A 72089-nucleotide genomic window follows, 5' to 3' on the forward strand; every position below is an offset into this window, starting at 1 on the left:
ACACAGTTAGGAAGATTACTTGGGTAATATGTGGGAGATGGATTAGATAGGAAAGAGACGGTTAACTGAGAGTATAATTAGGTGGCTAGTTTTGTTGTCCAAAAGAGAGGCATTGTGGGCCTGAACTAGGGTGGTGGCTGTATGAATAGAGAGAACGAGAAATATCTAAGAGAAGGAGGGAATGTTGTGAAGGCAAAATAGTTAAGACCTGGCAGTAGATTGGATTTGAGTGGCAAGGGACAGAAGAAGACAAAATTGCTCCCAGGTTATAAACCTCACACAAATGTAAGCATTTCTGGGGTGAAATTATAGAAATGTTCGTGAAATTATTATAAATATGTAATATAATAGAAATAGATATGAGATATTATAGAAATTACATATAGGTTATATGATATATAGATATTACTAGATGTTATAAAAAGTTGTAGAATGATTTCTGATACCATTGTGTATGCACATGATAAAAATGCCACAGGTTGGCAACATTAAGCTTTCTGCTCAAGTTTCAGAGTGCCCAGTGTATTCACAAGTGGGAAGCTAATATGCTCAGGTTCTAGGGCTCTTTGAGGTTATTATAAAGTACCATTCTAGGCAGGGGAGTGCTGTAGTCAGATTGAACCAACTCATGGGAGTCATATCATGGCAGTTAAATGTTTAGTGTGAGTATTTTCACCTCTGAAATCAGCAAATGCTACACATCAGAGATTCATTTATTTTGTTGATTGCCTTGACTTAAGAAATTAAAGTAGAAAATATTAATAACACACATGACATGTAAAAGTGTGTCCTGCCATACTTTTTTTTCAGTCTCTTATTAAGCTACTAGTATACCCCTGGTTCTGGACTTCTATATTACTACTAAGGTTAATGTCTTTTTAAGTAATTTACCTTCAAAGACTCTACCTTAATCAAAATGGGTTATGGCAGGGACTCTTCCCTTAAAACATCTTAGCAACTACAGAAGGTTTCTGATTTCTGGTTGGGTATGCCTATGTATACAAACTGAAATGTTCTTTTACTACTAGGATGTCATTTACATGTTTTCACAGCCCCTTCTAGAAAGAAAAATTACAAAGATTCTCAGGACATATATGCATGAAGTATGGGGCACAAATTAGCAACATTTTCTTTCAAATATAAGAGCCACAAGTGTTGGACTTTTTATGATGCCTACTGCCATTATTGTCTAGCAAAATTTGTTCTTACAAGACTATGTTCTCTCAACTTAAGTGTCCAAAATCATAGTTATCACCAACAGCCTCCTGGTATTTTCGGTGGTATCAGTTATAGTCAATTACAACATTGAAACAATTTATGCCATTGCAACAGTATTTTGAACTCCAGGAAATGAACTTCAAGGTCCCTGCGAATTGAGGTGCTTTATTTGTTTTGTTTTGTTTTGTTTTTTTATTATTACCTCTCATAGCATTTGTTCTGGGGAAAGAATAGTTGGAGGAGGAGGAAAGGGTAGAAGAAGAAAGAAGAGGAGGAGTAGAAGGAGGAGACCAAGAAGAAAATGCAGAAGAAAAAGAAAAAAAGGAAGAAGGAGAAGAAAAAATGAAGAAGAAGAAGAAAATGTGCCTCTTCAGGTTAATTGTAAAGGAGGTCACTATTTAAGATGGAATTGATCATGTTAAAAGGGAAAATATAAGGATCCACTTTCTTTGTTTCACACATCATCCTTAGAAACTCTTGGTACCTCACTCAATATTATCTTCAGTACTTTGACAAATCCAGTCTCAAAAGGCATGATCCAAATATCAATAGTTAAGGGCAGCAGTAGACGGCTCCAGTCATTTCCTTAGTAACCTGTGGTACAAAGGGAAGAAACTCAAGAAGAATATATTTGTGGATTATTTCTTGGATAATTTGGGAGACATGAGGTAAAATGGTCCAAAAGTCAGGGTCTAGTTAACGTATATTTACCACTCTGTATAGAGGTAGAAGCTTCTAGTTGTTGTGAAGGTTGGACACTATGTCCATCCTAGGTTTCTTCCTAGTTCTCAATGGGGTTCAGCACTATAAGACAGGATTAGATTTTTTTTCTAAAAATGGGTAAGATTCTTTTGCAATCTGATATATGAATCCATGTATGATCTGATGGAGAACTGCATTGTTGATGGTTAGAAAGCCCTATAATGGACTCTTCCACTGAGGATTAAGAATATTCATTTAATAAGCTTAGTCTTCTGATGAAGGTTGTGGTAAAGCAAATAAAGCTATCAGAGAAGGTCTATGATACTTTCTGGTGAGCAGACAATATATTCCTTTAAAGCCTGACTGTAATTAATGTGGTTTCATCTATACGTTGCTATGAAATTCTCATGTGATGTTTGACCAAGTCAGTCCAATCAACACTTATTAAGCGCTAAGTATTGGGAATGTAATAAAAATAAAATCAGTCCCTGCCTTCAATGAGCCTACAATCTAAACACACACAAGGAAACAGGAAGTGGGGGGCAGCCGGGGTAAATTTATTCCACAGAGTTGAAGAAATCAGGTAGATCAGCAAATGCAGAGTATGGTGAGCTAAGAATCCTATTTTTGCCCCCTATAAAGGAAAGTTTAAGAGGAGTTTAGCATTGTACCCTCCAACCCTCAGAGGAGAGAGGAGACTGAGGCAGATGGCATCAATCAGGGTTTGGATTGATAGCATGGTGGTGAGATCTGAAGTGATGATCTTATCCTGGGAGAAGTATCTTGTTCTGTGGACTTGAAACTAAGCAAAGAAGTGAGTGCAGAGTTGAGTGCAAGCATGTTTTCTGTTTATATTGTCCCCATTATATGTGAGAACAAGAAAAAGAATCAGGCCTCTTCAGTCCTGTGTAAGCACAAATTTTTGCTATTTTTGTTTTAAGAATTTCATTTTGTCGTTTTATCATCTTGGCTGACTCAAGGTAGTGGAGGCTATGAAAATGCTGTGAAATCTGGAAACTATCAATTTTCCTGGCTATTTATTCTGAAAATTAGATGCCTCTGTCAGTACTGATAGAGGGGTATCAAATCTGAATAAATTCCTCTAAAAGTCTCATGGTAACAGTAGCTATATTTGTTTCATTGGAAAGAAATACTTTAATTCATCCTAAATATTAGCAAAAACAAAAAAAGAATAAGAGAGAAGTACATTTTAAAAGTACATCATTTGGCATTCCTTTGGGGAAAAAATTCAGATTTTAAGTTTCAAAAAAGTCCTCCTGGTCTCTGCTTTCAGCCCTTCTAATTCTAACAGCACGTTGGGCTGATAAAAGGAAATTCAAAGCCTCTAATGTGAACTATGTTTAAATCATAATTCTCCCTTTGCTAAAGGTAAAGCAGTACTCTGGGAAGGGGGTAGGAGAAAGGTGTTCTGAAGTCAGCTGAGGTTTCTCATTCCTTTGAGATAGATCGTGAATAAAGGGTCACTTGCTTTATTACTTTCATGAATGGTATTTTCCCTTCCACAGTAGCATCTCTGAGCATATGGGATAAAATTTTAGAATACTCAATAATAGGAAGATGACTGACCCTTACAAGAAAGGTATTTCACCTATCTACAATCATCACAAAATTAGTGGTTAAATAACAATCTAATTTACCATAAGGTGGTGGTGGTTGTTCTTCATTCTCGAAGAGGACCAAAATGACATCACCATGATAAAGTCAAGTTTCAGTGTGTCTGACTGGCTGATCAGACCAATACCTGCTCAGAATGCTCTACCACAGATTGGGTACAGATAGTCTGAGTGAACATTTGGATGGATATTCTAAATTTGTACATCATGTGTTTCCTCTGAGCTGTTTCAATTCTACTTTGCTCATAGCACTTTTTCTGATGTGGGCATGCCACGCTGAGCAGTCCTCTGCCATTATCTCTCATATTCCACAATCACTTCCAGAGTTCTTGAGAGAGACCTTGAAAGTGTCCTTGTATCACTTCTGACCACCATGTGATCACCTGCCCTGCGTAAGTGATCCATAAAATAATCTTTTTGGCAAGCATACATTTTGCATTTGAACAACATGATCAGAATTGGGCTGTCTGAAGAAGGCTTTGAATGCTTGATGGTTCAACTCGAGCAAGAACCTCAGTGTGTGGTACCTTATCCTGCCAGGTGATCTTCAGAATCTTCCTAAAACAATTAAAATGGAAGCAATTCAGTTTCCAGTTATTGCCTCGTAGACTGTCCAAGTTTCACAGACATACAACAATGAGGTCAGCACAATAACTCTGTAGACCTTCAGTTTGGTAGTCAGTCTAACACTTCTTCTCCCCCATATTTTCCTTCAGAGCCTCCCAAGTACTGAGTTAGCTCTGGCAATGCATGCATCAACCTCATTATCAATGTGTACATTCCTGGAAAGTATACTACCAAGGTAAGTGAACTTATCCACAGCATTCAAAACTTCTTCATTTTCTGTAACCTTCGGGTCCACTTATGGATGGTGTGGTGGTGGCTGATGGAGCACCTGTGTTTTGTTGGTGTTAATTCTTAGGCCAAAATTAGCATAAGCATACTTTATTGTACCTAAGCCTCATAGGCTGCACTGAGTGCACAATCATTTGCAAACAGAAAATCATACAGTCTGTTTTCTGTTTACCATAAATTATTATTTGTTGAAGGGATTTGCTAAAAGAAATAGGACATAGCTGTAAATATTAAGCACTTCTGTAGGTCTGGGATCTCAAGTCACAAACTAATCTCTCAGAATGAATGTTGAATCCACATTTTCTCAATGCTCTGGCATTCCAGGTAGGATCAGGACTAGCATTAAGGACTGGACCTCTAATTTCATTGGTACAGGGAATTCTTGATGAGGAAGATTCTTCTACAGATACAAGTCAGCACTTTAGAGATTTGCTTGAAGCACCAAGAAATTAAATGGCTTACTTAGGTTCACAATAGCAAAGGTCTCAGGGATAATGCAGTAAATATTTTGGAAAAAAAAATACACACACACACGAACAAAACAATGTAGAAATACGTAAAGATCTTGTTCCTGCTTTCACAGAAGCATTTCCCTAACCTTTTCTAGAAATCTACATCTAACAGAAGTTCATTTAACACTTAGGGATTCTAGCTAGCCTATACAGTCAACATTTTCCCTTTGCTTGAATTGGTGATGTATTAGCACAAACTTTTAATAAAGATAAGAGTCAGAACACAGTCAATAGGCTAACTTTACAATGCTAAAATATTTTACATCTCCCTGGAAATTCTACTGATTACAACTTAGAGCTGGGTGCAGCTGTAATACCAGACAATACACAAGACATTGGAATTTTCACAATATCCACAATATGTAGTAATGTAACACTGAAACATTTTTGGTGTTCACAGAATTCATATAAAGCATTGAAATACCTTTAACTTCCTTTGGTGCTATTAGGTCAACCTATCATATAACCATTATTCATGATACTTTTCAAAGCAAATAACAATGGGAAATGGCATTCATAATGATAAAAGAGTAATCAGATTTCACAAAATAATAATAATAATGGCTAAAATTGATATGATGTTTAAAAATTTGTAAGACGTTTTCATTTTATCTTCTCAGCAACCCTATGAAGTAGGTGCTATTATTCCACTTTACAAATGAGGAAAAGGAGGCTGATAGATTATGTAACTTTTCTAGGGAAATACAGCTTTAAAAAACTGGGACTCACTTAAAACCAGAAAGATATTTGCTAAGATTGTCTAAAGTGACATAATGCCTCTGATGTTATAGGGACTGAACTGTTTTGAAATTGTTCTCCTCAAACCAACAAGAAAGGTTCTCAACATCATAATTCTGCTGTTTTGTTTTAATATTAACCTCCAGAGATAAAAGAATGATTTAAAAGTGGTACCTGAGGGTTCAGATATGAAGGTCATGGTTTTTAATAAGAACTGGTGGTCTAAGATACTTGGCAAGTCCCCATACTCTTTTATTTTCAGTCTGCTTCTGGGTGATGACTCTTTCTGATTGACTAAAATGGACCTTTTAAATTTGAGAATGAAGATCTCTAATGCATGATATCAATATCTTATAAGAATTTTTTTTAAAAAAATCTTATATCCAAAGTTATAAAGGTAGTTTGCTATTTTACTTTCTTGAATTTTTATGACTTAAGAAATAGGACAAGTAAGAGAATTTTTAGCATATTAATAAATTTACAATATGGGTCATAGCATAAGAAATATACAAAATGCGTATATATATATATATATATATATATATATATATATTATGTGTGTATTTATAGACATTGAAATATATATATATACATATATCCAATATCTACCCAGATATCCAAATATTCAAAATCAATCATATGAAATTGATAATTGACAGCCAATAACTCAGAATTAATAACTAATTATTCCTGTAATCTTCCTTTGGTCATACGTAAACAAAGGAAGAATGAACTGGATTTCCCTGTAAATCATGTAGAGTCTCTAGATGATGTTTGATGTAAACACATGTTGCAAATATAATAAGAACTAAAGTCATGATGATTTGTTTCAAAACCCAACATATACCTTCTTCCTTATTTTCTTTTACTCACATTCTTCATTTTAATAACTGCAGCATACGTATTATGCTCTGCTTTCTTTTCTGTAAGAAGGTAACTAGACAAATGTCATTAAAATTGAAATTTCAAGGAGTATAGCAAGTAGAAGAGACATTTCATATATAACAGAAAAATCTTGGATCTCAAATAGAGCCAAATAATCTTAAAATAAAAATGAGCCAATATGTAAAATTCCCCATTTTAGCACAATGCCAAGCACACGGTGGATGCTTGATGAGAGCTGACTGACTCAAAAAGGAAAGTTATTTCTCAAATGTGTTTGTAAAATCACAGATATTTTCAGATTGGTCAGAGATGTAAGTACATTACCCTTTTCTAATAAGGAAAACTATTTTGGAGTTATGTCCTAGAGCAGGTACACCAGATGATAGTTCATAGTTTTCTCTTCTTATATTTAAGAAAAAATGATAAAATAAATTTATCTTACATATATCTGAGTTTAAGTGATTTAAATTTAAGTGTTTAAGTTCAAGCTGTGAAGTGAGCAACATTCAAAATACAATTGTAATAAACAACTATAGTTCTTAGCAACATTTACTGTATTTACAAGGGTTTGTTTTTTTTTTAAATTCACCACACTAGTGTATTTAGTCATAAAGGACAATTTGCTTTTTTGTACATCTGCTCTCACGCTGGGAAAGAAGATCAATTTCATATTTTCATAATCCTGTTTTGTAATTATTATTCAATAAATTTTCCATATTAAAGTTCAATTTGTGAATTTTAAACACTAGCTAATTAAGGATATGTTTACATGTATACATCATATCATAGATAATGTCATTCAATAATGGAGATGCATAAGGATGATTTAGAATTTGCATTTCCTCTAAGTGTTCCTATAATAGTGTATTAATATGCATTATTCAAAAAATATATAAATGACTGGAAAATTAATTTATATAGTTTTCAGTAACTTTTTTTGACAATTTCATTACATTCTAAATATTCGTAATTCTTGCAAGGTATATTGTTTTCAAGGGCAGTACTAAATAACCAATTATCTTTCTATCCCATGCTAATAGATCAGATATGACAGCTTTAGTATGTATAGTGGAATGTTATTTGGATGGGCTTATATTAATAAATTTACAAAATCCATTTAAACTTTTATGATATAATAAAAAGTTGAATATTTTGAATGTTTTTCTAATTATCATGGTCTACTTTTTTCAGGTCAAAATTGATAAAAGTTTTGTTTGACATGTGTTCTTATAGAGGTTGACAATTTTTTGTTAGTTTTTACTACGCTTAAAATAGTTTCATGGGTATTTTCTGAGCTACAGTGAAGATATGGAAGGTATCTGACTTTCAAGGATTTCTGTTTCATGGGTTTGGATTCTTTCTTTGTCTCTATTTCTCTCTCCCCTCCCCCTTTCTCCTTCCCCTACACTTGGAAAATGCAAAATCAAGGCTATTTGACTTTTATTTATTTATATCATTTAATATATATATAATTTAAGATTTTATATATATATATATATATATATATATGTATTATTTAAAATTTCACCCTAGATATTTCAAAGTATAACATTCAAAATTTTGTTTAACTTGTTCTGGAGTCAAGATTTGCACTTTATGTTTATATTCAAAGCAACAAATTCCAGAAAAATAAAGGCTGAGAGGGAGGCAAAAGTCCTTACTTGCATCCCTTGGTCTAATTATCTTTAAATTTTATGCTCATCAGGCAAGACACTGTGATGAAAAAATTTTTTTCATGACTCATCAAATCAAATGAAAACTTTTGTTTTTGTCCAAATAGGGTTCCAATCTTATTTAAGGGTATGTGGAGGGTCCCATTTCTTAAAATTTGACTCCAACTATACAATATACTTGAGACTGTATAATTTACTTGAGTCTATTTTCCTCTTCTCATAAAACAGGGTTGCAGTAATTCTTGAAGAGATAGTTTTCCCATTTTTTCATCTACTCCACCACATACATCTTATGTATGGAGTAAATGCATAAGGGGTAAATGAAAGGATAATGTTAATAACTGCCCTAAATTAAGCTTTAGTACTTGTAAGTAAAAACTCTCAATCCTTCCAAAACTGACCATAACTAATTTAAAAGCTGTTTACCATTTTCTCTGGACTAATTACATGGACAAGAATTTCTGCCTTCCCCCTCAGAAAAGGAGAAAAAACCCAAGCAAACAAATATATTCACTTAGAAACCTCCTCAGTAGAAAGTCACTTCTGATTTTGAGACTGCTTCCCTTCTTTCCACCCTCAGGAGTAGTTGTAATGATTTAGGTTTCCTTTTACAGAAAGTTTAATTTGTGAAACTGTCAAGAGAATATTTCCTTGCTATGCCAACACGCATGGGAATTGTAGTTTACTTTAGGCTTAACTACTTCCAGTGTGTTAGGAAAAAAAATTGTGCACTAATTTGAGGGAATAGCCAATTTCTCCTTTCATCTCTTTTAGTTTCAGTTAATTATTTTTCTTAAGAACATGTTCAAAAGAAGGAACAGGTCTACCCATTGAGGTTAGTGAGGAAGGGACCAGAATGAGCCACTACCTCAGCACATAAGGTGAGTGTCCATCTCCCAGCCCCTGTATATATGACAAAGTAGCAGTCTGTCTTCCAGTATAAAAACTTTATCACTGAAAATTCCATAGTCCATATTAAAAGGGAATTTTATCAAAGTTAGAACCCAACCCAATCCACAGAGTTGTCTCACTCAAAGGGGCAACCTAGAAGGCCATATTTCCAGGAAGCTTCTGTTCCATACCTCCTCTACCAAAAGAACAAACAAAAGACACATTTCTAGGCAGCAAAAGCAAAATGAGGGTTAGAGGTTGTTAAATCCCAGCGTAATTTCTGCACTTATTTAGTGCATAAGACATTCTTAAAGAATTTTTATCCTGAACCCCATAGAATATCTGTTAACCCTTTAGAGGTTCTTGACCACTGAATGGGAACCACTGACTTAGAACTTCCTTTTCATTAGGTAAAAATAAAACTTGTTTTATCAGCCTAAATCAAAGAGAGATGTGAAGAGAACTTATGAAAACTAAAGCAAAGTAATGTGACTAAATAAAATGGAAGATAGTTTCTAAAATGGAGTTACTCATGTAAAAGAGATTTTTTTTTGTTTCCATGCTCTTCATGTAGCTGATGGGCCTTAGGTCATATAAAGAAAACTATAGCAGAGAAGATTTTTTTCAAAGAACTAAAACTCACAAACAATGGTGGCACACTCTTTGCTGGAAGTTCCAAACTCTATACTGCATTTCCATGTGACAAAGGCACATCTTCCTGTTGCATTTTCAAAATTTGCAATGAAAGCAATTCAAAGTTAAGAACATATTTTTAATAAAATTGCTAGTTTTACTATCAGTAAATCTTTCAGTGGTTTACGATTTCTTTGCTTCTGACTATTAGAATTATATTTTCTATTCCAATAGATTCATGATAAAAATACTATCCACCTCCAAAGAGAGAGAATGGATGAACTTAGTGCAAGTGAAGTTTAATTTTCTCACTTTATTTTTTTTTACAATATGGCTAATATGGAAATGTGTTTTGCATTATTTCACATTTATGGTTGATAGCATATTGTTTGTTTTCTTGACGGAGGGAAAGGTTGAGACAGAGGGAATTTGGAACTCATTTTTTTTTAATGCTAAAAATTTTTTAAAGAGCTATATATCTAGGTCTAGGATTTCTCCTGAATCCCAGCCTCATATCACTAATTGCATATTGAACACTTCAAACTGTATATATCATAGATATCTCAAACTCAATAAGACTATATCTAAACTTTTCAACAAAATCCATTTCTCTTGTGAACTTCACTTTTCCTTCCAAGGTCATCATCATTCTTTTAGTCATCCAGGTTCACAATCTCCATTTCATCCAATACTCTTTGCAGTCATTCACCTCACATATTTACTCAATTGCCAAAGCTTGGTTTTATCTCCACAATATCTCACATTTACCCTTTTATCACTACTTATGGTCATCACACTAATCAAGGTACTTATTAGTTCTTGCTAGACTAGTACTGTATCTTCTTAATTGTTTTTTCTACCTCAAGTCTCTCCATTCATCTCACACAGATGTCAAAGGGGTTTTTACTGAAAAGAAAATGTGGCCAACTTTAATGCCTCAGGATCAAATATACATTGAATGACTGATTCCTATTAGTACCTACGAAAGTAATTTTTTGAAGAGAACCATTTACTGGTAACTATTTTTTTTCTTTTGTGATTCTGTTTTCCTTTGTTGATTCATTTTTCAGTCATATTTAACTCTTTGTGACCCTATTTGGGCTTTTCCTAGCAATACTGGAGTGATTTGTCACTTCCTTTTCCAATACATTTTACAGATGAAGACCTGAGATAAACAGGGTCAAGTGACTTGCCCAGGGTCACATAGGTAGTAAGTTGTATTGTTAATGTATTTTTGCTTATTTGGAAGATCTTCCCACCCCCATTATTGACCCCTGTGACCTACTTAAATTACATGGAAGCCTAAGACACATGTGGTGGGAGGGGCTTGCTGAACATGTGGAACAGGAAGGGTGGAGTAGAGCTGGAAGGAAGTTGGTGAGAGTGGTTGGAGCAGAGCAGAGAGAGGACACAGGTAGGCAGAAAGCTAGTACTGTGAGTATTTGCTTGTGGGAAGGCACCAGCAGGGAGTGGCAGGGTGAAAGCCTGGGAATAGTGTTTGCTCTTCAGTAATAATGTATATTGACTTCTTGGTTACTACAAGGGATTTGACTTTCTGGTGTTGGTATTTGGTTTCCTGGTGTCTGAATAAATGTTTTTCTTCTGCTTTCTATATGAAGAGTTTGTTATACTTTGAAATTCAGAACTATACCAGCATATTGCTGTCAGTGTTGTGAATATTGCCTTGGCAATATATTTGGCGTCACAAACAGCATTGCAGGATATAAAATCTCTATTTGGAAGCAGAAGGTCTTTAAAGGAAGAAACTAATATACCAGGATAGGAATATTTATCTTATTCCTCTCTACCAAGGGAATGGGCTAAAAGCACTGAATTGTGTGAAAACTGGGAACCAAGGTTACAGGAGGGAAAACATAGAGATTTAGAAAGATGTTTTCAAGAAATAATAATAAAATCAGGGGAAAAAACTGGCAACAGTGTGTTGGAGAGGCTGAATTTTATTACCAGGTTACAATATTATGTGTAAAAGCAGAGATGAGCTGCTGGAAGAAAAAAAATTAAATGAAAAAAGTTAGCTAGTTTGCATGGGAATTCTCAGTGTTTAGGCTCTCCTTTAAAATAGAAAGCTGAAGAGTCACAGATGGAAGAAAAGACTATTCATTTAGCTCAGAAGAAGAGGTGCAAGGCTGTCAAAAGAAGTGTGTGTGTCACCTTTCCACAGACCAATCCTACTTGCCACAGGGACAACTGTCAGGAGAGTGCATGGGAAGAAAATGTAACAAAGTCAGAGGAGGAAAATGAAACAATACTAGAGGGAAAAGTTTCTCAGGCAGAAACACACCCAGTACCAAGACAAAAACAGGAGAACCAGGGGAGCAGCACAGTGTTTAGGGAGATAATTGAGGATTTTACTCAACAGGAGGTCATAGAAATTTTGAACCAGTTCACCCAAAGGGTGGGAGGATCATTAATATCTTGGATGGTGAGAATCCATGATAAAGGGGCCAGAGAAGTATTGAGAGATGGGGTGGATTGCTTGAAATTAATAGGTATTAATCAGAATTCTTTTGTACAGAAAGCTTTTAGAAATTACAATATGCAAGGAGGTAACAATACAATTAATCTGTTATCTTTGGCTGCAGAAGGATGCAGTAAGCAGCATCCTACTGACTCTGTGTGACCTAGTGGAGATAGACCCTGGTATTCACTTAAGGGCTGTCTGAGAAAATTAAACGGGGAGGTAAAGAAGACTGCCATAGTGATTGGAAATAAAGATGTGTCCTATGGTACTCCCTTAGCAGTTTCTCATAGAAATATCATCATAAAGATGGCTCCTCCCACTTACAAGCACTTAGTTCTGATCCTAATAATTGGGGGAATAGGGCATCCTCTTTCAGAGGTACTGGACAAGATTCCACAGTTAAGCCACTTAGGGAACTGGGAAAAAGATAAATTTCCTCAAGAGAGAAGAGTAAATAATCAATGGATTAAAAGTCAGAATAGGTGGACGAGAAAAGAATTGTTTACTGCTCTGTTGAGAACAGGGGTAGATTTTTAAATAATAGATAGTATTCCAACTAATGAACTATATGATATGTGCCAAGAAAAGGAGCTTGATACTGAATGGAATAACGAAATATAAAGTACCTCTACAGATCCTCCTGAACTGGTACATCCAAGTTCATCACACCTTCAGGGAGAATAGTAAATTGGTCAAACCCCAGTGCATATTGAAGAAATAAACAGATAGGATTACAGATCCCATATCAATTTGGCCATATATTAGAAAAACAGGTCAAATACTGTAATTAGGGCATTAATAGAGGCCTCCCTTATGTATGGAAACTCTGACACGTTTAAACATGGAATTACTATTGCCATCACAGGATTAGGAGTGCCTGGAATATCAGACAGACAAGTCAAACTAATGGTGAAAATTGTACTTAAATTGTACTTAAAAATTGTAAAAATTGTGAAAATTGTACTTAAAAAAATGTACTGTAGTAATTGTACCCATTCCTGCATAAATCACTGGAATAGATTTAATGAGAGGTATGACTTCAAGTTTATCTGATACCAATTTACAGTATAGAAGATAGGAATTATTAGAGTTTTGATGGGTAAAAAATAATGAACTCAATCATTTTACTTGAAACTTCTGAAGTAATTACTTTAAAGCAGTATAGTGTGCCAGGTAGGCAAGATTATATTACCAATACTATAAAGGAATATGCTGAGGCAGGAGTGTTAATCCCTACAACCACTCAATGGAATAATCCTGTCTGGACAGTAAGAAAATCAGATGAGTATGCTGCTGTCCCAGATACCATTACCTTAATACAAAATATCCAGAAATATAATGGGACTTGGTATGCAGTTTTTGATTTAGTCAATGCTTTCTTTACTATTCCAATAGATTCTAAACAATGGGACCAATTTGCTTTCACTTGGCAAAGCCGAGTGCTTGCCACAAGGATATCAGCATAGTCCCACTATTTGACATAGGATTGTGGCTGAACATTTGGATGAATTTGAGCTACCAGGGGCACAGCTTACCTACTACATAGACATACTAGGATTCAGGTAAAAAAAATGTAAAATGAGTGGAGAAAAATTTGATGTTCTTAATTGAGCATATGAAAAGCAAAGGGTAGGCAATTAACCCTGCAAAGATTCAAGGACCAGCTCAAACCATGAAATGTTGGGGTATATTATGGAATAAGGGGTAGTGAGGGATTCTCCCACAAACCCAACAAATGATTCAGGATTTTCCTATCTTCACCAATGAGAAAGAGGCCAAAAGTTTATAGGATTATTCACATCTAAGACAAATTTTGAAACCCTTATATGAAGTTACTAGGAAAAAAATATGAATTTGACTGGGGACTTGAGCAGAGTAAAGCTTTTGAAGAAGCAAAGACTACTATACAATTGACCCTAGATTTATGGTCTATACAAAGTGGCCTGATGGAATTACAACTGATTGTACAGGATGAATATGCAAACTGGAGTTTATGGCAGAAACAACAAAGCCAAAATGTACCCTTAGTATAGGGTACTCCCTTTGTTTGGAGTTCAGTATACCCCTTTTGAAAAGCAGTTGTTAGCAGCAAATTGAGCTTTGATAGAAGCTGAAAAACTGACCCTGGGTCATGAGGTAATATGAAGACCTAGAATCCCAGTTATGACCTGAGTAATGAGTACCCCAGCTTCTCACAGAATTGGACATGTTCAAGAAGCTACCATAATTAAATGGAAATGGTATATTCAAAATAGATTTAAAGGAGGCAAAAGTGGAATTTCTGCTTTACATGAATCTATGGCAAATATAGATACTCAGGGAAATGATACCTTTCTTGAACAAAAGCAACAGTTAGTATAGTTCTTGGTAAAATGGAATGAGGGATATGATGGATTAACTGAAGAATAAAAGAGACACACATGGTTTACTGATGGGACAGCAAAATATTTGGGCCACAAAAGAAATTGGAAAGTGGTAGCCTATCACCCATGAATTAGGCAGACTTTGGAAAATAGTAGGATAGGTGGAAATAGTCAATATGCTGAACTTATGGAAGTACATCAAGCTATCAAAAAAGAACAAGGAGGACATTGTCATGCCCTTACTGATTTATGGGAAGTAGTTAATGGGTTAGCTACATGGATGTCCACGTGAAAAAAACAAAACAGGGAAATTCATGGTAAACAAGTCTGGAGCAAATAATTATGGGAAGATATATGGGACATGTCTTTGGTTATTAATTTGCCAGTTTTTTATTTGTCCCTTACCACACTAGAACTTGAGTACAATGCACATGCAGAGAGAATAGCAAAGATTATTACTCAACATATTGTCACTATTCTGACACCAACTGATGATCCAGGTCTAGCAAATTAGGTCCATCAAATGGCTGGTCATTTAAGGGTCCAAGCCACACATCAGTGGGCAAAAGATGGAGGTATTAGTATATCTTGTTCATTGTTAAAACAGTTAGCAGAGAAATGTTACATATGTCAATTGGAAAAGGAACAAACTGTTGCTTGGTAGTAACTGGAGAGATATCAAGGGGAAAAATATACCTGTGGTGGAAGGAGCTTGCTGAACAGGTGGAACAGGAAGAGTGGAGCAAAGCTGAGAGGAAATTGGTCAAGCTAGTAAGAACTGTGAAGGACACAAGCAAGTTGGCACACCTGTGCTCATGAGTGTTTGTTTGTGGAAAGGCCCTACCAACGGGTGTGGGTGGGGAGAAAGGCTTGGAAATGCCTTTGTCCGCTGAAATGCTAATGTGCATTGACTTCTTGGTTACTATGATGAATTTGGCTTTATAGTGGCGGGATTTGTCTTTCTGGTCTCTGAATAAATGATTTTCTTCTATATGGAGAGTCTGTTATACTTTGTGATTCAGAACTACTCTGGAATATTCTTAGTAGCTCTCAGAGCTGTGAATGTTACCTGAGCAATACAGACCCCCTTTCCCAAGATAAAGGATGCAAATTTATATGTACTTGTGTTGACACCTATTCAGGTGTATTAGCGACTTGTTTCTATAAGAACGTAACCCAGAAAAATACCTGTAAAGCACTAGATATCATAAGTCTACATTATGGAAACTCAGTGCAGATACAAAGTGACAATGGGTCACATTTCAAAGGTAATGAAATAAAGACATAGTGTGTTAAACAATATAGAATGGATTTGTCATATTCCATATTATCCACAAGCATCTGGATTAATTGAAAAATGAATGGATTATTGAAAGAACAGTTAAGAAAGTTAAGTTCTAATAACTCATATCAACATTGGAAAGATAATTTGTCACTGCTTTCTGTAATTTGAATAATTGACCATTGGGAGAAAGTTCACTTCTACCCTGAATGGTGACTCCAACTCTGCAACTCAGAAAACCAAAAACACATAAAATCTCAAATACTGAGTGTTGGACTATGAGGCCAGATATCCCAGCACCATGTCTAGGGACATCAGGTTCAGCAGGATATGATTTACATTGTGTAGAGGACTTTTGGTTGAATAGAAAAGAAATAAGAAAAATATCTACTGGGATATATATGAAAATCCCTCAAAATCATTTTGGACACATATTACCTAAATCTGGATTAGCAGCTCAAGGAATACATGTATTGGAAGGAGTTATAGATTGTAATTATCAAGGAGAAATTGTTGTGACATTTCAAAATTTAGGTGAAAAACCCTTACAGTTTTGTAAAGATGATAGAATAGTTCAAGTGATTTTTATTCCTTGTGAAATAATACCTCTTGTGAAAACTGATACTCCTTCAGAAATAACTAACAGAAGAACTGAAGGACTGGGTTCTATTGACAGACTAAAATTGGAAGCTAAAGTATGGGTAAAATGGAAGCCAAATGATGTTCCAAAGGCTGTGGAAATTATAGCACATAGGAAAGATAATACTGTAACTGGTGTTTATTTGGGAGAAGACGATTACCAAATTGAACCCTTAAGTCACATGTTCTACCATGAATGAGGTTATAATTGTAAAGCATAGTTGACCCTATATCTACCCTTCTTCTGGTTACTGTCTCCATTTTTCTTTTTGACTTTTTGTCTGTTAAACTTGTTTGCTAGATTTGTTTCCTGCGGGCTTAGCACCCTGCACCTACAGATGCCTGATTGCTTAAACAGGATGTCACCTCCTGTCCAAGATTGTTATGGGTCACCCATGGACCTGGCATTGGCCAAGCTCCAGAAGCCAGCTAAAGAACTGACCTCTTTAATGGGACCTCTTGGGGTATGGATAGTCTATGTCTAATCTCAGCTAGAAGTAGCTATGGAAGAAGAAACTTCCCCTTACCACAAGATTTTAGGTCCCATTTGTTCAAAGAGGGGATGATAGGGTACTTGTCTCAAGCCTCTCCCTAAGATATTGTTTTATGTGCTTATTTTGTGTGAGCCCTATTATATTGTTGTAAAGTTCTGTTGACACCAGTTGCCCCATTGACCTACGTAATGGATAAGAAAGATCTTGGGGCTGAATGTATTGTGAGTGTATTTTTGCTCAATTTGAAGATATTTCCCACCTATTAATAGGCCCATGTGACATTTCTAAATCCTAAGGAAGCCCATGTCACATGTGGTGAGAGGAGCTTGGTGAACATATGGAACAGGAAGAGTAGAGCAGAGTTAGGAGTAAGGTGATGAGAGCAGTTAGAGTGGAGGAAAGATTGGACCCAGGCAAGCAGACAGCTAGTATTTTAAGTGTTTGCTTGTGGAAAGGCCCCAGCAGGGGGTGGAGGGGGAAGACTTGGGAATGGTGTTGTCCCCTGCAGTGACAATGTATATTAACTTCTTGGTTACTATGATGGACTTGGCTTTCTGTGTTGGGATCTGACCTTCAAGTGTCTGAATAAGCAATGATTTGAAAGAGACCTGCTAGTGCTCTTGCCTTAATTGCATGTTAAGAGGTGCTAGGTATGTTAAAAATTATTTGTGATAAACAAGATTTATAAAGAACTCATTGACCTTGTAAAACAGTAGTTTTTTATACTGTCATTATTTTTATAGTTTAATATAATACTAGTAAATTACAAACTCCATGAGGGCAGTGAGAATGTCTTAGTAACGTAGGCATCTTTCATAGTGCTTATGTTACAAGAGATGCTTATTAAATGTTCTTTATATTCAGAAAAAGGAAGTTAATTGTCAATTTATTAAATGGAACAAATAACTTAATCACCTGAAATTAATTTGAACAATATTTGTGTGTCAGATATCTATCATTTTGTCAGATGATGTGAGAAATTGACATCATATCCTAAAACTTTAAAAGTTTTCAAAATGTATTTTCATTTTGTCAAATTACTTTTTAAAAACAGTCACTGCCAAGTGATTGTTAATGTAAATCCCTCAAGAAAAGCTGGTACGCAGCCCAAAACAGACATCCCACTTGTTCTCTGTTGGCAGCAGTTCCTCCCCATAGCTGTTAAATTTGTTTGCTTAAAAAGAAAAAAGGTAGTCCTTGGATGGAAAGGCAAATGTTTCAAGAGTGTTCTCATGCCCAAATAAATAATACCTTTACAATTTACAAGCCAACCAACTACAAACTAATAAAAAATAGCAATGAACCACTCCTACAAACCAACTTTCTAGTTCCTTCCTTCCTCTCACCTTCCTACCACCAAACAACAGAAACCACAACAACAAACACAAACCATTACCACTAAATACAGGAATCATATCATCTCTTCTTTCTGCTAAATGACTTTGAATGCACTAAAAATCTGTACATGCTGTTTCAGACACACCCTGCCGGTTTTATCGTAAATTGAAAACAAATCACCTTGCTAAGGTTACTTCATAACCTGCTTCAGTGGCAGCAGCTAAATTACAGATGGAATTACATGAAGCAAACAAACTCAATTCCACAGGGATGTTAAGGAACGAAGCAAGGCACGAATGAGATCAGAGCAAGAGTAGGTTTAGCAAAACATTTGTATGGTATCAGTGTAACCAGCATTCCTCAGAAAAATTCACTACATCTCCCAAATGCCTATTGGATTATAAGACTAGAGTATAGGGGGTTTTTTTTGAGGTCTCACTAGTTTGCTGGCAGTTTCACAATACGAACATGTTTTCTGAATAAGGTACTTCCAAAAGTACTAATCCCTGTCCCTATCCCCACACTCACACATCCTTTGCTATGACTGGGGAAGAGAGGCATGACTGATCTGGTAGGGTGGTGTTCCTTATACTGAATATCCCATATAATGACTCTTCAGGCTGTTTCTTTTGTCCTAGCCATCCATAACTTTCATAGACATGAGATAGCTTCCCAGGGGTCTTCTCCCTCATCAAGCAGCTTCCGGGACTGTTAGGGTAAGTGTTGACTGCTCTTATTATATATAACACTACAGGTACTTTTCCCTATCTATCACACCTAATTGAATGAAAAATCATAGCATATGAACTGGACCCTGAAATGGCACATCACATATGATACCTGCCAGCAGCAAGTATGCTAAGAAAGGATTTACACACACACATACACACACACGCACACACGCACGCATGCACACACATGCATGCATGCATTCACACACTCCACATCACTGATCAGAGTTTTATAACAATTATGCTTTCCCTGCCATATTTTCCAACTTTATCCTATATATAATAGTTCCCATAGCTAGGTCCCAGGCAATTAAAATTGCAATGCACTGTGAACATGTAAAATAGTATACAAACAGAGACTGGCCAAGATTCAAACATCAGAAGGCTCTTAGGTGAGTGGGATAACTTCTGGCTGTGTTTCCAAAGAGTAAATATTGAAAGTTCAGTTTAGTACTTGGAAGAAAGATTGGTAGAACACTCCCTATCATTCAAGGGCTGAGCTCTGTGGCAAATTTTAATAACTATTTCTATATATCTACCCAGAATTCGAGTAGTCTCTGTTAAAACAGGCACAGCTTATTTCCAAACACTATTTATCAACTATCTCCTTAGGTTAGCATTCCATTTGACTCTCCTCTTTGAATACAACTTTTACATTATGGATATAGCTAGCCTTAACAATGACTTGTCAATTGTCAATCTTTCATAAATTTCTTTTGTGCTTATCTTATTTATTTATCAATTTACTCATTATTTAGGATATCATTTGTAGATATGCATTTAGGTTTGTAAGCTTTTATGTTCCTTTTGTTAATTATTTTTGTTTCTTTATCATCTATAAAACATTTTATATTTCTCCTTTTTACATGTCACATTTTATTATTTCTCTAGGCCTCAGAATATTATTTATTTTTAAAAATGTACCATGTGGTCCTGAGTATTGCATATTCTTAAACATTCCACAAGTTCTTCAGCTCTAATTCATCACACAGACATGAGTTTTTCTTAGATTTGTCCAACTCTGAAAAAGTCTCCCGTAATTATTGTAAAACTATGTTTAATATTAAATTATTTTCCTTTATGAATTTAGATTAAATAACATTTGGTGGACATATATTTCATGTTGCTAATGTGATTTTAACTTTTGTCTTGTCTAACAGTGTAATTTGAAATGCCTGCTTTTTTTAAATCATTGAATAGTAAATCTTGTACTAGCTTTTCATTTTCATTCTGTAAATTTCATTATTTTTCAGTTGTGTTTCATGTACAAGGAAGATTTGTAGGATTTTTTTTAATTCCATTATTTCATTTTATTGTATTATTTGGCACGTTCACATTTAAAGTTATAATTGTTGTGCTTACATTTTCCTCTTTCTTTCATATTCGTTTTTTTCCTTACTGTTTTAATTTGATCTGTTGTCCCTATAGTTCTACTTAAGCTACTCTAATCTACTTTCACAGATTCAACCTCTCCATTCCCTGTAGCACCAGTGCTATATTCACAGCATCAGTGATCATGAATATCCTGGTGCAATTCTGAACTGTGAAATACCACACTCTCCACATAGAAGGCAGAACCAAAACATTTATTCAGACACCAGAGAGCCAAATCTATCACTGTAATAAAAATTTATACACAATGACAATGAAGAGAATAACACCATCCCCTGCTATGCTTCCCCAAACCAGCTCCATTAAGCAAGTCCCAAGCAAGTCCTCTTAAATAAAATCATAAATGAGCTCTTTGACTCACGCTAGTCAGTTTTCTGCATTCTTCCTAGCTCTGACTGCTCTCATGACTAACTTTAGCTCTGACTTCCTGTTCCACCCATTCAGAAAATTCCTCCTCCCACAGGCTCCGTATGACTCAGATGCATGTGACTCAGGCTACCATGTGATTCAGGCAGGTCACAAAGGTCTATTAATGAATATGAAAGATCTCCCCATTTAAATTGCCATTATATGCGCCCCAAGATCTTTCTTATTCATTACATATGTCAATGAGGCAAATGGTACCAAGAGAACTTTCCATATAAAATAATATCATACACAACTGGTATCAATAAAACTTTACAATATAACAGGGACCACACAAAATAAGCACGTAAAACAGTATATTAGGATGGGGCTTGAGCACAAGCACTCCATCATTCTCTCCTCAAACAAATGGGGTTCAAAATCTTGCAGAAAGGGGTGAAGGTCTCTTTTTTCATAGCTATTTCCTATTGAGATTGAACATAGCCCAAGAGGTCATCTGCAGGTGGAGGATATTAAGCCTATAGAAAACAAATCTGACAAATAAAATTCACAGACAAAAAGCCAAAACAGAACAAAGCAACAATAACCAGAAGCAGGGAAGATGAAGGGTCAGCCATGTTTCTGGAGACCATGAACCCACCATCACAGCCTCATTCACTGTTGTTTATTGTTTTCTAACTTGCAGTTTGGGGGCAGGGGGTCATCATTCTGGTTAGAAGTATACTTTCTTTAATTTGATCTGGGTTCCGGTCAATCCCCCATTCTCTCTGCAGGTGTGATGGATTTGGATACAATGTATCAAGAGAATATATAGGTGCCAGCTCCTACTTCCCTGCTCATTCTAAAATCAAGCTTCTTTTCTCCATACATTTTGTACAGTTCATTTAGTTGGAATGCCATCCACTCTTCCAAAATAGACCCATGCTCTCAGTAGAGCAATAAACAATTCCTTTCTTGTCAGTCTATTCTAATTTTGAATCCACTGGCTATTTACACTTCTCCATCAAGGAAATTTATCTTTTTCACTGATTCTCGCCATCTACGATATCAAAAATTCTCCCATCCTTTGGGTGAACCAACTCAAAATACCTGTGACCTCCTGCTGTGTAAAATCCTTTATGATTTCTTGGAAGATATTATCCAAGCTCTTTTTGTCATCATGGCTTTCTGGTAGACCAATAATTCTTAAATTTTCTCTCCTGGATCTATTTTCCAGGTCATTTGTTTGTCCAGTGAGATATTTTACATTTTCTTCTATTTTTTTTCATTCTTTAGATTCTGTTTGACCAATTCTTGATGTTGCATAGAATCATTAGCTTCTACTTGCCTAATTCTAATTTTTAATAAATTGTTTTCTTCAGTTAATTTTTGCATCTCCTTTTCCATTTGCCCAATTGCTCCTTTAAAGGAGTTATTTTCACCAGTTAGGTTTTGTATTTCCATTTCCATTTGTCTAATTTTCCCAGTTAGGTTTTCATCTGCCCAATTTTCCTTTTAAATTCTTCCATGATTTCTTTTTTCATGTTTTTAAAATCATTGGCCAATTTTTCTTCCATTTCTCTAATTTGGCTTTTAAAATTCTTAAAATTCTTCTTAAGCTCTTCCAAGAATGCTCTTTGGTCTTGAGACCAGTTCATATTCCCTTCTAAGGTTTCAGATGAGGGTACACTCTCAATGGTATTTGTGTTTTGATCCTTGTCCCCATAGTAAGATTCTATGGTCATTTCTTTTCTAGTTTGCTTCCTTCTCGTAATGATTGCCTTTTTCTTGGCTTTTAAGTGAATCTCTGCTTCTGTGGTACAGCGGGCTCTGTCCCATGATTCTAGAACTTGAGGGTTTGTGTATTGTGACCTCTGGTTCTTTCAGCTAGAAGCTAGAATGCTTCAACTTACCTTGTGCTGAGCTGGCTGGTGTGCCAAAGCAGAAGCCAGGTGAAGTCTTTCTGACTTTCCCAGGAGTTACTCTGGAGAGCACTGCGTGAGGTGTGGAGGAGGGGTGGCCTGAGTGCAGGACATCCCCTCTCTGGATCTAGAGCACAGGCAGTCTCAGCACACCCTGTCTGTGCTAGTGTCTTCCCAATTCCCATGGCTATGCTAACGCACACCTAGGGTCCTGGTGTTGGCATTTATAGGCTCCACCTCCCTGAGGCTCAGGATCTCCTCCCATTTCAGTGAGGTGGGGCTATCTGAGATAGCTCTCATCCTGCACTGGTCCCCTTCAGCCACAGCAAAAGGGACCCTCCCTTTTGCAATTTTTCTAGCCTCTCTGTCTTAGAGACTGTTAATCCCTTCAGCTAGTCCCACTATTCTAGCATGTTCCTGGGGAAATATTCTCTGGGTTTTTCAAGGTCAACAAGGGGAGGGGGAGAGTACTTACAGATCACTCTGCCATCTTGGCTCCTGAAAGTTCAGGTAGGTGATTTACAGACATTTAATCCGTGGGCTAAATAATATCAGGAGCAGCTGCTGCTGTTGCCTAGGGTTCTATGCTTCTTTCTCACTCAGTTCCACTGGACTCACTTCCTGGGCTGATATGTTTGGGAATCCACACTGCTGCTGATGTTTCAGACTGTCCAGCACTGCCTGCTTGGCTTTGCTATGGTAAGGTCCATGCTGGTTCAGCCTGTGTGCTCATAGAAGCTCTTTTCTTCTCTATCTGGATCTGCACCACTCTAAGAACAAACCAGTTGTTGTTTGTTTGTTTTTACAAACCCTTTGGTTGCTTTCATATTCTTCTTCTGACAGTATTGAATTACTGTCTGCCACTTCTTATAGGAAGTAGGGGCTCAATCTGTGTCATAGGGTGGGGATGCTGAAGAAAGAGGTCCTTAATACCAGAACTGGTATCATATATCCACAAATTTTTTGTGCTCACTGTTTTAGGCATTTCTGATGGGTTATAGTGATAATATTTATGGGTCACTAAGTATATAAATTCCATGATGTTAATCTTGAATTTTTTAACTTATAGTGTTTTTATTTTCTTATCTTATGAATTCAGCTTCACCTATTATGTGCTACATAATCTAGTATCTTCTTCTGACATTTTGTTGTTGTTGTTGTTGTTCAGGGTCTCCAGAAGCAACCAGAAGTATGTGTTGGTCATGGGATCCCAAATAAATATTTACTGAGAAATACTGGACAGGGGGCAGAGCCAAAATGGCAAATTAGGGGCAACCAACCAGGTGACCTCCCCCAATATTCTCCAAAATATTTTAAAATAATGCCTTAAATAAAATTATGGAGTGACAGAGACAACAAAAGTTTGGAGTGTGATGTTTTTCTTGCCTAAGAAAACTTAAGAAGATAGCAGGATATGTCTGTAGCATGGAGTGGGCGTTCTGTCTGGAGTTTATGAAAACATGCAAGCAATGACAGATACATCAACAGCAGCTTTGGAAATTCTCAGCCCAGAGACTATAAGGAGGATACACAACTGGTCAGAAAGAGATTGCAGGGCACCATTTCCTGGCATGGGTAATAGCTGTGTTGATTGGCAACTTTATTGACCAGACACAGTTCTCTGTCACAATTACAAGAAGGAGAGAAGACCTAGTGATCAATCACAAGGGAGCCTTGATTACAGTATCATAGCAAAGAGGAGAGCTAGTGGATTCAGCTACAGGGGACAAGGGATTCTTCTTGGGTAAAGACCAGAGAACTAACCAGGCAGCAATGACTATACCTCTCTTGGGAATCACGTCATCTTGGAAGCAGCAAAAACTTGTAGACATCCGGAACTAGCTCTGAAAATAGTAGCATGAGAAAGCCTGAAACTTGTAGTGGTTCCCCCTGACCTCTAAGTAAACAGAGCTAAACATTAACATAAAGTTCAAAGTCAAGAAATGCTGTGGAAAAGGAGCAAAAGAATCTGTCCTTCAATATAAATTTTACCATAAAACAAAAACCTCTGTGATGACATGGAAGACAAAGACCTAAAATCAAAGGAAGACAACAATGAGAAAACAACTACAGAGAAAAGCTTCAAAGAAAAATCTAATTGGACCCAAGTAAGGAGAAAATTGGATATTTAATTTAATAAAGGACTTTTCAAGTATTTCCAATGAAAAGAACAGGGATGAATAGAAAATCTGACCTTCAAACACAAGATTCAATAGAAGCCTAAAAAGGTAGACATGAAAGAGTGATCGTAAGTGTCTCAATAAAGTTAAACTATTTACATTCTTATATGAGAAGAAAGTACATGTAACTCCTAAACTCTTAAAAGCAGTTTACATCAATGGAGGGTATTTCTGCAACTGGATTTTGTTAGAATAATCTCCAAAAATAATAAATAGATGGGAAAGAAGAATGCACTGGCAGAAGGCAGAAGGGGGAGATAGAGTGGGAAAACAGACATTTGAGGACAGGATAAAAAGTGAGAGAGAAGAAAAAAATAGAAAATGATGGGATGGAGAGAAATACATAGTAATCGTAACTGAATGTGAACTATATGAACTTGCACATAAAATGGAAGCAGATAGCAGAATAGATTAGAAACAAAAATTCAATAATATGCTGCTTACAAAAAGCACACTTGAAAAAGATATGTGTGAAAAAGACATACATAGAGTCAAAATAAAAGTGTTGAAAAGGATCTCACATATTTCAACTGAAGTAAAAAAGGCAGGGATAGCTGTCATGATCTCAGACAAAGAAAAAGTAAAAATAGACCTAATAAAAAGAGATAATCAGGGAAATTATTATTTTGCTAGACAACGAGGCAACATCAAAAATTTTTACAGAAAATTTCTCTGTTAAAGGCCTCATTTCTCAAATTTGTACTGAATATACAAATGAGTAATATTTATAATGCTAGGAGTCATTCTTCATTTGATAAATGGTCAAAGGATATAAAGAGACAATTTTCAGAAGGAGAAATCAAAGCTATCTAGTGATATGGAAAAATGTTCTAAATCACTACTGATTAGAGAAATACTAACTAAAACAATCCTGAGATACCAGTGTATAACTCTAAAAATGCTGAAGGGATACAGGGAAAATAGATACACTAATGAACTATCGGTGACATTGTGAACTGGCCCAACAATTCTTGATAACAATTTGAAATTATGTGCAAAGGGCTATAAAACTGTTCATACTCTTTCACCCAACAATACAACTACTAGGTCTATATCCCAGAGAGTCAAAAGAAAAAGACCTATATCTACAAAAATATTTATTATAACTCTTTTTGTGGTGCCAAAGATTGGAAATCAATGTTACTCATCAATTCCAGAATGACTGAACATGCTTTGAATATGATTGTGAGAAAGTACTATCTTGTTGTGAGAAATGATAAGAGGATTGGTTTTAGAAAAATATGGCAACACCTATCTGAATTGATCCAAAGTGAAGTGAGGACTGGGAGATCATTGTACATAGTAACAGCAAAGTTGTAATGATGATTAACTGTTAAACAATTGGCTACTCTGATCAATACAATGATCCAAGACAATCCTAAAAGACTTATGATGAAAAACATGCTATCTCTCTATCAGAAGGAGAACTTGATGAACTTTGAGTTCAAATTGAAGTATAATTTTGTCATTTTCTTCATTTCTCTTGCTTTCAAAAAATATGCCTGACATAGAAATATGTTTTGCATAATTTCACATGTATAATTAACATCATATAGCTTGTCTTCTCAGTGGGTGGGTAAGGGGTTTGTACAGTGGAAGATAATTTGGAACTCAAAATTTAAAAGAAAAAATATTAAAATACATGTTTTTTGATAAAGAAAATGACTGAATTGAAACTAATCAATCTAAGTCAAAATGGACTAACACACTGAGGGAAAGGGTCAGAAATGTTTTGTAGAATAGAGGAGTCAAGATTTCTCTCATCTCCTGCCTGAAGGAGACAAACTTCAGAACTGAGAATCTTAGAAGTTCAAAAGGAAGAAATGTCTGCAGATACTAAGTGAGGGTTGTTACCCTAACTGAAAAAGTTCTGTAATCTTCCAGTGGAGAAAGCAAAGTCAGCAGCCAAAAGTGGAAAGTAGTACAGTTATCCATTGAAAAGAAAGCCCAGGAGGTCAGAGGATTTAACTATCCTCAGAAACAGAACAGACTAAAAAGGTCCTGGATGCTGAACAAGCTACCTGGACCAGATTGGCAGCAGCTGTCCAGGAACGAAATAATTTACTGAGGGGGAGGGGGGGCTGCAGAGCCAAGATGGTAGAGTAGAAAGACACATATACTCTAGCACTTCCCCCACAAGCCCACAAAATGCCTGTAAAAATGACTCTCAACAAATTCTAGAGCAGCACAAGCCACAGAACAACAGAGTGAAAGAGGTTTCCAGTCAAAGGTAACCTGGAAGGCTGACAGGAAAGCTGTATCTCGTGGGATGCTGAGCAGAGCAGAGCCCACCCCTGGCCATGCAGCACTGGGAGGAATAGGACCTGAAAAGACCTCCAGGGTAGAATTTCCAGCAGGGAGGGTCCCAGATCCCTCAACCCACAAGCAACAAAGAAAGCTCCAAAGATCAGTGTGAGAGGCCTTTCCCAGCTGGGCTAGAAGGGAGCATGGTCCCTCTGGCACTGGCTCCAGATGGTGGCAGAGGCCTCTGCAACAGCAGCAGTGGGCAGCAGGCAGCTATGATGGACACAGAAGCATCCTGGCTCCATTGTCCAGGCAGCTCAGCCTGGGGGAATTGAGCAGCTGATCTGAATCTCAACCCTGAGCATGTTACTGGGGGGAGGAGGAGCACTATGACTCTCCTCTTCACACAGGATTCAGAAGTCAAGTAACTGGCTGGGAAAATGCCCAAAAAAGGGTAAAAAATAAGACCATAGAAGGTTACTTTCCTGGTGAACAGGTGTCTCCTTCCATCCTTTCAGATGAGGAAGAACAAGGCATACTGTTAGAGGAAGTCAAAGTTTCTGCCTGCAGTACCCCCGGAATGAATACCATAGAAGAGATTGAGAAGGGAGTCAAGAGCTTGTTAAAGGAGACCCAAAAAAATGCCAAGGAAAATAACACCTTTAAAAATAGGCTAACTCAATTGGAAAAAGAGGTACAAATATTCAAAGAGGAGAAGGAGGTTTTAAAAAGCAGAATTAGCCAAATGGAAAAGCTCACTGAACAAAATAGTTCTTTAAAAGAGAGAGAGTGGAGTTCAGGGGAGCTAATGACTGTGAGATGAACCAAGAAGTTACAAAACAAAACCAAAAGATTGAAAAAACAGAAGATAATGTAAAACATCTTACTGGGAAAAAAACTGATCTGGAAAATAGATCCAGGAGAGACAATTTAAAAATTATGGGACTACTCGAAAGCCATAATCAAAAAAAAAAGCCTAGATTTCATCTTCCATGAAATTGTCAAGGAAAATGGTCCTGATATTCTAGAATCAGAGGGCAAAATAAATATTGAAAGAATCCACTGATTACCTCCTGAAAGAGACCCGAAAAGAGAAACTCCTAGGAATAGCGTGCCCAAATTTCACAGTTCCAAGGCCAAGGAGAAAATATTACAAGCAGCTAGAAAGAAACAATTTGAGTATTGTGGAAATACAATCAGGATAACACACAGGATCTTGCAACTTCAACATTAAGGGATCAAAGGGCTTGAAGTAGGATATTGCTGAACTCAAAGGAACTGGGATTAAAACCAAGAAACACTTGCCCAGAAAAACTGAGTATAACACTTCAAGGGAATAAATGGTCATTCAGTGATATAGAGGACTTTCAAGCATTCATGATGAAAAGACTAGATCTGAATAGAAAATCTGACTTTCAAACACAAGAATCAAGAGAAGCATGAAAAGGTAAACAAGAAAGAGAAATCATAAAAGACTTTATAAAGCTGAACTATTTACATTCTTACATGGAAAGATAATATTTATAACTCTTGAGACTTTTCTCAATATTTGGGTAGGTGGAGGGATTAAACACACACACACACACACACACACACACACACACACATATAGACAGAGAGTACAGGTTGAGTTGAATCAGAAGAGAAGATATCCATAAAAAATAAAATTAAGGGGTGAGAGAAAAATATTGGGAGGAGAAAGGGAGAAATGGAATTTGGCAGACTGTCACTCATAAAAGAGATAAGAAAAATCTTGTTCAATGGAGGAAAAAAGGGAAGAGGTGAGAGGGGAAAAGTGAAACTTACTCTCTTCACATATGGCTTAAGAAGGGAATGACATGCTCACTAAATTTGGTATGTAAATCTATCTTACACTACAGGAAAGTAGGAGAGAAAAGGACAAGTAGGGTGAGGGGAATGATAGAAGGGAGGGGAAATGGGAGAAGTGAGTAACTAGAAGTAAACACTTTTGGGAAAGGACAAGGTCAAATGAGAGAACAGGAAAAAAAGGGGGGGGGAACAGGGTAGAATGGAGAGAAATATAGTTAGTCTTATACAATATGACTATTATGGAAGTCTTTTCCAAAATGACACATAGATAGCCTGTATTGAATTGCTTGCTTTCTCAGAGGGTAGGGAGGGAGGGAGGAGTGAAGTTGGAATTCAAACTATTCGTAATGAATGTTGAGAATTATTTTGCATAAAACTGGGAAATAAGAAATACAGGTAATGGAGTATAGAAATTTATCTTGCTCTACAAGAAAAGAGAGAAGATGGGGATAAAGGAAGGGTGGGGTGTAATAGAAGGGAGGGCACATTGAGAGAAGGAGTAATCAGAATGCAAGATATTATGAGGTGTAAATAGGGGAAAGATGGGGAGAAAAATTGGAACTCAAAATTTTGTGGAAATGAATGTTGAAATCTAAAAATAAATAAATAAATAAACAAAAAAAAATTATTAACTTAGTTCTATTTGGTACCTACTGTCTAGTAGTAGTGTTGTATAGCATTGTATAGCACTATCTTCCCATTGGCACAGTAGCATTCCAGGTCCTAACTACCACTGCCCAGTTAGTGTCTAGTCCAGTTCAGAAGCAGCAGAATCCCTCTTAATTCTAATGTTTTACCTCTGCTAAATATTTCCTGTTTATCTTGTATATAGACGTTTGTACGTATTTATTTGTTTGTTGTCTCCCCCATTAAATTATAAAATTCTCAAGGGCAGGGGTTGTCTTTTGCCTGTCTTTGTATCTCTAGCTCTTAACAGAATATTTAGATGTTTAATACATGCTTAATGACTGACTGTCACCAAAGGAATCTTCTTGACTCAGCCCATTTGGACCTTGAGCTAGGCCCATCCAGATGAGATCCTGTACCCTAGAAAGAGAAAGCTAAATCAAGTCATCAGTTCTGAGAAGACACTGTCCTCTGAGAAGAACTAGCCTTTGTCCAGCACTTACGTCATGTCCTGAAGCAAATGTCATGAAGGACCTTGGTAGAGAGAAAAGACATCAAGGTCCTACAATTCCCAGCAGTCAGTTTCCTGTTCCATATGGGTTCTCTATGCTTGTACCTCACTATCACTAAACTTTAACTTTATGTCCAATCTTTCTTCCTCTTAGACTGTGGTGTATTTGTGGGAGTATGTGCTCCTGGTGTTAATGGGTTCTGTGCCTACTATTCTTCTTTTTTCTATGCCGTTTAAATAAAGACCTTTTCTTAAGGACTAACTGAATCTATGAGTGAATTGTGAAGGAAAAGTACACTGGTTGAGCCTTGTCAAGTGATATTTAGGAGGAAAATTATCCACAGGGTTAACCCCTAAACCCCTGAAAATAGTAGAAGCTACCTTACTGGGGACCCACTCTGCTAGTAGTAATATGTTAGACCTGTGAATCCCAGAGAGGTGGTGGTTGGTAAATTGGTAAATAAAATAATTTGGGAGAAAATGAGAGCATTCTAAATAAGGAGGATTAGGAAAATTTTCTTAAAGGAGATGGCATCTGAGTTGAAACTTGTAGATAGCTAAGAATTCTGAGCATTGAGTCCAAAGTATATTTAATGCATAGCAGCAGAAAACAGAACGTCAAGTTTGTCAGAATTGTAAAAAGGCCAGTTTAGTTAAAAAGTATTATGCAATGTAGACTATTAATAAGACACAAGTTAACAAAGATAGGAAGGAGTTTTGCATTCCTAACTGTAGAGTCTGTATTTTATTTTAGAGTCAATAGAAATCCACTGGAGACTTTGGAGCAGAGTAGTGACATGAATGTACTGGTGTGTTAGGAATATTAATTTATCAACAGATGATCAACTGGAGAAGGGAGAGTATTAAAACAGGATGAAGAATTGGGTGAGAGATACTAAGGTCTTGAATTATTATTTTAAGTATATGAACAGACAAAAGAAGACAAATGTGAAAATAGAAGCAATAGTACTTTACAATTCAGTGGAGACACAAGATGAGGAGGAAGAAAGGGGTAAGAAATTATACAACTGACTGAATGGAGGGAATAACATAAACAGAAAAGTTTGGGAAAAGGATATGTCGAGATGGAAAGATCATAAATTCATTTTTGAACAAAGTGAGCTATAGATATTAGCAAGATAATCCAGGAGAAATTAAAATTGAGTTCAGGAGAGAGATGTGGATTGGATATATATAGATTTGAGGGTCACCTACATAGAGATGATATTGAACTCATGGGAACAGATGAAGGTTCTGAGGTAGAGATTGAAGATAGAAATAGAAAATCAGAAACCTTATGACAGACAATTGAGGCATACCCCTCACTAATACTTAGTACAGTACCTGACACATAGTTAACACTTAATACATATTTGTTGACTGGTTAGCTTATTGGAAGACTGATATTGATACTGCAAGAGATAGTGAGAAAAAATAGTCACCAGCAGGTTGAGAATCAAGGGAGGGAAAACAGTATCATGGAAGCATCAGGAGCAGAGAATATTTAGATTTCGATGACCATATGATAAAATCTTCCCTATCTGTATGTAACAAAAAGGTAGTAGAAGGGGCAAGAGGGAAGTGCAGGGGACAGAGAGACTAGTAATAATTATGTTCCCTCCTTCCAAAGAAAAAGGAAGAATGAGAAAATAAAGAAAAAAAAGAAACAAAGAAAATACAGTCATAGAAAACATTTTTAAAATGTACAAAAAGGAACATAAGAAAGGCTGGAGGGAGACATGGAAAAATAGGATAGTTTTGAAACTAGTATGTTGAATTTAATATATACTTTTACAAAATCAAAGTTTTGATGCAATTCTCTTTCTCTACCTTTCTTTGTATACTCAAATGTTCATATTTTTGGTGTTCGTCAAATTCAGAAAAAATTAAAATGAATTTAAGATTTCCATTTCTGTAAAGTTGTTTTTTTTTGTTGTTGTGTTGTGTTTTTACATTTCATTGATGTCTAAGACACTGAGCACCCCCTAGTGGCTACATTTCCCTCCAGTTTATACTATGAATCTAAAATAAATGAATTGAAAAATGCCAACTTTTTTTTTTTTTTTATGCATCCACTTGATGCTTCAGAATACAAACAATAACACAACAGGACTGGAATATACACTAATTGATAAGTTTATTTTAAAAAGAAATTTGGAAAACTTATAATTCATAATAATTTTTTTAATTTAAAAGGCAATTTCTTTTAAAGATGAAGATTTTTCAAAGCCTTATGAAGAAATACTTCTTTAAACACATATACACAAATGTGTACATATGTACACATATGCATTCACAGAAACATACATACTCTCTTTGGACTTTCTCGAACTAAAGTTATGATGATAATGATAATAACAATAGGAGGAAGAGGAAGAGGAGTGATACTGGCGGTGGTGGCGGCAATATTTAATAGTATATTAGTAATGTTTACTCCTACCTGTATTAAAAAAGTTAAATAATATACAAGGACTTATGAGCCTTTACAGTATAGAAAACTAGGTTCATTTGCAATGGAGACTAAGTATTTATTTAAAAAATATAATACAGCCTTCTTTCTTCGTTAACCAAGTATCCATTTGCGTCAACAGAGAGCTTTTTAAATTTTAAATGTGTATCTCTTAGAAAAGCACACATATAAAATGAAGACAACTTTATAACTACACCATTTATTTCACTGAATCTGCTTTAAAAAATCTATTTGTTTGTTAAAGATTATAAAATCTGCCATTTTATGTAGTAGGATAGTATTGTAACTTTTTGGAGGTTAGGAAACCTATGGGAGGAGAGACACCAGGGATAATAGCATCAATTTCTATAGCGTATCAAAGTTTAAAAACATATTTCTCATAACAACTCTGAGGTAGGTAGATCAAACGTCACCATACACATTTTCTAAGGAGAATACAGAGACTCAGAAACATTTAACAACTTATCTCAGCCACACAATTAGTAGCTGTCTAAAATGGAATTTGAACCCAGTTTTCTCTCTGTTTAAGATGCAGTGTTCTTTCTATGAGGCTGTATTGCCTCTTACTTTATTGGCACTGAACATTTATATACCTATTAGATTTTCTCAACTGGAATGTAATATCCTTGAAAAGATCAAAGAGAACATGATCACATACTTTTTTTACAACTAGATGTTGTAAAATGTTGTAGATGTTGTGGTAGAAGACACAAAAGAAAAAAATGATTAATTTACATTACAAAGCTTTTGCATAAACAAAAAAAGAAGAGAAGTTATCAATTGTAGAAAAAAAATGTACCAAGTATCTCTGAAAAGAGTTTGATATTCCTGTAAGTCTTAGCTTAAAACTGGATTAAAAAAAAAAAACTTTTGGGACAATCTGTATAGGAAAGTAGAAAATGTACAAAATAAATATCCATTACCCAATGGAGAAGAGGTCAATGAATATTAATAATTATCAAAAGAATTCCAAACTATCACATGAAAGATTGTTCCATGCAACTAACAAAATTTTAAAAAAATTAAAAAAATAAAGTCAAAACAGATATGAGTATATACCCAGTAAATTTGAGAAGATGACCAAAACATGGATATAATCTATATTGAAGGTGTTAAGGAAATACTGGTTTATCCAACACATTGTTTATTTTATTGTATAGCAGTTCAACATTTCTGGAAAATTAATTTGGAATTATACTAAATGAGTGATTAAAATATCTGTAATCTGCATATAGACATCCTGCTACTAGCCAAGGAGGTCAAAAATCAAAAGAAAGGTCTCATTTATTTCATAATATTTTAGCACTGTTTTTTTTGTGATAGGAAAGATAAAAAACAAAGGAAATCCTCATTGGAAAATAGCAAAAACAAAAAAGAATATGGTACATGAATAGAGTGGGATATTAATGTACCAAAAATTATGAATATGAAGAATTCACAGAAGTATGGGAAGACATGAACTAATACAGAGTGAAGTAAACAGAATCTGGAAAACAATACACAAAATTATTAGAGTACAAATGGAATAAACACCAATCAAGAAATAAAACAATGTGGTTGGCATCAGGTATCTCATGGGCTCATTTGGCTAAGTTGCCAAAAGGTGCTAGCCTTTCTGCACCAAGCTTTTCCTTGCCCCCATATGGGAGATCATTTCAGAAACATCAACTGCAATTAAGAAATCTTTATTCTCTTCTTGAAGCTAGGCAGATTCCTATATAACTAAAAGCACAAAACTCCAGGTAAAGCAGCAAAAGATCAGGAATTACCTTATTCTTAGAAGTGCTAATACCAGATTTACACACCACAGGGAGAGATAGGGACTGGACCATTTTTTTTTCTAACTCCCCCCCCACCTCTTTTACTTGAGGAACTTAGGAATTCTGTCCACTATAAGTTGTGGGAAAGTGTTACATTTTCCAGATGACTATTACTTTAAAAAAAATTCTGAACTTATATGCATAGTAAAATGGACATTTCCATATACCTGTGAAAAAAAAGACTGCACGAAATAGTGTGGATCTCTGGTTAATAGCTCACTTTTCTTTTGAAAAACATAATAAACTCAATCACATAGCTTTCAAAACTGTCCTTCTTCTCTATGATTCTTTCTCTTAACCATTTTTTCTCCTTTCTCTTTTCTTTTCCTTTCCTCCTTATTTGTTTCTCTCTTATTTGTCTCTTTCTTTTTCTTCATTTAGTAGCCTTATCTCTAGGACCATTTTTTTTTTCCTGTCCACACCTACTGGGAAAAAAAACCCAAACATATATAAAAAGAGATAGAAAGAAACAGAGAAAGACAGAGAGAAAGACACACAGAGGCAGAGAAGGAAAAGAGATCATACTTAGGAACATACATATTATTCTGCATCTTGAATTCTGGAACACTTTACCATGAGGGAAAGATAACTAGAATCTAAGAATGTCTTCTTTGAAATTCAACAATGCAAATAAAAGTTAATACCTGTTAAATGTCTCCTTTGCAGTAAGCACTGTGCTAGGTACTGAGGGTACCCTCAAACTTAAAATCTAGTAAGGAAATATGACACAATCAGGGATAATTGTACTACACAATATTACATAATCTGATACATCTGGTCACATTAAATGTACATAAGACTTAGAAACTACAGCTGTTCATCTTGAACCTATGTTGACCTGGACTGATTCTGACACTGAGAAGCATTCACAAATTTATAGGCTTATAGGAATATAGATTTAAAGTTAAAATGGAACTTAAAAAGCACCTAGCTCAAACCTCTCACTTTGCAAATGTAGAACTGAGTTCCAGAGAGATTAAGTGATGCAGTGGACTAGACTTGAGTCACGCTGGAGTGGTAGCTGGAGTGGTAGCTGGAGTGGTAACTCAGTTTCATTGGATAATGATATGATAATGGAGAAATGAAATAAAATCAGCACTCACAATCCACTGAATTATAATTGTTAACATTTACAAACAGCTTACTATTTGCCAGATGCTTTCGAATTATGATCTCATTTGGTCCTTACAAGGTGCCATTACTATCACATTTGACAGAGGACAGAATAGAGCCAAACAGAGGATGTGACTTGCCTAGGGTCACACAGCAAGGTTGTATCTGAGGCTAGATTCGAACTCAGGTCTTCCTGATTCCGGGCCCTGTACTCTCTATATAGGTGCCCCTTTTGTAATTAACAGAAGAGTCACTTAATCTTAGCAAAGGAAGGACATTAGGAGCAAGGAAAGTATATTCATTGAGGATAAAGCATTAAACTTTCTGAACATTAAACTCAGTGTTGTTCATGCTGCTAGTCTGAAGTAAGAAGTCTGATGAAGGAGCTCAGGCCCCTCCTAGACAGTATGCTTTGGTAATTAGGAAACTAAGTCAATGGCCAGAGCCTAGCCCTCTCAGTCAATTAAATCTCGAGGGCAGTTTTAATACCTTTTAAGCAGTGACCTCCAATTCACCACTGTCCTCAAACCTTTCATCTTTTTAAAAGTTTCAGGAATTTTTTCCCATAAAGTCTTTGTTCATTATTCTTATCCTCTGTTGCTGCTTCCTCTGAGTTTATTTAAATGGAGGCATTACAAACAGCAAATATTCTATTTCTTTCTTTTTTAAAATTTCAAAATATAAACTACATTCAGCATTCTGAGTTTAATCAGAATTATAATTTTGAAGAAAAACTCTAGCAGTTTAAGCTTTTCTAAGCTTTCCAGGGGCTAGAGAAAGAAGCAAATTCAAGAGTTTTTCTTACAGATAGAAAATCTCATGAAAATGAGGAAAATTTTCTAAAGCATTTTAATTCATCATTGCTACACAATAATTAGTTCCTGCTGGCTGCCAGCCAAAACAAGTTACCTACAGTAGTAGTCTACAAATTAAAGCAAGAAATGCTTTCTTAGATAAAAGCTTTCATTACTTATGGGTATAATGAGCAACAACATTACTTCCTTCTAGCAATTTTGATGAGATTTTTCAGAGTATAAGCCTCTGCAAGTCATAAATTTATAGTAAGGATAGCAGCCATGGAACATATTTAGAAATGAGTCTAAAATTGCCATCTCAAAGAACATAGCTTAGTTCCTCTACCACCTTTTGAGGACTCTACAGAAATGTTTGGCTCAGTATGGAATGGTTTAGAATGATGCAATAAACCCTGGAGTGCTTCCTTGGTTATCCCCCACCTCCTACCCTCACCTTCCCAAGACAGTTACAGCGAAGCAAGGCACTGCATCAAGTTGCTGCCCTATTTCTGATTTTCACTCTCTAGCAACAATTGTAACTAACTCTCCCAATTTTGGGGCTAAGAAGGAGACCACTCTTCCACCTTCACCCTCCTTTCTGGCAGGCCATATGGTAGCTGTGAATGCTGAGAATATGAAGCACATCTTTCCCTAGCGGAGCCTGAGAATGGATCTAAGAGACTCAATTGCCTCTTCTGTTTAGCATTTCTTTGTCTGATGATATGAAATGTACCAGCAATCCTGAGATGGACATTTACAAACTTGTATTTTCGCCTTGCAAATTTGAGAGGTGAAGTATGTATGCTTTGGCTCAATCTTTCAAGGACACGCAGGGTACATCCATCTCCCTTCAGGATACCCTAGAAACCTGGGTAAAAATCCTGAACTTTCACATTCCTGACAATGGCTGTTTCCAACTTTCTCTTCTCTCTACAAATCTCTCACACCCCTACTCATTTCTTCCACAGTGGTACAGAGCAACATTAAATACATAACTGAGAAAACAAGGGCATTCACCAAAAACTCTTCTCTTTCCTCTACATATCAAAACAACTTAGCAAAAATCACCATTCTCTCCTCCTTTACTCCAGTCTCTGATGAAAAAAAATCTGTCTTACTAGAGTCAACAACTTACTCTACTTGTACGTACCATTGATTAAAAACTCTCCCATTTCCTCTGAAAGATTGCCTCCACAATCATGATTTCTCTCTCTAATTATCAATCTCTCCTTATCTGTTAACTGCTTCTCTATTGTCCTGTCATCACTTCAAGATACTGTCCTATGTATTCTCAAACTTCTAGACTTTCTTCCTCATGCCTTGCCTGCCTTTACATTTTAAATCCATTCTAATCTGTCTTTGCATCTCATTGCTCAGTTTAAAATATTCTCATTACCAAATTTCCAAATTTGATGGCCTTTTTTTCAACATTCATCCTTCTTTTACTCCCTGCAGCGCTTAACACTATTAGCCACCCTCTTTTAGATATTTTGTCTTCTTTGTGTTTTTGTCATTTTAATATCTCTTAGTTCACCTCCTATATCTCTGACTACTTAGTTTCATTTGTTTCATCACTATCTATGTGCTTTTCTTTAACTGTGATTGTACCTTCAACACTCTTCTGGATACTTATCTTTTCTTGATGTGCACCTACCTTCTTGTTGATCTCATCAGCTCCCATTTCCATAACACTTCTATGTAAATGACACAGATCTATTTATCCAGTTCTTTCTGGAGCTCCAGTACTATACCACCAAATGCATGTTAGAGATATCTACTTAGGTATTTCATAGACATCTCAATCTTCAGTGCAAAATAGAACTACTTTTCTTCTTAATAAAAGCTATTCTTCTTTCTAAGTTTCCATTTCTATTGATAACCATGTACCTCCATTGCTCAGAATGCTTTGGTAGTTTCTAGGATAAAATATGAACTCTTCTTTTTATCATTTGAAGTCCTTTACAGTCTGACATTAAACATTACTGCTCTTCAAACTCAACGTTTCAAACAAATAAGTCTACTTGCTGTTCTGCATGTATTATATTCTATATTCAACCTTACAGGCTTTACATAAGCTATCCCCCATAACTATTGTACAATCACCTTATCTTAATTCAAAATTTGGCACAGATGCTACCTTCTTTGTGAGATCTTTTCTCACTCCTCTATTTGATCCTTAACTGCAAAACACAAAATTCTTTCTATTTATTTTTGTATCATGGTAATGGACTGAGTTTGTTTTCTAAGAACCAGCCTAAGTGTGATGTTCCTTACCTGTATGATGGCCATTTTAACTCTCTGGTCATGGTTATAATGCTAATCACAACAGCATAACTGAGGATTGCTGCTATGAATGAACTCTATTCAGCAATAAATTAAACATTGTTCAACAGAGTAAAGCATAACATTCATAACAAAATCCTTAAGCAAAACGTGTCATCTAATACATATATGTATCTCATAACATTCAGTATGTCATATGGCACATAGCACATATCACCACATTCCCCAAATTTAGAGGGTCCCAGACTAGGGTCTTCCCTAGGAAGATGTATCCTTAAGAGGTAGTAGAAAATACTACACCATCTACCTCTGGGTCACCATAAGAACAATCTCCTTAATTAATACAGAGTGTCCAAGTAAAGTCCTCTCTGATCTCAACTCAAGGCTGACTTCCAAACCGCAGGGCTCCTCCTCCCTGGGCCAACCATTCCCAGCTCTTGCCTGGGGTCACACACAGGCAGCTGTCTACACTTTCTCCTTGTCTTAGTTCACAGGGGCTGTTCCATTCCAAACTCTTCCTGTTTTTGCCTGACAGTAAGTGCCAGGGGCTCCTGTCCACAATTTCTGGTTCTAGAAAAACAAAGCTTAACAGAGTTACAACAATATTTATACACATTATTTATGCCATCATCTCAATTCACTTTAACAGCTCTTAAAAGGAACTTAAGCTAAGTATCCTTTCCCTAGGTGGATCTTCACTCTTCAGCTCTTTTACCCATAAAGACCAACAGACAGGGCTCCTGTCTGAGAAATTAACACAGACCAACAGAGGGAGCACCAACATCAGAAACATTCTTTTTGTTAGACCTCCCCACAATATATATATATCAAAGACTCGATTCAATCAGAGGCAAGGCTCAAGTAAAGGCACTCAACTGGTTAAAACTCAACTTAGAAAAAGAGCAAAAAAATCCTACTTTGTCATTACAATGGCAACCTAAGAAACAAAGAAAAATACAAGATCATCTTCAATAGAGTGTGACTTCCTTCTGCTTCTGAACTGCTGTTACCAGAGAAGGAGGGAAAGAGACAGAGAGTGCAATGAATCATGCAGATTTTAGATCATTCACATTCTTTAACTTGGCTGTTAGCACTCTAAATGTGAAATCTTTTGACCAATGATATACTTCAAGAAATCTCCTTTACACAAAATTTGATACTTTTGCTAAAAATAAATGTAAAATGGGAAGTTTCTCCAAAGTGGGGAGGATGTCTTAAAATTTCTTCTTGCAGAGCACTAAATTGGCAAGATTGATTTGATCCTGTATCTAAAGTTAACAAGAAATATCATTTTGTGAGATATTTGGTCATCTGGTATTGCAGTGCTCATGATGTTTGCAACAAAGAACACTGTGGAAAATAATTGTAGCTTATCCTCTAACACCATGCATTTCTCTAGTCTTCTTCTATGGGTACATACTCCCTTACCAATTAGTCAGTCATTCAATAACCATTTATGAAGAATCCAGTCAGTGTGAGGCACTGTATAAGGATACGGAGATACAAAGACAAAAATGTCCCTGATGTTAGGAAATAGAAGATTTGGTCATCTTCTCATGGAAAGGAAAACATGCAAGAAACAAGGGCAGGGCATATAGATGATTGACATGGCTGAGCTATCATTGTCCTCAGATAATATTACCTTCTGTTGTTCTCTGTTGTCATCTAATGGGGCCAGCAGCTTACAAGATTCTCTTACAAGGATGGACTAAAACTCATTTAGTTCACGTAGACTGAGATCATGATAGCCATAGCCAGGCAATGAGCAGAAGTTTCAGCTAAGACTGATTATCTACCCTGTAGACTAACTCTCTACTGCTCCTACTCAAAATCTCTGGGCCCTGGAAACAATCTGATTTGGGATTAGAATTTTTTTTAACTACCACAAAATCCCAGATTATCAATCTGACTCCTAAAACCTTTTGGGGAATTCCACTCAATAAATCTGTAGGAAATTATGTAGACTGGGGCAACAAAGCTTCCTTCATGTTCCCAGTAATTATGCTCCTAGTGAATAAACTTAGAGCAGGGAACAAAGAATAAGTGAGGTTTGCTGGGGTTTTATCCTCTACCTTATGAGTTTGAGTCTAAATTCCTTCCTTTATCATTCATATCTTGAATGTTGTTGGGTTTTTGTTTATCATTCCTGACTGAAACAAACTTTGCTGATTGCCATACATTTTAAAAAATCAGTTAAAATTTGCTCAGGGCCCTTACTTGTTACCATATTTTGGTAAAGAATCCCCTTGAACCCCAAGCAAATAGTGATCTCTCCCTCCTCAAAATTCTCATAGGATGTTTTCTGGACCTCTCCTTTACATAAGCATATTCTACTACCATTTATTTATTTATCCATCATATTCCATAATTAGAATGTTAGTGAAATATCTATGGCTAATTTTGTCTTTCTCAGAAACTTAATTTGTTTATATTAAGTATAGATGGTTCACGTGTTATCAACAGAGATAGGGGGAAAGTACATATAAACAGGCTTGGCTCTAGCTATGGAGGCATTATAGCTGGAATGATTCTCATGGATTGCTACATCCCTTGCAGGAAATGGATAAGTAGTATGTAAAAGTCTGTAGTAGAGCTCCGTCTGACAGAGGAAGGCTCCATGATAGAGAATAAAAGTGATTTACAAAATTATTTAAAATGTGGTATGCATGCTTAGGGAAAAAAAATTTGCTGTAGTCCATATCATTGTATCTGATATTTATAAAGTACTTTTCAAGTTTACAGGACATTTTACATATATTTTCTAAAGGAAGTTTACAATCCAAGACATTTATTTGTTTTTACTGTTTTCAATACTCTCCTTATCAAACAGAAAAATAAGGATAAGTAAAATTAGGCCAGTTGAGTGGTCCAGTGGATGTGTTCTTAGAATTAGGAAGACTCATCTTCCTGAGTTCAAATCTGGCCTCAGACACTTACTAGATGTGTGACCCTGGGAAAGTCATTTAACCCTATTTGTCTCAGTTCTTCTGTAATGAGCTAAAATAAGCTAAACTGAGCTATAAAAAGGAAATAGCAAACCACTCCAACATCTTTGCCAAGAAAATTCCAAATGAGTTCATTAAGTGTCATGGATGACTGAAATGACTGAATAAGTAAAATTCCATACATATTTTAAAGACACTTGATGGGAAGTTATTCTACCAAAAGTCATATTATACATTATGACACGATCCTGTCCAGGTAATTGGTCTTAAGATTATAAAGTAATTTTGTGTTCCTTTTATTTATATTGCTGACAGCTTTAAATAATAATGACATAGAAGTGACTAAATGACCTGGAAACAATTTGGGGGAATTTAAAGCAAGTAAAAAAATAGTATTCTTTTTTCCTAAAAAAAAATCTTTCATATTTACTGCTGGAGAGACTTCTGATATATGTATTGTCTAGTGGAACCATAACAACAACAAAAAAAGCCTGTACTGTCATCAATTGCTCAAAACACCTGTTCTATGTTTTGCATGTTGTTAGTAAGGATTTTCAAAGGTTTGAGTCTATCAACAGACATCTGACTTTGTATTCTATCATTCCCCAAAGGTGGCAAAACTACCTTGTTTGTTAACGGCATTGTGCTAGTTATATTAATCCTTGGCATATTTTAGAGTCTTCTAAATGAGGTCCTTAACAGTTGCAAATATTTCACTCTATCCACACTGAAAAATAAAATGAAATGAAGTAGAAACTGAAGTGTATGAACAATGTCCAGACTATAATGTACAGATGGATGGGCAGTGGCTGGAGCTGGTCCTGAGTGATATTATGGGATAATGACAAAAGGAGTAGGATTGGAGTCAAAAAAGTCTTGGGTTTGAATTCTAATCCTGTCATTAACTATGTGACCATGAGCCTCTAAGCCTCTGTTTAATCATGTGCACAATGGGAGAAATAGTGCCTATAACACTTACCTCACATGTAGATTCATATGATATATAATGAATGTAAAGTGCTCTGTAATATTTAAAACACCATATAACTGACAGTTATTATTATGGAGGAAGGCAGCATGGTATAGTGAATAGAGAGCAAACTCTATCTCTACCCTATTATTATGTGACAGATATTTCAGCAGAGCAATGATCTGAGTATAGAATTGAAAAAAAAAAGAAGAAAAAAGTAGCCTGGATTGCATTTTTTAAAATTTAGCATTATTTTCAAAGACCTCAAATTCCTCCCTGAAATGAAAGCTCAACTTTTAAACTCCAATCTTCTTCTAATGATGAGCATGACTGAGAATATGACATATAACATCTATCTCTAAAGAATTAAATTTGTGGGTTGCCCAAATGGTATATCAAGGATAAATAGCCTTTAATGTATCACCAACAAGAAATTGTGCACCACACACAGCGCTACTGACTTTAAAGTGAGGTATAAATGAGAAAGTAGATAGGATAAGTCATAGCAAGAGCAGGGATAATGGGACAAAGAATATAGATGGAGCTGCTGGACACTGGCAGTCAGGAAGGTATCATTTTAGGGGAACCTGAACTGAAACAATTTCCAATCCTCCTTTGGAGGATTGTATCTATAAAAGCTTCATATTCTTACTATGTTAGGGTTAAGTAAATATCCGATTGTTAACTGTCCAATTATCAGTACATCCCTTTTGGCTCCAGGCCTATCCATAACAAAGTACCAGAGAGACGATTTTACTATTACTGTTGATAAGCCATTGCAGTGATGTTTTACTCTTTGGACCCCATTTAAGTTTTTCTTGGCAAAGATATTGGACTGTTTTTTTTTTTCTGTTGCCTTCTTCAGTTCATTTCACAAATTAGGAAACTGAGGCAAAAAGGATTAAGTGACTTGCCCAGGTCAAACAACTACCAAGTGTCTGAGGCTAGAATTGAGCTCATGAAAAGTAATCTTCCAGATTCCAGGCCCAGCACTCTATCTACTGTGCTACTTAGTTGTCCCTGACTTTATTTACCTTTTATTTCACCTTGAAATCTGAAACTTGGAAACTGAGGTCTCCTGACTCTCAATTAATTTTCCTCTATATTCCATTGATTTTCTTGTACACTAGGAAGAAAATAGTTGCCTGTATTATTAAGATTATTACCCTGTATTTTAACTTATTTTTGCAAGGTTTCTTTCTTCTACCTGATATCTGTTGTGTTATCATGGACAATTGATTGGCACATCCAAAAAGTATTTTTTAATTGAAAACCTGGTACATTTTCTTTCTGTTTTGTTACTAATATTGTCTTGGATTTTTCTCTTATTTTTCTTCCCAGGATGCTGTTAAACACATGTTGGACTTCATAAAACTGAGATTAGAGGCAAAGCTACATCTGGACCCTCTGCTACCTTTCATTAATGAAGCTGATTGACCATTTGCTGATGATACTATTAAATTCTTGTCATTGAACTTGATTTGGCAGATCTCTCTGCTAATAATCTGTTGCTTCTCGCCTGGAGACTGATTTAGCTTTTGGCCCTTTAGATCTTTCCTTTATTTATTTGTGCAATTGTTTATTTGTTCATTCATTGATCATTTATTCATTCATTAATTTTCAAATTACCAACTGTTGTTATACTACTTGAATATGCCCTTCACTTCTGCCCTTATAGATATTGGCTGCTAACTTTATAAAACACCCCTTTGACATTGGTTGAAAATACCTGGTTTTGAACCCATGCACCCTTACACTTTGAATGACCTTTTCTCAATCCTTATCCTTATCCTTCTTGACCTCCCTAGCCTTTAACACTGTCAATCACCCCTACTCCACGATACTCTCTTCGGTCTAAATTTTCATATTTCTACTCCCTATTTTTCCTTCTACTTGTGTGATCAATTGTTCTCAGGCCCCTTTGCTGGATATTCATCCATGTCATACCCAGTAAAAACAGATGTACCCCAAGGGGAACATCTCTATTCTGGGATCTCTTCTCTTCTCCCTCCACATTACTTCACAAATCAATTTATGCAGTCCTTACATCTCCACTCACCTCAACTCCCACATCTCCAACTATCTATTATACATCTTGAACTAGATGTCTCATAGACATCCTAAACTCAACAATTTTCCAGACCGAATTCATTATCTTTCCTGATAGCTATTGTCTACAGACCCCACCTCCCAGATCACTCTCCTTCCTGAACTCCATGAGTTTGATACCTGGATCACAATTTTTCTTTCCTCCACTATTTTTGCTCTCACACTAGGGGACTTGAACATGTCTGTTGATTTTCCCTCAATGGAAAACTTAACCATTCAGTTCTTCAGTTACTCATCTCCCATGAGCAATTCCTTCATTCCACCTCAGAAATGGTTAAAAAATTGGAGGAAATTCATTATACCCTTTTTCTAACTTCTCTTTACTGTTGGATTTACTGTGCACATTTTCTTCATTCTGCCCACTTCACTTTGCAAGAGTTCATATAGGTCTTCCAAGGTTTTTCTGAAAGCATCCTGCTCATTGTTTCTTATAGCAAAATACTATTCTATTACAATCATATACCATTGTTCAGCAATTCTTCAATTGGTGGATATCCCCTTGATTTCTAATTCTTTGTCACCACAAAAAAAGGCAGCTACAAATACTTTTGTACACATATGGCCTTTTCCATTTTCCTTGGTCCTTTTGGGATACAGTAGTGATGTTGTTGGGTGAAAATGTATTCACAGTTTTATATCCAAATTGTTCCCCAGAATGGTTGGATGAATTCATAGCTTCACCAGCAGTAAATTAGTGTCTCATTTTTTTCCACCTCTTGTGTAGCATTTTTCATTTCCCTTTTGTGTCATGTTAATCAATCTGATAAGTGTGAGGTGGTACCTCAGAGTGGTTTTAATTTTTATTTCTCTAATCAGTAATGATTTAGAACATTTTTATGTGACTATCAATAGCTTTCATTTCTTCTGCTGAAAACAGGTTGTTCATATTCGTTGTTCATATTCTTTCACCATTTATGGGGAATGTTTCTTATTTTTTTAAAAATCTGGCTCAGTTCCCTATTCATTTGTGAAATGTCTGTGTTCATCCTTCATTTTCAAAGAATATCATGACATCAGAGAAATGATGACATGACTTGCACTTGACTTTGTTTTGAGGGGAAGAAGGGCTGTCTAAAGTCACCAACTTCACTTTCTCCTCCTAAGTCATCTGAGTCCAGTGACCAGAGATTCATCAGGATGACTGGAGATGACCCAGGATGCAATGGGAGACCTTGGTCTTTTTAGAGGGAGGTAACGCCCACTGAGTGAATAGGCCTCTTTAAGAAGTAGTCAGGATATCGTCTTTTCAATGAACAAAAGAAAAAATAATGAAATCAACAGAAACTGTTACTACTGATAATCACTCTAGGGCAGCCATTAAGTGGAGCTTGGATAGGGACCTATTGTTGTCCAGTAATGGACTTCAGAGTGCACTGAGTATAAGGTTTTGGGAACGGGAAGGAAAGAAGGAAGGAAGGAAGGAAGGAAGGAAGGAAGGAAGGAAGGAAGGAAGGAAGGAAGGAAGGAAGGAAGGAAGGAAGGAAGGAAGGAAAGATTTGTGAAATGAGAACTTTATCTGAGAAACTTTCTGTAAATTTTCCCCCAATTTTCTCTTTTTCCTTCCAATTTTGGCTGCGTTATTTTTGTTTGTGCAAAAGCTTTTAAAATTTTATATAATAAAATTATATAATAATTATAATATTGTAATTAATAATAAAATTATCTATTTTGCCCCACCTTCTAGCACTCTACTCAGGGAGCAGAGGAGGCTAAGGAACTTGGGAAGGCTTCAGGTATATACAAGGTTGAGTTAAAATGTATGATGAAGTTTCTAGTGATGATCTTACCCCAGGAGATGAGACCAAGGAGAGTTGAAGATGAAAAATAAGAAGCAGAGAAGTGGGGACTTATGACATCAGTACTCGAAAAATCTAATATCTCATTATTATTCCTAGAATCCTGAGGAAGAAGAGGAGTCAGTAGCACCTTCTCATGATATTAACCCATGAAATGAGCACCTATTTAGGGCAGTGACTGAAGTGAAAGAACTAAAACTATGTAACTATTAAAAACTGAACAAGAAGAGGAGAAGAAGAAAAGTTTTTCTCTAGTTCTCTGCAATCTGCAAAACATTTTTTTCCTAAAACTGGGAAGTAGTTAGAGGAAGTATTATGGGCCCTATTTTACACATGAGGAAACTGAAGCCCCCATGGATAAGTGACTTGTTCAAGGTTACACAAGTAGTCACCAGTTGAACTGAGAAACCAGATTTCATTCTATTGACTCCAAGCACAGTACTGTCCCCACTACATTGCACTGCTTCTATTTATAGCTAAAGGATGTTGGTGATATGGGAATGGTCAGAAAAGCTTGCCCTTCTGATGATGGATATCTGTGATCTTAATGAGGTTGATACTATGGAGAAAGCTTCACTACAATCCCATAGGAATCAAATGCTTTACCCTTATTAATTGGAAGGATGTGCTCTCTCTATGGCTTATCATTTGTAACAAATAAGGGACAGCTACAAGCCAACAGACTAAGTAATATTTCAACAACCTCTATAAAATACTGACTTTACAAAGAACATAATCTGTCAGGATGCAAAATGGTTGTTGAAAGAATGAACAAATAAGGAATTTCCAGCAACAAACTACCGGACATCATAATAGCATTTCAAGATAAGGAATAATATTATCAGACCCATTAAAAAGATTAATATGATAGGAGTATATACATCTTTTGCAGTGGTGGAGAAAGACTGAAGGCAATTAGACTTATGCAAAAGTTTAGGTGACATAAAATGAGTACCTGAACTATACTGGTAGCAGATACAAAAGTTGTGCTGTTAAATATTTAACAAGCAGCTCTCCTAGCCTGGTGTGGGGAGAGGGGAGCCCTCTATTCATGGCATAGTTTTAAATTTAATCTGCATTACATTTTTCCATCCTTTTTTTTAGGTTTGGACAATCAACAAAACAACAAATCAAACATCTGCCAGCTTCTGAGGCATAAATACTTACAGAGAACATTTAAAAATCAGCCTTTTCAAAACTATCTCAACTAGTTCCAACATGCCACTTTTTGGCACAGAAAACAGAAAGGATGGGTGGTTTCAGGAGGTAGACTGAATAAACCTTAGCAATTGATTAAACATGGGAAATAAGAGAGGAAAGAATCAAAGATAATTTCCAGGTGACTTAGACAATGGTGACACAGACAATGGTGACACAATGAACAGAAATAAAGTTTGAATGTGACGCTGAAAAATTGGATCTTGTTCTCATGGATCTTTACTTTTTAATAGTGAGTTCATATTACCTAGATCTCCTATATATTAACAAATATTAAGTTTTACCCAGAATTTGATTTCCCTGTATATTTTTATCAGAGAGGAAATTGACTGAAGGCATTATTTGCATTAAGTCAAAGGGTTTCTTCCAGTTTCCCTTATTCATCCAGATGTCTTGCATTATAGACACTTGGGTTATTACCTATTGTATGAAATCCAGTTGCTGAGCTAGTTACCAAATAATAAATGTGATCTTATATTAAAATCACTGACTAGCACTAGCTCAGCAAGGTTTCTATCCAGACCAACTTATTGGAAGCTCTCCAGACATTGTCCAGGGTTTCCCCATGATAGTAGAAGCATAAGCTCAATCCACTTTTCTTTTCATTGCTTTAATAAACTTCTTTTCTCTACTACATTGTAACTGTCATTACCTTGGATCTCACCACAATTTTCTAATTTAGATCTCCCACAGTCATAACTAAATTTATTTTAATCCGTTCAATTCAATCAAATTCAATTCTGTGAAAATGTATCAAATACCTACCATCAGAGAGACCTTTTCTCAGACTTTTGGAATTCCAGGATGAATAAATTCTTAGCTAATCTAGCAGATTTTATTCTATCTTACAATAAATGGCATTCATTACTGATAAGATCAAGCACATTATCTTCTATCATGCTATTAATCTAATGAATTATGGTTCAACACCAATTATACCTAGTCTTTTTAATACCCAAAAGGTAATAAACAAGGCAGTATGTCCTAAAAGTGATAGACAAAAGAATTAGGAAGATTGTCTTTGAGAGTTTTTATTTACTGGTAAACATTGACATTTGGTCTGTGTCATTTCTTCCTAACTATAATAAAAAGCTCATTGTTTTGTCATTAGTTTTAATTTTGATTTTTGAAACCAAAGGCTAGTCATATTTTCAAAAGCATTTTAGAATAACAAGAACTTCTCTTAATAATCTCAATAATGTGAATGCATGTAATTACAATTTCCATTGATATTTCATGATATTATTGTGAAAGCTTCCCAAACCAAATGAAAGGTCTTTTCAACAATAGCTAAAATATTACTTAGGTACCTTTTATGTGTCAAGCATTCCTCTAGGTAAATTAAGAGTTACAGGAGAAGTGTAAAATATATTAAGTATCTGGCTTCTTTTATAATTTTCCCTCTTTGGCATTTACATTATCCAAATTTACCATCCAATCTAGATTCTAGTAGCTGTTATCTAATGATCCAAAAGACATTTTCCCTTCTTCCTACATAGGATAATAAAGGTAAGGAAGATTCCCAAAGTGAATGAGTACCAGGGGGAGCCTATACCAATGAAAACTCAGACTTTTCAAAGATTAAAGAGTCCATTACTTGGCTCAAAGTTTTTCTCTCAATCCTGTTTCCTAATATTGGGGCACCTACTCATAATATTTATGTTTCCTTAAATACCCTAACATGCCAGTTCCTCAATATACTCAGTTCTCATGATCTATTTCTTTACTCTACCTCATTTATACCAAGAGATGTTCACTTTTGTTCTTACCATCGGTCACAAAGATACTACTTCTAAATTCATAAACACTGAAATTTCTTTATCTAGTTATAACTTTTAAAATTCTATTATTCCCTATGCTTTGTGATCCCCTAACCCTTCTCTTCATCCTTACCTTGTCCATCAATCTGTCAAACTTTCAGTTCCCTCCTAGGACATAAACCACTGATCTGACTATACTCTGTTCCCTTTAATCCTTAAAAGTAAGGATTTATTTATTCATTTAAATAAATAAACAAAAAAACAAATAAATGTATATTCACCTACAATGGGTCCTGGCATATGGTAGGTATATAATATATGCTTACTCATTTTCAGACATCAAGGTCCCAAGATGACAGAGTAAGCAGTAAACTGCTCTCACTCTTCCTTATTTACCTCTAAAAATCCAAAAATTATCACCCCAAGGGGGTGGGGGAACTTTGACGTGGAGTCAGCAGAAAGACAGGTTGCTGCAGTCTTGTAGCCCAGGAGACTTGGGGGATTAACAGGAAAAGTCCCTCTTGCTCTGGTGGAAGGAGAGTAGTACAGGATAGGAGGTGTCCTAGAAAGCCAGGAAGCCACACAGCAGGAGATCCTGAGTCCCAGGGTTGTGAAGTGGGCAAATGCCAATACCAGGACCCTCCAGGTGCCTTGGCACAGTCAGGGCAGACACCATCTCAGAAAACCACCACATGTGCCAGAAGTCTGGATTTCTCCAGCAGTCAAACCTCCTCATACTTCAGTGCAGCTCAGGAGAGCAGGTGCCCTCTAGGGTCCAGACCTCCTAAAATACCAAGAGCATCATTGTAGCTCTGGAGTAATGCAGAAAAAAATCACACCTGACCTCAGCACATGCGAGCCACCACCACAACAACCTCAAATCAGCAACAGAGAGGCTGGCAGACCCCTACAGTCTCCAACTATGAGCACCTGATGCCTCAGCGCACAAGGTCAGTGACCAGGTGGCTAGGCCCTAGTGCAAGAAGTGTGATTATGTCCCCTGTGTTCCAGCAAGAGAGCTCGCCTTTAAAAGCCAGGAAATAAGCAAACATCATGAACAAAAAGCAGAAGTGGACAATGACCATAATTTCTTTCTATGGGGATGGGAAGATCAAAACACAACTTCAGAAGAGGTGAAGAATGTCAGTATACTCATATCTGAAACCACAAAAGGGAATATGAACTGGTTTCAAGTCCAAAATGTCTTCTTGAAAGAGCTCAAGAAGGATTTTAAAAGTCAAATAAGAGAGGTAGAGGAAAAATTGGAAAAAGAAATGAGAGGTATACAAAGAGAAAGTCAACAGCTTAGAAAAGGAAGGACAAAAATTGTCTGTAGAAAATAATTCCTTAAAAAACACAATTGGCCAAATTTTGGGGGGGAAGCACACTGAACAAGATAACTCTTTAAAAAGTAGAATTGGCCAAATGGAAAATGAGGTACAAGGCTAACTGAAGAAAGAAATTTGTTAAAAATTAGAATTAGGCAAGTAGAAGCTAATGACTCTATGAGACATCAAGTTGTGAACTGATACAAACATTCTGGAGAGTAATTTGGAACTATGCCCAAAGATCTACACAATTGTGCATACCCTTTGACTCAGCAATACCACTTCTATGTCTGTATCCCAAAATGATCATAAATATGGGAAAAGGATCAACATATACCAAAACTTATAACTTACCAGACTTATATACTATATATACCAGACTTATAATGGCTCTTATTTTTCAAAATTTCATTTAATTCTTTTATCTTCTTCTAATTATTTCTTCACTTAATTTATTTCTAGTTTTCAACATTCACTTCCACAAGATTCTGAATTCCAAATTTTCTCCCCATCTCTCCCATCCCACCACCCCAAAATGGCTAGCATTCTGATTATTCCTTTCTCCAATCTGCCCTCCCTTCCATCATCCCTCCCATTCTATTATCCTATAGGGTGAGACAGATTTCTACACCCCATTGCCTGTATATCTCACTTCACAGATGCATGCAAAAACAATTTTTAACAATTATTTTTAAAATGTTGAGTTCCACTTTCTCTCCCTCCATTCTTCCCCTCTCACCCTCGTTGAGGAGGTAAGCAATTTGATGTAGGTTATACCTGTGGAGGCATGCAAAACACTTCCATAATAGTCATGTTGTAAAAGATTAACTATATTTCCCTCCATCCTATCTCATAACCTATTTATTCTATTCTCTCCTTTGACCTTGTCCTTCCTCAAAAGTGTTTACTTCTGATTACCCCCTTCCTCAATCTGCCCTCCCTTCAATCATCCCCTCCCCTCTTTCCTGCAGGGTAAGATACATTTCCATATCTGATTGAGTGGGTATGTAATTCCCTCCTTAAGCCAAATCAGATGAGAGTAAGGTTCACTCATTACCTCTCACCTTGCCACATTCCCCATCAATAAAAAAGCTTTGTCTTGCTTCTTCTGTGTGAGATATTGTACACCATTCTACCCTTCCCTTTCTCCCAGGACATTCCTCTCTCTCATCCCTTAATTTTATTTTTAGATATCATGTCTTCATATTCAACTTACCCTTTGCCCTCTTTCCGTGTGTGTGTGTGTGTGTGTGTGTGTGTGTGTGTGTGTGTGTGTGTGTGTGTATTCCTTCCCACTACCCCAATAATGAGAAAGGTCTCATGAGTTATAAATATCTTTCCATGTAAGAATGTAAACAGTTCAACTTTAATAATCCCTTATGATTTCTCTTGCCTGGTTATCTTTTCATGCTTTTCTTGAGCCTTGTATTTGAAAGTCAAATTTTCTATTCAGCTCTGGTCTTTTCATCAAGAATGCTTGAAAGTCTTCTATTTAATTAAGTGTCCATTTTTCCCCTGAAGGCTTATACCCAGTTTTGCAGGGTAGATAATTCTTGGTTTAATCCTAGCTCCTTTAAACTCCAGAATATCATATTCTAATTGCTTTGATCCCTTAATATAGAAGCTTCTAAATCTTGGTTATCCTCTTTGTGTTTCCACAATACTTGATTTTTTTCTTTCTTGCTGCTTGTATTATTTTCTCCTTGACCTGGGAACTCCGGAATTTGACTACAATATTCCTAGAACTTTTCCTTTTTGGAACTTTTTAAAGTGATGAGTGAATTCTTTCCATTAATATATTACCCTCTGGTTCTAGAATAACAGGGCAGTTTCCCTTGATAATTTCTTGAAAGATGTTGTCAAGGCTCTTTTTTTATCATAACTTTCAATTAGTCCAATAATTCTAAAATGATCTCTCCTTGGTCTATTTTCCTGGTCAGTTGCTTTTCAATGAGATATTCCATATTGTCTTCTTTTTTAAAATTCTTTTGATTTTGTTTGATTGTTTCTTGATGTTTCATAAAGGCATTAGTGTCCACTCGCCCAAATCTAACTCAGATCTCATATCCCAGCCCAATAGACCTTTTCCTATTACCTTCCTAGTTGTCTTAGGCTAGAAATTTGCTTCACTCTGTCATTTTGTAGGTTCTGTTGTTCTATAATTTGTTTAATCCTTTTTACAGGTATTTGGAGGAATTTGGAAAAGAGTTCAAGCAAGTCTCTGCTTTTTTTTTTACTCTTCCATCTTGGCTTCCCCCCCTATATAGCAGCTCTTTTTGTGTTGGCCAAGAACTGAACATTGAGGGAATAGCCATTAATTGAGGAATGGCTGAACAAGTTGTAATATATTAATGTAATATTGTAATTTGTAAAATGTAAAAATAATGTAATTAATGTAATAATGTAACTATTATTCCATAAGAAATGATGAATAGACAATCTTCATAAAAAATCCAAAAAGACTTACATGAACTGATGCTGAGTGAAATGAGTAGAATCAGGAGAATATTGTATAGAGTAAAAGCAACACTGTGCAATAACTAACTTTGATAGACTTACCTTTTCATAACAACGCAAAGATCTAAGACAAAAGAACTATGGAATCTGAATACATATCAAAGCATACTTTTTGCTCTCTTTTTTGTTTGTGTTTCTTCTTTTTTGTGGTTCCTTCCATTGGTTCTAAATCTTTCTTACAATATGACTAATGTGAAAATATGTTTAATAGAGCATATATCAGATTGTATATCATCTTAGGGGAGAGTGGAGAGAGTGGGAGAAAAACTGGAACTCAAAATCTTATGGAAATGAAGGTTAAAATCTAAAATTAAATTAATTAATGTTTAAATATGAAAAAGAAACAAAAATGCATATTGATTGATTGACCAATTCCCGGTCTTTACCTCTTGTCAAGCCATTCAATTTTCCACTGTCTCCTACTTTTGACTCCTTTATGATCCCATAAAAGAAAATGTTTTTCAAAATTCCAATTCTGAAATACTCTTACCATTTGATCCCTCAGTAGCATTTATATGCTACTGAATGGAACTAGAAACTACTAAGGCCACTACACTTTCCTGCTATTATTCTGAGCCCTAAACTCAACAATCACTCTTTACTTAGATAATTGATTATCTATCCCACTCACAAGTGCAGCTGTTACAAACCTTCTCACCTCTCCTTCCCTTCTCATTACTCTCTTAGCTTAAGATCACGCCTCATCTTTAATGTTTTCCTTACTCCCTGCCCTGCATGCTATCCTTATCAACTAGCTGTCCTTTTTATTGTTATCATACAAAGAAAGGTTCTACATTATGAAAATATTTATAGTAGTACTTTTTGTAATAGTAAAGAGATCATAGCAGAGTAGATGCTTATTGATCGAGGAGTGCCTAAAAAAGTTGTAATATATAAATGCAATGGAATACTACAATCCTTCAAGAAACAATTGATATAATAACTACTGAAAAGTATGGGACAAATTACATGAACATGATAATAAGTAAGCACAATCAGCAAAAGAATATGAATAATGAATAGAGCTATGTAAATAGAAAGAATAACAACAAAAAAGGAAAACTGAATAAGAAATTATAATAAAGAAGCCTGGTCCCAAAGAAAACATATGATAAAGTGTCTATCCCTTCATTTCTTTCTGGAAATTGGTGATTGTAAGAGTAGAACACCGTATATTTCAGACTTTTAGAAAGTGTTTACTAATCGTGCTAAAGATTTTTTTTTTTTTGATGATAGTGATGAAATAATTGATAGTTCTTTGGGGGTGAAAATGGAGAGGATAATGGAAAATATAGGTGATATAAAAAATAAAAAGCAAAAAACTATATTGTAAAATATGTATATTTATATATACAAAAGTAATAGTACAGAAGCAAGTAAAGCAATTTGATTACCACCTTGTGAAATTGTGTGTATACATATATAAATGTGTGTGTATATGATTTGACAAGGTAATGACATATACACACACAGATTATATATATACATATATATGTATACACACACATATATATAACACAAATTTATTATTAAATTTGACAAAGTGGTAACACAATTGTCCCACTAATTTATGTAACCTTATGAAATTATTATTTTTCTGTATATTTTTAAAATGTCTTATTAATGCTTTTTTTGCATATATCTGTCACTACTTACTATTCTGGCACAACCCTTTTCCGAATGAAAGTCTTTCCTTATGACCAATATGTATGGTCAAACAAATCAACACATTTCCATGTCTGCATTATTCAATTCTCATTCAACTCTAATCAGTTATTTCTTTGGAGAAAACAAATGCATTACTATTAGAACCCTCAAAATTCATTTAAAATTTATATAAAACAATAATCTCAGTAAAATAGTAGGATATAATATAAATGCTTAAAATTAGCTTACTTTTCAAAATCTAACTTAAATTCTTTTTCTCCATTTTAAACACATGCCCTTTTTTCTGATAGTATAAAAAGGTCATTTCATTGCCATATCTCCAGCAGAAGCAGAATTATTTTGAAATGAACATACCTATTGATAATCATTTTCCTGCATTTTAGCATCTACAATATATGAGTGTGATATACTTCTAAGCTTTCACCTCTTCCTGTGAAATTAATTAAACTAATATTTTAAAAAACTGTTCTAAGCTACATTAGTGTTCTTTGATGTTGCAGCTGGATGGGGACCTTTCTCTGACTTCTTGTGCATTCTTCCAAATCCATCCCCCATTCCAACACAATATTTCCTTGCCTCAGAAAGTGAGCCAAATTTCTAAATTCTAATATAGCCTATGCAGGTCCAGGTCTATATTGAGACCAAGTTACTGACAGATAGGAGGTTGTAGAGAATGCTTATGCAGTTTTCTGTTAATTGACTTCCTAACCTGTGAGAAGACAAGAATATCACATGCATTGAGCCTGGGAAGGCAGAATTCCACAAGCTTAAAAACATTTTGAATGCATCTGAGATAGTATGGAATGGAAAGAAGAGTCTTCCAGCAAGAGTAGCAGTGCCAGGGATATCAATCAAATTTCTGAAGGAATTTTGAATTGTTTCTTCTGATATGGGCAGCTAGGTATGACAGGCTCAGCTCAGGGAAATCATCAAAAAAAAAAAAAAAAGAAAAGAAAAGAACCCAAAATAAGTCTATTAGGTGATTACTCCTCTAAGAAGTGAGGGAAATTGTGGAAGTGTTCTACATTTTTAATTTCTCCTTCCTTTCCCTGGAAAAATTGTTTGTTATAAGTTGTCTATTTTCTCTCTTCAATGGCTATTTAAAGCCTATTCCCTCTGGATAAAAATAAGAGTTGATCTTATGACTTTTAAGAACTACTCGGTCAAGATCAATGTGAATTCAATTCAAATTATGTGAAATTCAAGTTAATGTGAATTATAAGATGATACCAGGTCACATTCAATGTGCACTAAATTAAATTAATGTGATAAGCAGGAGCTACTTGAGGGTTTTAGCATATTGATACGAATTCTGTATTTGCCTGACATATATGGATGTGATTTGATGCTACATACACTTTTACCATTTTTATCATATCATCAGTAAAGGGCTATCTTTAGGTAGGATATTTAGGAATTTTTATTTTTTATTTTAATTTCTATAACTATTCTTCCACACTGTAATAAACTTGACTCAGAAATAATTTTTCCTCATCCTTTTCTACTATATTATGATAATAAATGGATAAAATCATATTTTAAAAGACATTGCATATGTCCATTGTAGAGGAAATGATTACCATTTTATATATAATTGTATTTTCAAATAATACAAATTCAAATAACTGGAACACTGTACAGGATCCATCATTTCTGCAAATTGGGACCTGGGTATACTTTAATGTTACAAATAAGGTATAATGGGGGAAAATCAATGGCCAGATTGAATATACAGTTATTTAAATGAGACACAAGACTAACCTTCTTGTAATCAGATTTCATTTCTGATCTGAGCTCCTCTAGTTGTGATGACTAAAAATTTACCTGTATTTTTAAAATAATTTAAAATTTAAGAAACAGTATCTATGTGAATTTGAGCTGGTTTGCTCCTAGGTTAAAAACCCTTGATAATCATTTATCTATCTATTTATCATCTATCCACTTACTTATTTACTCATTTATTTGTGTAGACAGGTTGCTTTAAATGTGAAGACCTCAGAGAAAACCTACAGCTTCTCACAGGAAAAGGATACAAATGAAATCCTTTGAACAAAGGGAAGGTTTATCCCTTAAGCCAGGAAAGTGGGAGGAAATAGATAGGGATTACCAGACACACAGTATTTCTGTTGAGAAATAGGAGAGCCTTCCTCATCCAAATTCTGGTCAATGTAGAGATAACTGCTGGTCACCTAATTCTTGAGGTATCTTTTCTCTGTGAATAATTCCTCCTGATTTAGAGGATTATGTAACTGCTCCTTCAGGATACTGTTGATCAATGTCCCTAAAATCTATCACTTCTGCAAATAGCTTCTGATGGTTCAGATCCAGTAGATGTGTAGCTGTACTATCAGTGCTAAGGAGTTTCTGTTTGTTTTCTTATGTTTTTAAAGGTCGCAAGTTCGTAAGTTTCTGACAATTTCAGGGTTATATTTTAGGGAGCTATAAGTATTCATCTCTAGTTATACTCCTCTAATTCATTTTTATAGAAGAAACATAGTATTTGGCAGCCTTTCGGTGAATTTGTTCAAAACTTTCCTGAAGTGGCAAAGAAGCAAACTTGGGTGATACTGTCCAATGATACACTCAGCTTTCCTCTAAGTTCCTTCCTTTTATGAATAGAAGTAGTGTGCAGGATCACCAGGTCTCCCTTCCCTACTAGTAATTCCCGAAGGTATCACAGCATAGACAAAAATTCACTGTCTTTCGTACAAAATTCAGGAATTTAGATGACTTGGCAAAAGCCTCAAATTCATTTTCCTACATCCTCCCCACAAGCAATAAGAACACGCATGCTAATTAAGATGCAGAAACAGATACAGACATCTAATACCCCAATAATTAATATGAAAAGTAAATAACAGCTCTTAGTTATGTAATAGATGATGTTTAAGTGAATGTGAAATACTTGAAAAATGATGGCTACCTTTTGTTTTAAAATGATATTTATTTTCAAAGAAAAATAATAAAGAATGGGATTTGGTCTGGGATTTCTGCTTTTGACAATACCCTGTCTCATTATTTTTACTTCGAAGTTGCTAAAAGAAAGAAAGGTAGAGAAATAGTTCTGAAAAACACATGTAACTAAATTTAAAGAATCTTTAATAATACTAAAAGTTATTGTCATTTAAAAAGCATTATAATTTTAAAGTAAACCTACTGTCTACATATGGATAAAGATCACCATGATGTACAATCAACTCTTTCTATTATATCACCTCTTTGATTCACCTCCTGAGGCACCCCTACCCTTTTAAAATTATTATTATTAAGTATTTGTCTTCAGTTTTCTACAATCACTTCCATAAGTCTTGGATTTTCTCTCCCTCCCACCCTACTCCCTCCTTAAGATGACATGCAATCTTATGTGGGTTCTACACATGTATTCTTATTAAACACATTTTTCACATCTGTCATGTTGATTAGAAGAATTTGACATGAATGGAAGAAACTATGAGAAAAACCCAAACAAAACAAAACATAGCACAAGAGAAAATAGTCTGCTTCATTCTGCATTCTGATTCCAAAGTTATATCTCTGGATGTGAATGGCATGTTCCCTCAAGAGTCCTTTGGGAATGGTTTAGGTCCTTGCATTACTATGAAGGGCTAAGTCTACTAGAAAAATTCCTTGCACTGTGGTTGTTACTGTGTACAATGTTCTGGTTCTTCACCTTTCACTCAGCATCAGTTCATGTAAGGCCTTTCAGGCCTCTCTGAAGTCTTCCTGTTGATCATTTCTTATAACACAATAGTATTCCATTATATTCAAATACCGCAACTTGCTCAACCATTCCCCAATTGATGGACATCCCCTTGATTTCCAATTCTTGGCCACCACAAAGAGAGCTGCTATAAATATTTTTGTATACGTGGGACCTTTTCCCATTTTTACGATGTCCTTGGGATATAGTCTTCTAAGTGATATTGCTGGCTCAAAGGGTATGCATATTTTTGTAGCCCTTTGGGCATACTTCCAAATGGCTCTCCAGTATAGTTGAATTAGCTCACATCTCCACCAACAATGAATTAATGTTCGAACTCTGCTACATCATTTTCAGCATTTATCGTCTTCATATTTTGTCATGTTAGCCAATCTGACAGCACGTCAGAGTGGTTTTAATTTGCATATCTTTAATCAATAGTGATTTAGAGCATTTTTTGATATCACTATAGATACCTTTAATTTCTTCCTCTGAAAACTACCTGTTCATGTTCTTTGATCACTCATCAATTGGGGAATGACTTGTATTCTTGTACATTTGACTCAGTTCCCTATATATTTTAGAATGAGGCCTTAATCACAGACACTAGATGCAAAAATTCTTTCCCAGTTTTCTGCTTCCCTCCTAATCTTGGTTGCATTGGGTTTGGCTGTGCAAAAAATGTTCAATTTATTGTAACCAAAATTATCTATTTTGCACTTCATAATGCTCTTTATTTCTTGTTTGGTCATAAATTTCTCCATTCTCCATAAATCTGACAAATACACTATCCCTTACTCCCCTAATTTGTTTCTAAGTATTAGTTTTTGTACCTAGATCATGAATCCATTTGGACATTATTCTTGTGTACAGTGTCAGGCGTTGGTCTAAGTCCAATTTCTGCCACACTGTCATCCAGTTTTCCCAGCAGTTTTTGTCAAACAGTGAGTTCTTCTACCAGAAACTGGGGTCCTTGAGTTTATCCAATGGTAAATTGTTATATTCATTGACTATTTTGTCTTGAGGACCTAACCTATTCCACTGGACTACCCCTCTGTTTCTTAGACAGTACAGAGTGGTTTTGATTGCTGCATTATAATACAATTTGAGATCTGGAGTGGGAATAGAAAGGAATATACCTTTTTCTCAATGGTACATGACACATATACAAAAACTGACCATGTACTAGAGCATAAAAACCTCACAGTCCAGTGCAGAAAGGCAGAGATAGTCAATCCATCCTTCTCAGATTGTAATGCAATAAAAATTATATGTAATAAAAGGCCATGGAAATATAGACCAAAAATTAATTAGAAATTAAATAATCTAATCTTAAAGAATGAGTTAAACAACAAATCATGGAAACAATCAATAACTTCATTGAAGAGAATGACAATAATGAGACAGCCTACCAAATGTTTTGGGATGCTGTGAAAGCAGTTCTTAGGGAAAATTTTGTATCACTGAATGCCTACAAGAGTAAAATAGAGAAAGAAGAAATCACTGAATTGCTCTTGCAACTGAAAAAGCTAGAAAAAGAACAAATTGAAAATCACAAATTAAATACCAAATTATAAATACTGAAAACAAAAGGAGAGATTAATAAAATTGAAATTAAGAAAGCCATTGAACTAATAAATAAAATTGAGTTGGTTTTAATAAAAAAATCCAATAAAATTGATAAACCTTTTGTCAATTTGATTTTTAAAAAAAAGAAAGAAGAAAACCAAATTACCAATATCAAAAATGAAAAGGGTGAACTCACCTCCAACAAGGAGGAAATTAAAACAATAATTAGAAATTACTTTGCCAAACTGCATGCCCATAAATTTTACAATCTAAGTGAGATGGGTGAATATTTTAAAAAATATAAATTAACCAGATTAACAGAAGAGGAAGTTGAATACTTAAATAACCCCATCTCAGAAAATTAAACTAAAGAAGTCATCAGTGAACTTCCTAGGAAAAAATGTCCAGGACCAGATGAATTTACAAGTGAATTCTATCAAATATTTAAAGAACAGTTAATTCCAATACTACACAGACTACTTGGGAAAATTGGTGAAGAAGGAGACCTACCAAATTCTTTCCTATGATACAAATATGGTTTTAATACCTAAACCAGGAAGAGCCAAAATAGAGAAAGAAAATTATAGACCAATTTCTCTAATGAATATAGATGCAAAAATTTTAAGATATTATCAAAAAGAATACAGAAACTTATCACAAGAATAATACATTATGGTCAGGTAGGATTCATACCAGAAATTCAGGGTTGGTTCAATATTAGGAAAACTATCAGCATTATCGATCAGATCAACAACAAAACTAACAGCATCTGTGTGATTATCTCAACAGATGCAAAAAAAGCTTTAGACAAAATACAACACCCATTCCTATTGAAAACACTGGACAGCATAAGAATAAATGGAATTTTCCATAAACTAATAAGCAGTATCTATCTAAAACTATCATTAAGCATTATATGCTATAGGGATAAGCTAGATACATTTTCAGTAAGATCAGAGGTGAAGCAAGGATGTCCAGTATCACCACTGTTATTCAATATGGTATTAGAAATTTTAGTTTTAGCAATAAGAGAAGAACAAATAATTGAAGGAATTAGAATAAGCGAAGAAGAAACTAAGCTATCACTCTTTGCAGATGTTATAATGATATACTTAGAGAATCAAAGAGAATAATGTAAAAAACTACTTGAAATAATAAACAACTTTGTCAAAGTTGCAGGTTACAAAATAAACCCCCATAAATCATTTGCATTTCTATATAGCACTAACAAAGCCCAACAGCAAGAGACAGAAAGAGAAATCCCATTTAAAGCTAAGGTAGACACTATAAAATATTTGAAAATCTATGTACCAAAACAAACCCAGGGACTATATGAACACAACTACAAGACACTTTTTGCACCAATAAAGTCAGATCTCAGTAAGTGGAAAAACATCAGTTGCTCATGGATAGGTCTAGCTAATATAATAAAAATGATAATTTTACCTGAATTAACTTATTTATGCAGTGCCATACCAATCAAACTACCAGAAAAATATTTTCTAGTGCTAGAAAAAATAATATCAAAATTCTTCTGAAAGAACAAAAGGTCTAGAATATCAAGGCACCTCTATTTTTGCCTTGTCTATTCACCTTGGCTGCTTAGCTGCTCAAAGTGTTTGGATGAAATTTGAGGCAACAACTCTTTCCTTCTGATGAGATGTAGATGAGATGACTTTGCCATCTGCCCTGGAACTGCATCCTAAGGTATTCCTTACCACCATCTAAGAATCTGTTGATCTTGCCAATCTCACTCTTAGGTCTTCCTGGGCATTATCACTTGCCCTAAAGTTAAAGTGTCATTTATGTAATGTTTCTCCCTGTCAGAAGGTGAACTCCTTAAAAGCAATGATGATGTTGCTTTTCTATTTGTATCTTCAGTGCTCAACACAGCATTTGGCACATAAATGCTTAATAAATGCTTTTGCATTCATTCATTTATCTTAAAGATCACCATTAAAAATCACTAACTCTGAAAGGAAAAAAAATAAATTCAGTGGAGATGATGCATATGTGAATTATATTCTTTTAATTATTCATTTTTAATCTAAATAACCAACCCCTATATCTAGGGTTAAATGAGAAGTTATGAAAAGATTAAACATTGTTTTAAATGTACCTCAGAGACAAAAACTTTTACTAGCATAGAAAATGAAAACAAGCCAAAGATAAAGATGTATATAGCACAAAAAAAGCTCTCTAAGAGGTACTTTCATATATTAAAGAGAAAGTATTATTTTTGGAATGCAGTATGTCTTTTTCTTGAGCAATGCTTTGAAAAACCTGAATAGCATTATCTATAGGTAAAATTTCTTTTAGCAAGTACCTGTTCAAACTGAATTTTATGCCAACAAACATTGACAAATGGATTATCACAGAAACAAAAACTACATACTCACTAACCAAGTACAGCCTACATATATTAAATCAAGCTGAGTTAGGTGGAAGGGGGGAAATTTGAAGTAGTGGTGCCTTAACTAAGAACAAAAACGTCATTTATCTAATATAGCAACTTAGTTTCTAAGAATATAGCTTTTAATTCTCTATCTTTTATATTTTGGTTCATTAAAAATAACATTCCTTTTAAGTGCTTTTTTAAAAGTTAAAAATACAATACAATTATTAAGGAAACCTTTAATTAGCATAAGCAGTGACCCATATGATATGATTTGAGGGTCAATAGAGAACATACTTCTCATTCCCAAATCTCATCCACCAGTCTCAAATTTCACTATTAGCAGCCCATTCCTTTCATTGAAAAGATAACGCCTTTCTTATCTCTGAGATCCTTTCTAAATTCAGAGTGCTAACGATCCTCTAAGGAACCTATAACCATGGAATAAATTAGACATAAGACCATCACTTGTACCTTAGTGTAAATTACTCTATATGATCTTTTCCAAAATGACATCTAGCTAAGAAGAGAATAAGGGAATCATTATGGAATGGTGATGGAGACAGTAGGGAAAGATGGCACTGCTCTACTATTTTAAAATTTTCTTGGGACATGCACTGGTCTTCAAGGACCTTATGATTTAGATATATTTTATTGACCTTAACAATAACTCAGTTTCACAATAATAACAACTGCAGCAGCAGCAGCAACAACAACAAATATATTTCTGACTTTCTGTTCTGCATAGAAAACTACTGGAAAAGAAGGATCGTTTGGGTCCCTGACTTTATATGTTATATGTATCTCACCAAATACATCATCACCAATGTGATCATAGGATTCAATGGGGTCATTTTGTATTCTGCCCTCTTGCTTATACAATTATCCCTTCCAATTTGCAGGGGTTAGGAGTGTGGCACTCCTGCGATTTGGAAAATTCATATAAAAATTTTTGGCATTCCTTTCATACCAGAGAAAAAGTCTGATTTGTTTTGTTTTCTTTTCCTTTTGGGGAGAATTTACAGTATCTTATTGCAAAATTTAGGTTAAATATCTGGTCCTAGATTTTGTGTCATTTACAGGCCTTTGTGTGTTATCTGTTTCTGTAAAACTCCCATATAATTCCCTTTAATTTCTTATGCCACCCCACAACATATCAAAACCACAACGGAGAAAGTCATAACTATACTTCTTTTTCCTGCTTCCTACTTCCCTACTTTTCTCTGCTCAATAAGGCAGTAGATTGATATAATCTATAAACTGCACTGAAAAAGCTCATAATAATTGCCTTACTTTTCTACCCACTCTTCCTTTGATTTCCCTAATCAAAACACGTTTCTCTGACCTAAAATTCAGTATATGTGCTGTTTCCCACTAAGAGAATATTAGTTCCTCTAGGCCATGAACCAACTTCTTTCTGTATTTGTATCTCCATCAATTAGTATAATACTTGGCATATAATAAACAATATGATTTTCATTGCTTCAAGATGTAGCAAAAAATTTTTTACAATGATTTTGTAGGAAACTGTCTTTTAAAAGACTATTTTAAGTTTTTTTTTCAAATACTAGAGACATTCTTATAAAAATGAGGGTGAAAAAAGAGAAGGAAAAATGCATGTTTAAAATTTCAAGGTTTTTAAAAGTTTCTTGCATTTATTCTTCATCCCACTCAGTCTGTGCCTTTGAAATATTAGTGAATGGTGATAAATTAAAAATTTGGTGAATTATTTGAAATATTTAGAGATGTTTTTAGAGATAGAGTTTGTTACTATGTAGATGTAGTTAACAGAGGCAATACAGTAAGCATAAAACACTAGCTTTAAAGCACTTGGGTTCAAATTCTACATCTATTGCTTACTTCTTGCAACACATTGAATAAGTCAATTAATCATGCCTGACCTTAGTTTCCTTGTTTGAAAAAAATGAATTAGACTAGATTGTGGTTATTTCTAAATCTAGAGTTGTACCTTAATACTGCCTCAAAGGACAGAAGTGTGAGAAAAGGCAGGAATAGAAAGTGGAAAAGTAATATTAGAAGTAGAGGAAGTCAATAATTCAATCAATAAAGTGTTAAAACTCTTGCTTGAAGTTGAAGTAAGATGTTAGCAAAGTTAGTAACTCAGTTGTTCATCACAGTGTAATATTTGTAGATCAATTTACACACATTAGCATTAATTAGCTTTTACACAGAGCACTGAACTTTTCAAAGCTTTTCCAGTTAAATTATCTCATTTCATTCTGGACAGCAATTAAGACTAGTAAGCAAATATGATTATCTCCATTTTACAAATGAGGACACTGAGATATAATGTCTTGTATATAGTACGACCTTAATAAATCTGTGTTGAATTGTGCTTATTCCAGTTATAGATAGATAGTGATAGGACCAGCACTAAAATATGCACACATAAAGCAAATAGCACATTAGCTCAGTACTGATTTTTAACCCCTTAACATATCCCCCTCTCCAAAGTCAGAAGAACACTATTTTTAAAAAGAAACCTGGGAGGAAGAAGAAAAAGCTAAAAATAAGGATTTGATCTAAATCTTTGCCTTAGAAAGCAGCTAGAAAATTATCAAAGCCTCACTTCCAGACTATTTTCCTAATGTTTAGACAAATGGTCTTTCTTTAACCTTGGTTGTCTCAGACTAACCTTACAAGATGGTTTGCACTTCATATCACACACACTTTTTTTCACTGCTGCTAACTAAAGTTTCACTTCATAATGAATTGTTGATCTGATAATATATCCTGTTAAGAATATATAATTAGCTAAGAAGCAATAAGCTGAGAAACATAGTACTATGGCCAGCCAAAGGTTTGAGACACCTTCTCTACTCCATATTGCTTGCAATCAGATCCTACCATTCTTTTTCAGAGTGAACCAGATAGTCTAATTGCTCCCTATGGCTTTTTCTTACAAACCTAAGAATCAATAGTGTGACTAGGTTGCCAGCTATGAGGAACAGAAGCATTTGTCCCTCAAGTTGGGTATATGCTGCTTCACTCCTGAGCCCTAGATGGGCCTCAGGGGCAATTATTCTCCCCTGTACAATAAGAGAATATGCAGGAAAGGTGGAGGGGGAATAATTGGATTTAACTTGTTCATTGTCCTACAACAAAACAACCCAAAATATACAATACCTTGAAAAAAGTATCATAAAACAACGCAAAATATACAATACCTTGCAAAAAGTGCTCAAACAAGTTCTTACATTCCAATTAAGATTCAGTCTATGCCCCAAAGAGAAGTGGAGATTCTTTGAATGCTACATGCTTGACTTCTCATGCTATCATACTAGTATTAAAACTCACCATTGGTTTACATAAAGCTTCTTATTATGTGGAAGTGGATAGTACACTTTAAGCTACATGTGTATAACTATGAAGTCTGTTAGCTGTCTTACCATTTATAGTGAGTCGTTCTATAGGGTGCCAATGTCTTTCCTTAATGAGTATATACCTTTTTTTAAAACAAAAAGTCTAGAAAAGTTATAAGCACTCATTAACTGAAAGCAGTTAGAAAACAGTTATAAAATAACAATTTATGATTCAAAAATTATAGTAAAATTAATGTTGATTATGAGTTGTCAGTTTAAAATTGTTACAAAATAGACATTCCATTCCTGTCCTACTCATTGAAATATTAGAAATATATGCAAATGAGTTGTTATCATAACCTGAAACATCACACTGACTAGCTAGAATAAATACTTATCAAGCACCTACTATGTGCTAGGCATTGTGCTAAGTGCTTTAGAAGTATCTCATTTGATTTTCCCTGTGAGCTAGATGCTATTATTACCCCCATTTTGTAATTGGGAAACAGGAGGCAGACAGAGGTTTAATGACTTATCCAGGGTCACACAGTATGTGCTTATAAGTTGGACTTAAACTGAGTCAGGCCTTTCTGACTCCTGGTCCAGCACTATATCCACTGCTTTACCTAGCTGTGACAGCTGCAGTTGAATGACTGTACTGAAAAATCAGTCATTAAAATCAACTTGGAAGCGGTTCTCCAGATCTGTGCTATTTATCATTTCTATCAATTATTTGAATAAATGTATAGATGGCATTTTTATCAAGTTTATAGATGACACAGAGTTTGGAGGAAGAGCTCTCACATATGAGAGACTGAGGATCCAAAATTATCCTGACAAATCAGAACACTGGGTTAAATCTAATGAGATAAGGGCAGCTAGGTGGCACAGTGGATGGAGCACTGACCCTGGAGTCAGGAGAACCTGTGTTGAAATCTGATCTCCAACACTTACTAACTGTGAGACCCTGGGCAAGTCACTTAACCACCATTGCCTACAAAAATGTGAAAAATGAAACTAACGAGGCAACATGTAGTAGGGATAAAATCACAAATACAAAATAGGAAACAGTATTTCTTCTGATAAATATCTGAAGAATTCAATTAATTTCAGGTTCAGTATGTGGCAGGCAAGATGACCAACCTAATCTTAGTCAGAAAGATGGCAGAATAGATAGAGTCCTTGTCTCAGAGTCAGGAATATCTGTCAGTTAACAAGTAATTATTAGACACCAGCTACATGCCAGGCACTGTGCTAAGTGATAAGGATACAGAGAAAGGCAAAAGATAGTCTCTGCCCTCAAGCAACACATAATCTAATGAGCGAGACAACAAGAAAATAATTATGAATAGTTATGCACAAACAAAATATATATGAGACAAATTGAAGATAATAGCAAAGACAAGGCACTAGCATTAAAAGAAAGCCAGGAAGGGCTTTTCAAAGAAGGTGAAATTTTAGCTGGAACTTGAAAGAAATCAAGGAAGTCAGGGGACAGAGAAGAAGAGGGAGTACATTGTAGGAATTGAGGATAAACAATGAAAATGTTCAATCTGGAGATGGAATGACTTGTGTGAACAACTGCAAGGGGCCAGTGTCATGGGGTCACAGAATACATGAACGGGAGTAAGATGTAAAAAGGCTAGAATAGACCAGATTGGGAAGGGTTTTAAATGTCAGAGGATTTTATAGTTGATCCTGAAGGTGAAAGGGAGCCACTAGAGTTGATTAAAGTGTGTGTATTCACCTTTATTAAAGGGGGTACAGGTACATGGTCAGGCTTCAATTTTAGGAAGATCATTTTGACAGGTGGACTGGAAGGACAAGAGATTTCTAGCAGACTATGGTAATGACCAGGCATTAAAAGATGAGTGCCTCCTCCAGGGTGGTAGTGGTGTCAGAGAAGAGGAGGAGATGTTTAGGAGAGATGCACCAAAAGAAAAATTCATAGGACTTGCCAACTAAATGGATTTGAGGAGATTAAGACAAAGTTAGGAGTGAGGGATAAGGGATAACTGCTAGTCTAAGAGCCTCAGTGACTAAGAAGATGGATGGTGGTTTCCTTGACAGTAAGAGGGAAATTTGGAAGATGGGAGAGTTTTGAGAGAAACAAAGATTAAAAACAGTTTTGAATTGTTGAGCTTAAAATATCTATGGAAAACCCAGTTTAAGAGGCTAGGGCTGGAGAGGTAGATCTGAATCCAAATCCTCCTTCAGACACTTAGCTGTGTGTGTTGCTCAAGTCACATAATTTCTTTCACCTCAGTGTTTACATCAGTGAAATAAGGATAGGAATAGAACCTAAATTGAAGGATTATAGTAAAGATCAAATGAGATAATATATGCAAAAAGTAAGCTGTTGTATAAATGTTCACTGCTATTACTACCAGGCTGCTTTAAGAAAAGTATAGTTTTCAGGAATTAGAAAATAACAGGTTTATTATACTCTGCCTTTGTCAGAACACATCTACAGTGCCATGGTCAATTCTATGTGCTAAAATTTAGGGAAGACATTGATCACCATGAAAATATCCTAAGGATGACAACCCTGATTTTTGAAGGGAGGAAGAAGACCATGTCATCAATGAGAAGGACCTAGAACTGAATGTTTCACACTAATTTTGTGGTTATGCATATCAATTCAGCTAGGCAAAAGTGATGAGAAAACATTGAGCTCTCTATGGTCCACAGAGAGTAGATGACCTATCTCTCATTTCTGCCTCCTTTTTCAGTAACACCCACTTAGTACCTGAGGTGTGTGTGTGTGTGTTCATCCTTCGTTGCCAAATAAGAGCATGCCATCAGAGAAATGATGACATGACTTGTGCTTGACTTTGTTTTAAGTGAGGGAGGGCTGTGCAGGTCACTAGCCTCACTTCTCCTCCAGAGTCACCTGAATCCAGTGACCAGATATTCATCAGGATGACTGGACACGACCCAGGATGAGGCAATTGGGGTTAAGTGATTTGCCCAAGGTCACACAGCTAGTGAGTGTTAAATGTCTGAGGTGAGATTTGAACTCAGGTCGTCCTGCCTCCTGCACTGATGCTCTATCCACTGCACCACTAAAGTTCAATGGCTATTTGCATTATTGATTTACACAACCAGAATCTGTTCTCAGTGCCAGACATCTGGAAACTACACAGTGCCACCAACTTGATATATTTCATTGAGTATTATTAATCATATGTTCTTGGAACAATGGAGTTGTCTTCTTAGTATGTGGGCATAACTTGCTTGGATAGTGGATATCACATTCATTATGGACATAGAGTTAATAGAAATAAGTATACAATAATAATAATGAAACAATTCATAATATAACAACTACTATTCAACTCTATCCCTGCAGCCTCTGCCAAGCTCAGGAAATACCCAGAACATATAGAAGCTGCCCAGGAATTCTAAGGAATGTGAAATTCAGTTTGTGTATTATCCACAATCTTCTCCTGTAAGTAGGCAAAGGAGTGTAAACTACACAGCATTGTTAGAAATGATTTTTAATTCAGGTAGCTGACAAGGAATGTCACTAGATAATGGAATTATGAACATGAGATCAGACCTCAGGAATTAATACATATTGGACTTCTTAAAAGAAGGTACTTTTTCTACTCTCAGATGCCTCAGCTGCCTTTGCAGGATCTTTATATTGCTGAGGGTAACTCATGATTAAAATACCAGAGAGTGAATCAGAAGCAGAGAAAAATTCTCTTTGTTCCCTTTGTCAGCTTCTTTCCTTTGTTCCACTCCCATACCTGACCTATAGCCCTGAGGTTCTTGTTCTCTGAGAGCTATGTAAGATTTTTTTAAACTCTCCTCAGTCATTTGGCTCTATGAGCAATGCTAATCTGAAGCACAACGCCAAATAGATAATTAGCTCTCCTGTGATAGAAAGACCTGTGGTTGTTTAGCCTTGAGAAGAGAAGACAAGAAGGATACAATAGTTGTCTTCAAGTATCTGAAGCATGGTCATTAAACAAGGGATTTATCTTGTTCTATTTGGCTCCAGATGATATAACTGGGAGAAATGGTTAGACTTGATATAAGGGATTGCAGGAGGAGAGGGGGAGAGATAGCCTAACAATTAGAGTTGTCCAAAAAGGAATGAGGTTTTGCAGAACATAATTATCCCTCAGTGACAGTCTTCAAACAATGACTGGATGATAATTTATCAAGCTTTCTAGGAACGGGATTCTTCTTCAGGTACAGGGTAAATTAGATAATAAATTATATTTTTTGAAAAACTCTGCTTTTTCCACTCCAGGCATCCTCCATGAAGCTTTCGAGCCAAGAGGACTCATCCTGCTTCCACGATCCCAGCGCTCTTCTGAGGAGGAGGTGGGACTGCTGGATCGCCAGGATAACTGAGGTCGAAGTGAACCCCAAAGCTTACCAGTTGGCAGATGTCCAGCTCACCAAAAAGCATTTGGACCTGGTACAGCAATCCTGTAACTACAAGCAGCTCCAGAAGGGAGCCAGTGAAGCCACCAAAACCCTCAACAGAGGCGTCTCAGAGTTCATCATGATGGCTGCAGATGCTGAGCCCCTGGGCATCATCTTCCACCTCCCGTTGTTGCGTGAGGACAAGAATGTTCCCTACGGGTTAGTGTGCTCCAAGAAGGCGCTGAGGCGGGCTTGCGGGGTCTCCCGGCCAGTCTTCGCCTCTTCTGTCACCATCATGGAAGACTGTCAGCTGAAGCCCTGGATTCAGTCTGTCCAGTACTCAGCGGAGAGACTCCTTGTCTGAGCCTGCCCCTATGGCTCAGCTGTCTGTAGGGCTCCGCCAGGGATCTGATCTGGGAGAGCTGTGGTCATGTGGATTGTGGCGAGAGGATGGAGGGCTGAGACTGTTCTCAGATGACTTTCAATATTAAACAGTTTTATGACTGGTCAAAAAAAATGAAAAAGTAAAAAGAAAAATCCTTTAAATTATGCAAAGTCCTTTAGAGATTTTTATCATTTAAGCATCATCACTGTCCTTTAAGGTAGAGACCGCAATTGTTATTGTTTCCACTGACAAGATGAGCAAACTAAAATTCAGAGAGGTTGTGTGTCCAAAATGAAACTCATTAATATTCTTTAAAGCTACCCCTCCAATTTCCCTTATTTTGTTGAGGACATCATCATTTTTCTAGAAACTGAGGCATAAAAGGCCAGGATAAAACTATTCTTATCATTCCCTCAGCCTCTTCCCCCTCATGTCCAAACATTTGCCAAATATTATGGCTCTACCTCCACAACATCTTTTGTCCATTCACATGATCACTTCCCTAGTTCAGACTTTTATTACCTCCCATCTCTGCTATTTTAATAGCCTCCTAATTATTTTCATTCAAATTCTACTACAGAGAGTACAAGTCCAAAGAGCTGGCCACTTGAATGTTGCATGTCTGTTTGTCTAAAAGACTATTTTATGGAGAGCTTACATGAGGCAAGTACTCACATAGAGGTTATAAAAAGTGGTACAAGGACACTCTCAAGGTCTCTTAAAAATTTTGGAGTCAATTATGAGACATGAGAGACACTGGCACAGAACAATCGAGAATAGTGCATCCATGCCAAAGAGAGGACTATGAGCAAAGCAGAAGCGCAGTAGCTCAAAAAGAACATGAAATGCACAAATTTAGATCATATCTTTAAAAAAAGAACTATTTTATGCAGCTAATAACTCTACAACTTAAATAGAATGAGGTTTATTTAAATCAGAAAGCAAATAATTGAGGAAGTTGAAAAACCATTTGCACTGACGCAGTGTGAATATGGAGTTCAATCAGATGTCAATGAGAATTATGCAATAGAGTACAGAATTAAATTTTTAAAAATACAACCCAAATTTTATTTTCAAAAGCAGAGAGAATTGGTGATTTTTCACCTAAGTTGGAACAATATAAAGTCCTCATCTTTGCCATCCATCCAAATGTCCAGCATTCTTCTGAGAAAGAGCCTAGGATTTAGTAACATACTACAGAATGGAAGATAGCAGAGTACAGGCTAGGATTTACTGGAACACTCCCAACATCTTGCTCCAAACAATTTTAAAATAATACCTTAAATCAAATTTTGAATCAGCAGAACCAACAAAAAGTTAGAGGGGATTCTTTATCCAGACTAAGACAACTTAGAAGATGATCAGGAGAGGTCTGTAACACCAGGATGGGCATAGTCTTAGAGTATGGAAGGAGCACCAGCA

The 72089-nt window shown here is 35.6% G+C and overlaps 1 pseudogene; it reads left to right on the forward strand.

Moving 5' to 3' along the window:
* The first annotated feature begins 70172 nt into the window (after positions 1-70172).
* Positions 70173-70646, forward strand: LOC140532203 (NHP2-like protein 1 pseudogene; annotated as a pseudogene).
* Positions 70647-72089: the final 1443 nt, after the last annotated feature.

This window comes from Notamacropus eugenii, chromosome 3 (assembly GCF_028372415.1).
Source record: "Notamacropus eugenii isolate mMacEug1 chromosome 3, mMacEug1.pri_v2, whole genome shotgun sequence".
Taxonomy (NCBI): Eukaryota; Metazoa; Chordata; class Mammalia; order Diprotodontia; family Macropodidae; genus Notamacropus; species Notamacropus eugenii.